The sequence below is a fragment of the Gymnoscopelus microlampas genome (assembly GCF_963454915.1).
Source record: "Gymnoscopelus microlampas genome assembly, chromosome: 19".
Lineage (NCBI taxonomy): Eukaryota > Metazoa > Chordata > Actinopteri > Myctophiformes > Myctophidae > Gymnoscopelus > Gymnoscopelus microlampas.
In genome coordinates, this window is record NC_139956.1 from 16,625,847 (window position 1) to 16,694,942 (window position 69,096).

Here is a 69,096-nt window from a genome sequence, read left to right on the forward strand (position 1 = left end):
TAGGGTGATGGAGGGGGGGGGTGTGCACATGCTTGAATTTTCATTTTCATATCACATGTTTAGTACAGTAAATAAGGCAAATAGAAGAAGTTTCATAGAGAACAAATATTGTTTACATACTTTTAATTCATGTTGAAAATGTAAAACCGGGTCAAAAGGACCCGAGGACCCTACGAGGGTTGCAGGGGTCTCTCAATCTCTTTAATAAGTAGACAATTCAGTTTCAGATGGGTTGCCAATTTCAGGAGAGAGTACCTATTCATTAGCTTCAATGTTAAGTGTTCCTGTTCCAATGTTGCATGCCCACTTCTTTGTGTCATCACTTCCAATTGCACTTATTTATCCTGTATCCAGAGTTCTGATTAAATTTGGTATTCCTGGAAATGCATTTTCGGCTTACTAAATAGGTGAAGAGTCTGGGAGACCCCTGTTACTGAACAGTTTGAAGCAATGATTACTTTAATATTACACAAAACAATATCACTTTACCTTCAAACTGTTTTCTTTTCTTTGTGGGAGGGGAGGGGGGGGGGGGCATAACACATAATGGTTCTCTCTTCTTGGGTTCCTTTTTCTGTTTTAGTAGGGCTGCCTGCAAACCATTCGTTTTGGCCACTGCAGCCAAAGAAATGTGTAATAATAACACACACACACACACACACACACACACACACACACACACACACACACACACACACACACACAATTCAATTCAATTCAAAGGGCTTTATTGGCATGAGAAAACATACGTTTACATTGCCAAAGCAAAAAGACAGCAATACAATCAAAACAAAAAATGTACATTTGAAAGTCAGAATCTTCAATAGATCAATTTCTATGTACCAAGATCACTGGGTGCAGGTATAGTGTAGGAATATACACAATATATATACACACACACACACAGACAGACAGACAGACAGACAGACAGACAGACAGACAGACAGACAGACAGACAGATAGACAGACGAATCATTAATGTTCAGAGTTCACAGGATATCAAAACACTCTGTAGCTTCATCACTGAAAGCCACACACACACACACACACACACACACACACACACAGACACACACACGCCAGATTTTGAATTTAGTTTTGAGCAGCACACAGGCAAGCAGTACAGATAGTGGCCTATATTAAAAATTATATTGTATATTCCCACTGTAATTTCTTGTAATTATTGTCATAATCCCTTTATCAAGACACATTATACAACTAAACAATGTTGGGTCATGACTTGTGATTGACTTAGAACACAGCAGCCTACGCACTTATAAATACAGTCAGTAATAGTAGGCTAAAAAGCATACATAAACAGTATTTATGTGTGTCAACACTCACCTAAAATGTCCGCCGCTTCTTCTTCTTTCTTTTATCTTCTCTGAAGCCGGTTTATAATTATTTTTTATGAATCTAAAGCAATGCAATTGATTTAACTTTCTATGAAGTGAGAGCAGGCAGCTTGACTCGAGACAGCATTCATTCTCCCCGCGCGTCGCGAGCGGTCGGGAGCATAGAGTTCAAGGGTCGCGAGCCAGCTGAGACATGTTGCCAGATTTTGTGAGAGAAATAAGCAGCCAGGTCTGTGAAAACAATTAAGCCCAAAAGAAGCGACACCTACATAGGTTTATAGAGCTTTATCTACAAGCTCACAGTGCGTCGCATTTGCAACGCATTGTGAGCTTGTAGATCTGCTATTTTCAAAAAGAATAAGTGAAATATTTCACTAATATTTACGAGCAACTTTACAGAAAAACAAGCCCAAAGTCGCTTATAATAAGCAGATATGGCAACACTACTCAGGGCCCATAAAGGGCCCACTTCTCTGTAAAAACAGATCACAAAGCTCACAACGCGTCGAATGCAACAAGATGTAATGTAAAATATACTGTATATACTGGGGGGGGGGGCAATTAGACCATTAGACTGTGAACATCTTCACAGTCTAATGGCAGGTAAGATGTCTCCCCGGGATCCAAACTAGTTAAAATAGCAGATCTGCAAGCTCACAACTCTTGTAGATCTGCTGTTTTTTTTTATTAATTGATGGAATATTTTTTTTTAAATATTATATATAATATTATATTATATTATATTATATATTTTAGATTTTTATATAATCATATTTGAGCTGGGGACCCCCCACCCTGATAAGCACTTGGAATGTAGGAGTTGATGCATTTACGTTTAGTTTGACTCTATTGTGAAAATAGCAGATCTTCAAGCTCACAACGCCTCGCAAGGAAGGTGTTGTGAGCTTGTAGATCTGCTATTTTCAATGTTTTTATAGTATAGTTTGTTGATATAGCTTTTGATGCAGTAATGGTGGGGTTTTTTTTGGTACTAAACAGGTCTTAAAGGTCCTTAAATTGTCACTTCACTGTCATCTGGGGACCACCCCCAAATCACGTGGGGACCCCCCTGGGAGTCCCGATCCACATGTTGAGAACCACTGATCTAACCAAACTTTACCAGCTGCTAAGCTGGTCTTTGCTGGTCTGTCCACCCATTTGACCAGCAAAGACCAGCTACCAGCTTGGCTTTGCTGGTCAGTCCAGCCAGCCAGCTGGCTGACCAGCAAAGACCAGCAGAATCCAGCTTAGTGACCAGCTAACCAACTACACTGGCAAACCAGCCTGACCAGCCTGACCAGCTTGTCCAGCCTGGTATGCCATCTAAACCAGCTTAAGACCAGCCAATACCAGCTCATACCAGCTAAAACCAGCAACCTTCATAAGCTGGTTTGTGCTGTTTTTTTCAGCAGGGTGGTTAAGGCTGAATTTGACATCAGAGATAAGGCTTGTTTCCCCCCATATTATATAATATGATTAGACTGACAATAGACTCTCGGGTTACCTATCCTAAAACTACAATCTCCATGTAATGCATTTGATGTATTACCCTTGCTTTTTGTGAATAACTCTGAAATAAGAGTGTCTACTAAAATAATAATTTGTAATTGTTTTATACAGGTTATAATTTACAGTTGCAAAATCCCCTACCAATAAGAACCTTTCAAATCCCATAGAACCATATGAGGAATATGAAGAACTATTTGTAATATAAAATGGTTTGGAAAATAATTCCCCCTTCCTTGAACCTTTTAAATCTTGAGAACCATATGAGGAATCTGGAGAACCATTTGCTCTATAAAATGGTTCTCTATTAGGTGATGGTTCTTCAAAGAACCATATAGCGTTTTAAAGAACCATTTAAGAATCTAAAGAACCATTTGCTATATAAAATGGTTCTTTAGCAGGTGATGGTTCTTCAAAGAACCATGTAGGGTTTTAAAGAACCATTTTAAAGAACCAAAGAACCTTTTTTTTTCTGTGTGTACTGTAGGTTTCAGTAGAAAGATGTAAGTGTAGGGCTGACCATATGGACTCCTGGTGATCAACATAACTATGATCTCATGAGGCCATCTGCCCCAGCTGTATAGTAAGGTTAGAAAAACTACACTCCTGGAGGTCTACAGTGACACTTTGTGGCCTATATGTGACATGACAGCCTTCACATAGTATGATTAATGTTCTAGACCCTGCATGCTGTGTTTTGGGGCTTTCTTACCAAATTGCATGATATTAGAAACACCACAGGGTGAAATATGTATTATCAACAGGACCAGAGGTCAGGCATGCGCTGCTGTCTTAAATGTGTTGCGTTTATACTTGTACTGTGAGCCTAAACATCAGCGAATATCTTGTCTATCCATCCAAATGATAAACAATGAAAACATTCCATAAAAGAGTATTATTACAATGGTTCCTAAATTCATTGTTGAAGTGAAATTCAGATCACCATCAGTAAATGAAACTTGTGGTTTCTTGTGTTTCCTCTGAGCCTCTAACCACAACAGTTTCCATCAACTACAATGATCAGAGATGCCCCTCTGTTATGACTGTCCCCCCCCCCCCAGTTATTATGGCTGTTCTTTCTACACAACATCACAGGAAGTCCTGTTTTCCCCTACAGACCCCTTAAGATGCAGAGCTGTGTGTGTGTGTGTGTGTGTGTGTGTGTGTGTGTGTGTGTGTGTGTGTGTGTGTGTGTGTGCGCGCGCGCGCGCTGTGGTTAATATACGCAGATGTTTCCATACCTGTATAAAAATAGCCACTTATACAGTAGTCTCGCGTAGCCAGACCCCACAGAAAATGAAAAACAGCGACCTCTGCTTTTCTGATATTCTGTGGAGTCTGGCAGGAGTATAATGTTAGACTAGAGCGCAGGGAAACACCGGTTTCATGTCTGCCTATAGCGCATCACTTCCGGTTGGTGCGACCATGTTTTCATTCCCACTAACAATATTTCTACACGGAACACTAACACCACTTCTCCCAGAGAACATGGATGGTTTTGGTTATAAGCCCACTTGTTTCTATGATGAAAGAGTAATTTAAAATGTGAATATCTTTCCGTGGTTTTGTCCGCTCCGAGGACGCTATTGTTAAATTAGTTTCGGCTAGTTTCGAGGGGGGGAGGGTGGATCATGGTGGATGGACACGTGAATCCCGCCCACTACATTTGATTGGGTAAAGCGCGGCCCACTTCCTGATCTGAAGGCACGCCCACTTTTAGCCAATGCGCACTGGTTAGGACGAACCGCTCCGACAGATTCCACCGCAGGTCGGAATCTGTTCTTGAGAGATTACTTATACAGACAAACTTGTTTGTTCCGAAAGGTGGGGTTGCCGATGGGGGCGGTGTTTGCTATAGGAAAAACTGTAACCGTGCCCTCTTCCTCAGGCTGTCCTGTGTGTGTGTGTGTGTGTGTGTGTGTGTGTGTGTGTGTGTGTGTGTGTGTGTGTGTGTGTGTGTGTGTGTGCGCGCGCGCGCGTGCTAGCGCGCACGCATACTGTGTTGCTTGTGTATTATTTATGCGAATGTTTTGATGGCTTCATTTATTGCCCCAAGATGTGCCCTAATTGTTGAATCTGTCCTGTACTGAATTCAATATTTACTTGACTTTAATGGACACTGGACCTGTGATTATATAAACATTGCCTTGCAGTTGTGTTGAGGTTTCAGAACATTCATGCATTTGTGTCTGTGTCCTTTCTCTCTGTCTGCTCCCCCCATCTCTGTCCCCTTCAGTCTTTCTGACCATCACTTCAAACAGATCTCAGTTGTGTCAGTCTGAGTCTCCCTGGCTGAGCTGTAAGTCCAGGAGAAAGATGCGATTCAGAGATCAACTGTGTTTACAAGTCTGATGAAGGATTCTACATGATTGTGTAACATCTCTATTCTCTGGCCTTTGGAGAATCACCAAAGAGCTGGATACATTTGACAGGTGACACAGCGCTCTTTTCTTTTTATTTCCTCGTAAATAAATCAAATTTGCTACACACTGTAATGTTAAGATGTGATATTTCTTTCCATATTGCATTCATCGATTTTTTTAAATTGAACTTAAATGTAATCCTTTTGCAATGTAACCACCCCTGCATAAAAGTAGCATGTTTGTTTTCAGGACTGTCTGAAAAATTCTCTCGCTTGTTTTAAGTAGTTGTAAATGCAAAGTCGACACATTTCCCCTTCGTATACATTCTACTTCCTGTGTTTGGTGGTGTTGGGCTCTCGCCTCCCTCAAATGAAGATGAAGTAGTTAAAACGCTTGTTTGATCAGCAGAGTCACTCTCTTATATCACTGTGAGAAGACCTGGTGTCTCGAAACGTTGCCAAATACATGGTGGTAGCATCATTGGTGTGCAGATTTTAATCTTTTTCACATGCTGAACTTTTGATCCAGCACCCAGCCTAGTAGTTCCTTCGGGATGTTTGTGTCTTGTCTTTTACTCAGACTGGAGGTTGAGTCACGCACAGTAGGTGGTTAACTACCGTCAAGCACCAACTGTTTTCTTTAACTACATGAACCCTAGAATCCTCACTCTAGGGCGAACATTTGGCGAAAACAGCAGATCTCCAAGCTCTTTACTAGCTTGTACATTTTTGGGAAAGAGATTTGTTGTAAATGGAAAAAAGGAGCGGACCTAGTATAGGCCCCTGAGGGAACCCGTCTAATAAGTATATATGGGTTTAACTGGTTACGTTATTTTTAGGGTCAGTTTTAAGCCTTTATTTTGACAGTCAGTGAAGAGAGGCAGGAAATGCAGAGAGAGAGAGAGTAGGGAAGGACTCGCTGATCAGGGTATTTTGCGCCCATGTGGTATGCATTCACCCTAACCACTCGGCTTTTGGGTTGCCCTATAATCACTGTCTATTTTTCCTTAAGTAGGCCTACACACAGACAGGGTAGGGGCTGGGAGAGATGGCAGGCTGCCATACAGATACATAATAGATGGTTAACATGCTAAATAATTACAGTGGGGAAACTATTTTACAAACTGCTCCAATGTGCTTAATGTTTGGATAAAGTTTGTCTTAGACATCGTGTTTATTTGTTGTATGAATATGTTCTATTGATTACATTTCTTTGGTATGTAATTACTGGCTGGTGAAGTTGACCTCAAAGCTCAGAAATGGTCTGCATGGTATAGTGACTTTATCCAAAGCGCTTCACAATGTACTTCGGGACATTAGAGTTTATTTTAGCAATCAATATTCAAGTTGAGTAAACTCTTGAATAGGTTTTTTATTGTTTCCTGTATACTATCTACTTACAAACATCAAACTGCAGTAGAGGACGACACACATAGTGGTTGTCGCACCTGAAAACCACAGCACATATTTTCCACTGATGCACAATGCAACATATACAGCGGACCATGTGAACTTGTTGGCAAAAGTCATTGTTCTCATAACAGTTTAACCGCTGCGGTTTACAAACAGAGATGTTTCCATAACTATAGAAAATACCCACTTGTACAGAGCTACTTTTTTGTTCCATAACTCACAAAGGTGAGAGGATGATGTGGTGGTGGAGTGGGGGTAGGGGTGGGCGGTGTATGTGTGTGTTCTTGGGGTCCTGGAGTGTTTTCGTGCAAGTAAATGTATACATGTACACATGGTAAGCAAGCAGTAACCATGTGCTTTAAAACTGTTCTCTCCATCTCCATCTGTAACACAATAAAACAATAAAATGTATGTGTAAAAGAAACGTCGCCACTCAAAATGGGTCAGGGGATCTTAGTATAATCTGAGCTTCAGTTAGAATTGACTTCTAAAAATGGACAGATCTACAAGCTTACAGCGCGGTGGGATGCACCCACTTGACAACTTGTAGATCAGCGCAAGCGAACGTTAATAAAGTGAATAGCCTACTCTCACATGTAATCATAATAAGAAGTTTGTTTACAAAGTTTAACCTCACGACCAAAGGCTAATAAAACTTCGCCTGAGGGGCTAGCGTCCGTGGTAACCACCTTTCGTGACACTACCTCGCCCATCCTGACCTCACCGGACAGGAAGGACACCTGAGACCATGGCTGCAAAGTCGTTACGCACCAGGGCGAAACCACCACTTTCCGAGATTTCATGGTGTGCGGTATCCTAAGACCCCGCATCCACCGCTGAAAAGGCCTCATGTGGAACCTGCCCAGCTGGATCAGGTGTATGGCCGAGGCCATAAGACCCGCAGCCTGCATGCACGTTCTGTACGCGACCCTGCGCCCTACGCGTAAGGAGTGCACACATGCCAGGAAACCAGCCACTCTGTCCTGAGACAGGCGCGCCACCATTGTGGAGGAATCCAAGGCAATCCCCACGAAGGTGGTCTGCTGGGATGGGATCAGAACACTCTTTCGAGTATTGATCGTAAATCCCAGGGACGTCAGGTGCGCAATGGCCAACTCCGTGTGCCGTGCCACCTCCTCCCTCGACGCCGCCGCTCGACAGACGGAGACCCTGCCGGCGTAACCCGGGGACTCAGTGACATGCCAAACGGGACCACCGTAGATTTTGCCTTCAAAGCCAAAACGTAGGAATTTCCAGTGCGCTGGGTAGATCGGGACGTGAAAATAGGCATCTTTCAGGTCTATACTCGTCCACCAATCACCCTGCCGTATCGATCGTAACAACTTAGCCGTTGCTAGCATTCAAAAATTGAAGACCTTCAGAAACGTATTCAAACCTTTGAGGTTCAGAATAGGTCTCACGCCCCCCCCTTTCTTTTTCACCAGGAAATATTCCGAATAGAAACCTAGCCGGCTCTGATTTGGAGATAACTCTCTGATGGCACCTTTGCCCAGTAGAGACACAACTTCCTCCCGCAGCGTCACAGCCGCCTGGCCTGATGCTCGGGAGAAAATGACCTCTTCCGTCAGAGGAGGTCTACAGGAAAATTGCAACCTATAACCCTGTGTAATCGTGCGTAGCACCCAGGGATTTGGTTTTCAATCTTTCCATTGCGCCAGGCAACGAGCCAGAGGGTTCGTGGGTTTGGAGGGGGTCAATGACGTCATCAGCTCCGAAGAGCGCTGCCCCGTTACCAAGGTAACCGATGAAACTGCCGGCCCGACTGTAGTAGCCAGTGGGAGGGCGTCCACTGGGGGCAGTAGCGGTGGCCCTCGTCTGTGTCTCGACAGACGCGAGGGACTCACCGCTTCGGAGGACGAGTCCGTTACTATGGGAACCGGAGGCGTCGTCACTCCTTTCGACTGGACAGCGGAACCCTCACTCGGTTGAGTTGCTACCCGGAACGAAACTCCCGTCCCTCTCGGGGGGAGGTGAAGGGGTAACACCAGGGTCCGTTGGTCCGTCCACTTCCGCCTCTTGACGACCGCCATCTTAGGAAGGTCGGCCGGGGCGGGCCTCTTGCGCGGAGACGTTGTTGCTACACGGAACAAAACTTTCTTCCCACTAGGGGAGTTTTGACGGTGCAACACCGGGGCTGACTGAAAACTACATTTCCGCCTTCTCTTGTCCGCCATTTTAGGGCAGGAGAGAGAGGCCGCCATTTTGGCTCTCGACCGTCCTACAGATGAACTTTGCAGCCATCTGCCGGACGGAAGAGGGAACTGCAATGTCGCAGTTAGAAATGTTTTATTCACAGAAAGCCCCTGTTTCATATTGTGAAAACAACACTCTGGTGACATAAGATTCATAGCAGAAATAGTACCTGCGATTGATTCATCATGTTCATGGCACGCACAGGAGTTGTCCCTGCAGTGTTTGGAATGCCGTCCAGGGTGCAAACCGAACACTGAGGGCTCATAACATAATTTCGAGGACAGGGCACCCCACCGGGGTGCGATCCGCCTGTAACATTAGTATGAGAAGAAATGAGCATTTGTGGTTTCGGCAACAGGTTTATTCCACACACAAAGCACATTACACACATCAGACTGAAAGGACAGCATGGCGATTGAATTGTCTCTTATAGTCTCTGTGTTCCCGCGGAGCCGCCCGTGGCTCTGTCCGTCGGGGCAGGAAGAGCGCCAGTTCTGGTCCCCAAGTGGGGAGCTGACCCTGCATGATGCCGGCCAAGTGGCCGTGACGGGATCAGCTTTAGACTGTCACTTGCCCCTCCCTTTGCGACCGGTCCCGAGGCCCTTTCGGGAGGGTTTGATCGGAGGGGGGGTTTCGGCGTCCTGGCGCAGCCTCACGTCCACCGTACCGAAGGAGCCGCAGGGACGTTCCCAGGAACTGGTCCTGGCGGAGGACGACCTGGATGCTCCTTGCCTGCGTCCAGCGACGGCGGCGGCGAGGAGACTTGTTGCCGTCCCTTGCCTCTGCTGCTCCTCCGCCTGCGTCCTCCCGATCAGGTCCGCGCTGTTATCGAAGAGGTTGTGGGCCTGGAGGGGGAGGGCGATAAGTCCTGTAGACACGGTCGCCCCCACCGTTGTGGCCAGATTCAGCCACTGGGCCCTCTCCAGGTCCGCAGTGAGGGCCATGGCCCGACCCGTCCATACCAGGCTCTGGCAGGTGCAGAGGATTGCTATCTGCATTAGCCTCTCCAACGTCGCGTCCGCCACCCACTCCGTGTGGACCGCCGCCGCAGGCCTCTGGTCCACCAGGGGTTTTGCCACCAGCTCTTTTAGCCTGACTGCGGCCGACTCCTGTAGCAGCGACACTGCGTTTAGCATCTCCGCCGCCGAGCCTGAGGCTTTGAAGATGGCGTTGTGTTCATAAATCACAATCTTTGTTCATAAATCCCTAGTAAATGACCTGATAAGCACTACAATGTAATCTAACTGATATCTAATGTATTAACTATATTCTGATATGCAGCAAGATGAAGGTAGTGAATTGTTGTGACTGAAAGTGTTCTTTCACAACAAGGAATCATTGGATGGCAAGGTCAATTGATTGATTGATTGATTGATTGAATGAATACTTTATTAACAGGTTTGTTAACAGTACAGGTAGTACAGTCAAAGGTTATGCAAAAAGGATAACACAAAAAGCCCCAGGGAGCTTGTTTCCATTGTGGTCCATTGTACTCAATTCATCAGTGACACATAATGTGAGTTTGACAGAATTGATATAGTTGTAGAAAAATGAAGTCTAGCACAAACGGACCGGTGGGGCCTATGTGTGGAGTTCATGATCCAAGGAATCCATGGAAAAAAATACTTTGTACGGTTCAAGAGATGAGCCAAAACGTGAAGCAGGCTGTTATAGCATTTGGAATGAAGGTTCTTCCTTGGCCTAATCAATGAATCTCTTTTTAAGAAAGGGAAGCCTACAGGTACAGGCTGTCACAGTCACGTGCTCTCTCTCTCTCGCTATTAATTTAAAGCATGCTGCTGGCTCTATCCAAAGTGACAGTCGCTCTATTTGTTGAAACCAATGCTCGCTCGACCAGTAAGAATGCTTTCTCACTGGACGCTCTTTCTTGTGTGTGTGTGTGTGTGTGTGTGTGTGTGTGTGTGTGTGTGTGTGTGTGTGTGTGTGTGTGTGTGTGTGTGTGTGTGTGTGTGTGTGTGTGTGTGTGTGTGTGTGTGTGTGTATTTGCAATTCACAGGAAGTTTCTTACCAGACATTGGTATAACTCAAGTACATACATTACTATAGCCTACAGTAAAGTGAAACAAATATAATTGAATATGCAACACATTAACGTTTCTCCCTATATACCTTCAGGAATGTCACTATATAGTGACTGATCATCACACTATAATTTTAAAACAGTGATTATAATGCATTATTCAATGGGTTATTACAATGTATTACAATGTATTACTAGTACACTGTGATATTTGCCAAAAGTATTATAATATTTGACCGTATGTCGTTAAACATGCTTATAATGCATTATGATCATTGTTATAAATCAGTATTAGAATGTGAGTGCTTATAACTATAATTATACAGTATAAGCAGTATAAGCAGATGATAATGCATTAAAGACATGGGCAATGTAGACTCCTCCCACCACAATATCAGTAGGATCAGTCAGTCAGTCAGTCAGTCAGTCAGTCAGTCAGTCAGTGAGCAGTAACACAGGATGGAGCAAACATCTCTCTACCTTCTAGTCTGTGAGTAGAAAACCACGTACAATTATTGTAGGCCTACTCACTTATAAATGTAGGTGTTAATTTAGGTGTTATTGTATTATGCATTTTTGCAGGCATATCATAGTCCTACACAAAATATAAGCAGATGTTTATGACATTTTTGGGACATTAGGTAAGGTAAATGACATTTCATAGATTTTTTTTTAACTTTTATTATCTTGCATAGAAAATGTAATCAGACTGATTTGATCAAATAAAAAAAAAGGTATAAGCGAGTCACACAATTGATCCACATAGTAGTGACGGAGTAGGCAAAGCACAAGTAAACACAAGTTGATCTGAATTGGTGATACATTGGCCCAGAACTCCTGTATTGTGAGCCTGGCTTAAATTCTTTGTAATTAGCCAGTGAGCACAGTCCTGGAACATGCATGTAAACAGGAAGTGCACGGTAAATGGTAAATGGTCATGGTGCATTTATTTAGTGCCTTTATCCAAAGCACCAATGTGCATTACATTCATCCATCCATTCACACACTGACAGTGGAGGAAACCATGTAAGAAACGCTGAACCTGCTTGAGAGCAGTTAAGGTTCAGTGTCATGCTCAAGAATACTTACAAGGGCAGCAGGAGTAGCCTGGGATTGAATCGGGATTCCAAGACATTTCCAATACTAAACCCGAACCAAACCCGCACCCTAACCCTAACCGCACGCGGATGCCACATAGTCGGAGAAAAGGTCTGTCGGATTAACGCATGCCTCCCTACCTGCTTAGCCAGTCCGTGCGCACCCCAAATGATAGTAACTCAGGGCCAGTAAAGAGAAGGACAAGGCCAGGTGGCTAGTAAAAACTTTATGGATTTGTTAATGGTCCACCAGCTCACCGGGACTAATCCCAGTATGCCTGATGGCCAGTGGTATACTGGCCAATGCTTTGATTATAGCTAAGCCGTGTTTTCACTTACCTTTAACTTTCATCCATCAAAAGAACAGAGGACAAGCGAACGGTTTCTCTCTCTCAATCATTCATTTAATGGCCACTTATTAAATCATATACTGTACAGGCACAGTCACAGTCACACGCTGTCTCTCTCTCTCTCTCTCTCTCTATTAATTTAAAGCATGCTGCTGGCTCTATATCAAAAGTGATGGTCGCTCTATTTGTTGAAACCGATGCTCGCTCGACCATGACCCCGACCAGTAAAAATGCTCTTTCACTCGACGCTCTCTTTCTTTTTGTCAACATCATCACGCTATCCCGGTACTATGATACCTAGCGTTTCTTTTGCGGCGGATTCTGCCAATGCTTTTCAATGCGAACGGAGCAGAAAACCGTGCAATGGCAACAAAACATTCAATTCCCATTGAAAAGTATTGTCAGAATCCGCCTCATAGGCAGAATCAAACTCCGACCGTACCCTTCAAAGCTAAATCGTATATCCATGCCATTTACTCTGTTCCTGTCTTACCTTATTATACCTTCTGGAAATCACTCTGACTTTTTATTAGTGTGGTTGCCCTAACAGGGCAACCAGACTATAGTACTCTATACACTTTCTTCCACTTCAAGATAAACAATATTTCGAACCGCATCTCCTCCCACAGTTTTTATCCCCTAATGTTGTGCCATATATCAAAATGACCATCTAAATCGGGAATCGTGCGCTTGTATTTTGCTAAGAGATTGGTTAAATAGTTTAATTGATATTGATTTATTAGTGCATTAAATTCACCCATCCACTTTAATGGAAAAGTGAAAAAACTCAAATTCAAGTATTTTTTTCTCAGAAACCGTAAGAGCTAGAGTTACCAGATTTGGAGGGAAAATTCATAATATTGTCCGAAATTATTGAAAAAAATATCACACCATTCGGCCTCATGGTGGCGCTATAACAGCCCCCTTTACGTTTTGGCCTGTAACTCTTGAACCGTAGGTCCGAAAATCAAAATTTCTTTTCACCTGGATTCCTTGGGTCACTACGCATCTCCCCATATAGGCCACGCCCATTTGCGTCAGGATAGATTTTTTGATATTGATTTATTTCTGCATTAAATTTCCCCATCCACTTTAATGGGAATTGCAAAAACTCCCATTCAAGTATTTTTTTCTCGGAAACCGTAAGGGCTACAGTTACAAGATTTGGAGGGGAGGTTAATAGTTTTTTGCGAAATTATTATGAAAAGAATCACACCAGTCGGCCACATGGTGGCGCTATAACAGCCCCCTTTACCTTTTGGCCTATAACTCTTGAACCGTAGGTCGTAAAATCAAAATTTCTTTTTCCCTGGATTCCTTGGGTCACGACGCATCTTCCCATATAGGCCACGCCCATTTGCGTCAGGATAGATTTTCCGCCATTTTGAATTTTCTTCAAAACACACTTTTTGCTCCTTTTCCTTCAATTTTTTTCCAAATCTCACACAAATCGGTACACGTGATCTATGGACCCATGCGATAAACTTATCCAAGCGGAATTTTGATAGTCCGTACCGTCCGTCCGTAAATGGCTTCCAAAGTTAGCGGGAGGGGCCCGTTTGACCAAAAATGCCATAAATCACGAACGAAACGTCCGGTCAATCCCAAATTTGAATCACATGTCGAGGGTGGTATACTAAACCAATCCCCAAAAGCATTTCTACTTTGATCCATAGGGGGCGCCACGAATGCTCGAAATGTAACCGTTTGATGCAAAAACCTTATTTTGGGGGGATCAATCCTCTCAAAATGAAACGCAAGCCATCTCAGGAGTGACGACACGATGTAATTGGCGCAGCCTCCGACGTTATTCCTCCCGGCGTATTCTTCGAGTCCCGGCGGCCGCGACCCGCGACCGGCGTCGGCGCAACCACACTCTGCAATTTCCCCGGAATTGCGACGCGTCTAGTTTATCTTTTTATTAACTTTATTTAAGTGAAAATGTTTAAAGATGGAGTGCCATGATATTTTTCAACCCTAAAACCTGATCATAAGGTATTATTATTATGTAAGGATTAAAAAAAAAAAAAAAAAAGTGTACAGAAAAAAAAAAAAAATGTTTTTATGTGGACACGCCTCCAGTTCATTAAGTATGCCTGGTTCTCACCTTAGCACCTCCTCCACCCCACCACCTTAGCACCACCCACCTGTCCTAGTCCCTCCTCCTCCTCATGCCCACACCTGTTGTGTTATGATAATGAGGGGGAGGGTATGTTTTTTGGGGGCTCTGTGATGTCACTAAAGGGCTGTTTCTCTATTGGCACGTTTGACCCTCAAGATTTCAGCCTCCAGGAAGAAACTCCAAATAATCAGAGAAAACACCATAAAACCACCTCCGGGGGGCTTAATGAAGTTCTATCAACCTCATAGACACATGAAAAAAAGTGCAAAAACATGGCACCAGCTCTTTAAATAATTTGTAAATGTTTACATAATATTATTATTGTCACTGAGACGAATGCATATTATATGCTTAGTGCAAACATACCTAAAATGATTCTAATTCTGAAAATGGCCAATGTTTCTCTGTCTGTTCCTCTGTCTCCCTGCAATACCCTCCCCCCTCTCTAGTGGTTATATACATGGTGATTGTCTCAGCAGTTCAAAGCAGTGGTGATGTTATGAGAGGTAAGTCTGTTTGTTTTCTACTGTGACAAGATCCACAACTGGAATCAGGGAACTATAAGACTATAATAGTGAATATGTTTGAGTTTTTAACATACAGTAGGCCTACAATCAACTTTCTTCTCTGTCTCTGCCCCCAGCTTCTCTCAGACTCAGTCCTGACAGGTCTCAGTTCTTTAAACGTGAGCCTGTCTCTCTGAACTGTGAGGACAGACAGTCTGACTCTACTGATTGGAAAGTGAAGAGAATCAACGGAGAGACCAGCTCAGAGTGTGGTTCTAGCTGGTGGGGGGAGATGAACAACACAAGATGTTTAATCAGATCCGTGGTCCCCTTAACAGAAAATGGAGTTTACTGGTGTGAGTCTTCAGTGGGAAAGAGTAACACTGTTAATATCACTGTGACTGGTACGTTCAGCAAATCAACAACGGTTTTCTGTATTTTTATTATGTTTTTAAATTCAGTTGCCTGCTGAAGAGTCTCTCATGTTAAAACATCTTAATGTTGGGATAGTGTTGTTCAGAATGTTGTAACCTCAGTCACTATTCTGCTGTTATTTATCATTGCTCAGGAGGAGATGTGATCCTGGAAAGCCCTGTACTTCCTGTGATGGAAGGAAGTGATGTCACCCTGCGCTGTAGGACACAGAAGACATCGTCTGACCTCCCAGCTGATTTCTATAAAGATGGATCCCTCATCAGGACTGAGTCTACAGGACAGATGACCATCCACAATGTTCACAAGTCTGATGAAGGACTCTACAAATGTCACATCTCTGACCATGGAGAGTCACCAGTGAGCTGGATGGATGTGAGAGGTGAGATGTAATATTTAATAGAGTAATATGTATCACATACACAGACATACCCAGACAGTATTTGACCTGTGTACAAGGAGAGATAAAAGGACTGAGAGCTCAGCTGACCAATCCATGCAAGCTAAAGCCGTACCTTACCTTGGTTATAGGGCAGTTGACCAATCAGCATAGGTAACAGCTAATCAACTGGCATGAGTGAACTCGCTTCTTGACCTTCTGAGGCCTAGAGTTTAGATTAGATTAATGAACGCTTCATGTCAAACAAGGATGAAACTCAGCCATCAAAACAGGTTGCTGTGGAGGGCTTGGTTGAGTTCATGGCTGAGGAAAGTCTATTGTGCAAATTAACCAAAACACTGACCTTCTTCAGTTCACAGGATGACTATAGGTACCAACAAATGTGAGTCATGTCAGGTACACACTTTCAATGTTCTGATTTAAGTCTTGACCCACATAACACTAGTCTGTGAATCCCAGTGGGTTTAAACCATTTCATCCACCAGGGTGAGTTCCTCATTGACAGTAATGTTACTGTATCAGCCTGGGAAGTGAAATATTTCTAAGCGCTGGTCCAATAAACGTTTGGCTGTTCAAAGCATGCAATCTCATATCTCATATTTGGTTTAGATTAATTATAACCCCCCTGTGTATTCTGGTATTGTGAGTCACAAGCATATAATAAATAAATACAAAATATTGTCTCATTGTCTTCTAAATCTGGCTATTGGTATGTGATGAACAAATTATCACCTGGGACACAACATTCTGCTGAGAGGGAATTGAAATTATTGACAATAAAAGGGATTCACAGGTCTTTAATGTGTTTAAGAGGATTGTGTGTCTCATTCTGCTTCAGATTCTCCGGCCTCCAAAGACAACGACCGATCAGACTCTCCACCTCTCTCTCCCTCTGTCTCTCTGCCTCCATATTTCTACCCTCTGATGTGCGCTGGAGTCTCCATCTGTCTGCTGATTCTGGGTCTGTGTCTCTGGAAAAAACGCAGAGGTATGTCAATGATGTTCATACAGCCACTTTTGAGAAGCTGTAAGATTCTGCGCAGGATGTAATGTAAATGTTCCTTGTTATGTTTTGGATAAACGTACTCCTCTGTAGAAAGAAACACTGTTACTTCATCTTTGGGGGTGTTCATTATAGTTTATATAGGTTTGAACTCTCTCGTCAGTCCTTCCGTCTGTATATGATATTGTCCGTATTATTATGACCAATGTACCATATGGTTACATCTAGTGAAGGTGGTGTGTCATGTAAAGGTCACTATGACACAAAAACCCCTATCACAAACATTGCATCACCCAGTGATGAGCTTGGTGGGGGGGGGGGGGGGGGGGGGGGGCGGTTAGTGTTTCCAGAGCGGAAAACATAGCCCTTTTCTTTTTGGTGTTGTGGTGTGTTTTTTTAGTGTGTTGTGGACATGCATGCACATTGTTGTCTGACGTAAGCAAATACAAAAACAAACAAAGAAACAAGGGCCACTCTTTTTAAATTATTTTATTATTTTTTAACTATATACGTATGTTTTCTTTAACTACATCTTGTTTTATATTTTATATTATATCTTACATTGTTGTATATAGGCTAATCTTTCTGTGTTTGAGATCAATGGACCAAGTAAAATTCTTGGCCTGATAATCTTGCTAGTTCCATTTCTTGAGAAAGTTTGCTATACAGTATATATTCCATCATTATACTGTATACATCCATTATATCCACAAAAGTAGATCTGAACATTATGAAATTCTTGTCATGTATATTTTGAGCTGTGTGTGTGTGTGTGTGTGTGTGTGTGTGTGTGTGTGTGTGTTGCAGGCTGTAGGACAGACAGACAGAGTGAAGATGTGATGTATGCTGAAGTGAAAGTGACACAGGAAGCTAAACACAGGAAGATGAGAGGTAGAGTAACTCAACAGTGAAGGAGTATGGAATGAATGAATGTCTTTATTGCGGACTCAAGGTCCATCGAAAAACACAATTACATACAACAATAAACTCCAAATGAACATGTTAGACAGGACATTTGTGACAGTTATAAATACAGGCTTTTAAGCCAATGTCTCCTAAGGCTAGAGGAGTATCTAGTGCAGCTCTTCACTGGGTTACTTATACTGATAATGATGCTATTCAGACTCATCCAAGCGACTGTAAATCTATGCATTAAGTTCCGAAGAACAGCTTGAAAAGTATTGACTCTTGCAGCAACAAACATTTCACTCGCTCTGCACCATCTAGGCCTAATTGTTTTGTTGTTGTTGTTGTTTTGTTTGTTTTAAATGACATTTTCATCCATTCATTCATTCATTTATTGCAGAAATGTTCCAACTAACTTCTGCAATGGCCACACCCCATAGCTATGACAGTGACTTTAATTGATTAAGAGCTAAATGCCTAAACTGTAAACTGTAACTGTATTGGCTTAGAACCGCCCGCAGAAACCGAAGAGAGTGAGTGACAGTGATAGTCCAGAGTGAAGGCAGTTTACCGGTCCTTCTGTCCCTCATGTCTGTGTTATCAGAAAATAACTTTCTGATAACATTTTAGGCAAGAAATTGGCCATGCAGATGCCCAGCAGGACCTATTGATTCATTTCACTTTAAAATAGCTAGTTTAAAAGTTTGTTAAAAATATTTGTCAACATTTCTCGATACGGACGTCAACTCAACGTCAAGATAGCCTCATTTACATTCATTGTCAAGTAATATGTTCAATTTCAAAATAGATTATAACTGTCGGTATGCAATTTGGGCTGAAGTCCACTTCTGTCTGCCTTGTTTTCAAGTAAGGCACACAGAAGTGAAAACTAAGTAAAAACTTTAAAATGTTATCAGAAAAACGTTTTTACCAGATTAAATCAAATGCATATCAATATAGAGAACTGACAGTCCTTTGTTATGGTCTTCCGGTTTTTCTTCCTGCTAAGCTCCAGTCAACCCCTTACTTTGTTCTGGGTCATGTCATTCAGATCCGCCAATGAAAGTACTGAAATGTCTGCGTCAATGGCAAATTAATGCATGGGGAAAATGGAGACATGCCCAGGGCCCTGGAGACAACTTCAAGTGCTCAGTCAGGGACCCCTTCACCTACTTATACGTTAGTTAATACTTCCAACTTCTAGGGCCCCTAGGCGTTTGATGAATGACAAAAACAGTTGATCAAGAGGATCTCTAGTGACTGGTAAGGGAAAATCAAATCCCCTCCACCTTGGAAATCGCTTAAAGTGGAGCCAAAGTCAGAACGAAGCATTCACTTCAGTCTTATATCAGGCTACTGTAGGCATGGCTATATGTACAGAATTTGCTCACTCATATAAACATACTTTGATCACACACACATATTCTGTCCATCTTTCATCTGTGTTTTAGCTGTTTCTTTTTTTTTTTTTTCCAGACCAGACCTCTGCAGGACAAGTCGTGTATTCCACTGTGAAGATAAACACAGGTCAGTAACAATGTACACAACTATATTATGCTGATGGCTTCTAACCAACAATTCAGGGCTTACTGCCTGGTTTACTTAAACTGTGAACTTTTCTAATCAGGGTTTACGTAATCGCCTTGTCAGAGGTGGCCATCAGCTATAATTTCTCTAGCTTGTTAGAATGACAAGCTCCACCTTCTGACTTTCTTTAATGTGTTTTAATGGATTCATTTTTGCTCATGTATTTAATAACAGAAGTGCAGGAGTAGCTTATCATAATTCTAATAAAGCTGCTGGTGCATGTCAGAAACAGTCCATCTTGTGCAGTAAATAGGACGTAGGCCTAAATCAGATGTTTAAATCATGGCTCATCTAAATGAATCATCTGATACATTTTTTTAAGAAAGTGGCTCATGAAACCACAGACTGGAGTCAAATGTGCACCGTGCCAACATGGATAGCTGGCACAAGCTGGAAACGTGCTTGAGAATGCACAATGCCATTGACTGCAAATATTCAAAGAAAATGTGGTCTGTCATCTTGCAGAATGAAGCTTTCTGTGGCCATAATTCCACTCTACATGAATCAAATAATGTGAATTTTCTTGGTCTGTTAGTGTGGGGCGCCCAACATTAGCTCTAGAACCGGTGTGGAGTATCAAAACCCTGTTTGACGGTCATTCATTGTCACATGATGCACAAGACCATTTGTGCCTAATTTGGTGAGAAAAAAAACATGTTTTGGCAAAAAACTGTGACATTTGTACCATTTGTGGCCCCCCCTATGGGTAGAAGTGAAAAAATGCAAGTGAGAAGTGCTTTTGGCTTCTATATAGACTTATATACTTCATCTATTTGAAAATAGCTGATCTACAAGCTGATCTGACAACACGTTGTGGTCTGCTATTTTTGGTCTGCTTTTTTGTAGAGTATTTCTTTCTACATTGTGTTATTGATGCTTTTACTTTAGTAAAAAATGTGAGTACTTCTGATACTACTCTGGTACTTCATGATATGATACAAGATCAGAGATGTATTTTAGATTTTTGATGTTTCATGATTGATCATATTAAATGGGGTCATGGTATTTGAGTTTTAAGTGGACACACATATCTTGCACCTGTTCTGGAAGTACCGACTGCTTGTCGGAATTCTGTCAGTAAAGAAGGCAAAGTCTGCAAAGTCAGTCAGGAGCTAGCAACAGTGATCTAGTGTGGCACCATCTTGATCATAGTAATTGATTCTTACTTACTTAACACATAATTGATTTATACTAACTTAACACACACCTAGTCATTGATTATACATTTTTTAAAGCGGCACTATGTATATTCTTTTTTTAATGAATAAAACATGTCCAATCTGTATGGTACTGTTAATACAATATAACATACAAAAATAACAATTTGCGCAGTTGTATTTGGTCTCCCTGCTGTTCTTTTGAGACATTTAGATCTAGTCTAGGTGAGACATGACCTTTGACACAATCCTGTTTCTGATTTGACACACATTTTTACAGAAGTATCCCCTGAGCATTAGCTTAATGGTAGAAATTTCAGCACTTGCGCAGGAGACCTGGGTTCAAATCCAGGGTAGAACAGGAAAGTTACATACAACAAGTCATTGATTATCTATTTCATAAAGTGTATGAGAGACAGACAGTAGGGAAGCTTAGAGACAGACAGTGTAGGAGAGACAGACAGTAGGAAAGCTGAGAGAGAGACGTTGTAGGAGAGAGACAGGCGGTAGGGAAACTGAGAGGGAGACAGTGTATGAGAGACAGACAGACAGACAGACAGACAGACAGACAGACAGACAGACAGACAGTATAGGAAGGCTGGGAGGGAGACATTGAGATATAGGCAGTAGGAAAGCTGAGAGCGAGCCCATGTAGGACAGACAGACTGTAGGAAAGCTGAGAGAGAGACAGTGTAGGCGAGATAGACAGTAGGAAAGCTGAGACAGAGTCAGTGTAGGAGAGAGACAGATGGTAGGAAAGCTGAGAGGGAGTCAGTGTAGGAGAGAGACCAATCTGGGAACCCATCCTCAAAAAAAATTGAGGATTTGGGTGGTCCCAAATTTTGATTTGGGACCACCCAATAGAATGTTGATAACAGGATGTTGGCCCATTTGGTCCGCCCTCAGCCCTACTCTTCCGGTGGGGGCACCTGAATGTTTTCATTCCCAATAACATTTCTTTCACGGAACACTAACAACATTTCTCCCATGGAACATGGATCGTTTTGGTTATAAGCCCACTTGTTTCTATAATGGAAGAACAAGTTAAAATGTTACTACTTTCAGGGGTGTTGTCGGCTCTGAGGACGCCATTGTTGAATGAGTTTGGGTTTGTTTCCAGTGGGAACGCGCAGATGTAACTCCTGCCCACTACATTTGATTGTTTTTGTATTAATTTGGCCTGGCTTAATTCAACCCTTAATCCTATGTACTGTGATCCCTTTCCATTTTATTTTAGATGTACATCTTGAAGTGTTTTTTTATTTATTTTTTAAATGTATGGGTATTTTTGCATACATAGGCCTTTATATCATGATATTCCATATTTTGTGTGAGTGAGTGAAGTGAATTGTGTGAGTGAGTGAGTGAAGTTGATTGTTCTCTGTTTAATGATGAAGATGCTCCTGGCATGGAAACGTTAGAATCTAGCACCTGGTAAATAAAAAGGCCATGGTTCTTCAGCTCATTCCCTTGGTCTAGAAAAGCTACCCTTTGACCTGCCTGGCCCTTTTCAGTCCTCATGAATGATGTTTCATCAAACTATGTTGTTCTATGATGTTCTCAAAAACCACAGAATGTATGCATGCAATGTATTCTTTAGCTGCTTATTTGAGTACACCAATATTACATGTATTACATGTGTCAAGCTATAATGAACAGCTTCAATTTTGTAATTATTGTGTTACAGGTGGAGATGTTTGAGTGAAGAAGAGAGGAAGAAAGCCCCCCCCCCCCCCCCCCCCCACCACCACCACCACCACCACCACCACTACCAGCACGAACACCATGCATCATCTCATCATTGCGAGTTCTCTATACCACTGAGTCACTGGTGGAGGTGTCTCGTGAATCCAATTGAATAAAATGCATTCTAGGGTCTAGAACACCTAATTTAGATGGCAGCCCTAATACAAATTGCCCAGGATATTTACAGATCTTAGACTTAGAAATTCAAATGAAACAGGTCTCCTATAACTCTAATATCTCTATCATACCAAGACCAGCAAACGGCACTCCTAACTCCAGGGGCAAACTGTCTATTACCTATGAGTGGTGTCAAGTATGAGGACATATTCTTCCTACCCATATAGGTTATAATGTTTTTCCATATCTTTATTGGATTTGAGAGTATGGCTATTTTTATATGATATGAAAACATCTCTGTTAACCACATCAGTTAAACAGTTATATGGAAACAAAGTGCATCACTTATTTATAGGTGTTGCATCCGGCGAAGATGCTCTGTGGTTTTCAGAAATGAAAACCACTACTTCTTGTCCTCTGCTGCCGTCCTCATTATGAACATTCACTGTGCTAACTGTTTGATGATGTTTGCATTCTTGTTTCTTAGTGCATTGTATAGGATAAAACACATGATGAATACCAACTTTACTATTGATTTTTAAAATAAACTCTTCCAAACTGTACGAAAGGTTTTTGAAAATATGTGAATGGGTAAATGTAAATGTACATTGTAAAGCTCTTTGGATAAGGTGCAATAGAAATTCCGACGATTATGATTGGCTGTTTGGACGTTCGTCTCGAGAACCACTTGAGCCCCAACTCAACTCAGCAGTCTCCTGTGGTCCTCTCTTCTGTGTTGTGCTCCGCCAGCCTCTAAATGAAGAGGCTGGCTGGCTAGTGTGTGTAGCTTTGAGATTTTGCTGTTTTTATTTATCTGGTGCCATATGTATTTTATATGTATTTTTGTATATATTGTTGTTGTATATTTTGAAGAAGATACTAAAATAGAACTATGTTCTCTGGTCACTTGTAAGTAATGGGTAATTAACCACCCCACCCATGTTGATGGGTAAATTCATTGAGGACACTCTAAAGGAGTGTAAAACCATACTTACTTTCAAAAGAGCAAAGTCTTAACCTAACCCCCCGCCCCCCTCCCTCCCCTCCTCAAACTGTTTATTGTATATATTTCTTGTTTTTCATACCAGTAACCTGTAAGCTGATTGTATGACTTTCTGCATAGTAGTATATATCTGTCTGTTTTCTTAAATGTCATCATGATTTGAGTGCGTGGGGATCTCATTTTAAATAAGCCATTGTGCTTTTATGAGCGATCCAGTTTAGAGGACCTATCATTTTGAATTGTACTTCCCTGTACTGTTTCCATGTCTTTCTAAATAAAGTGCTTCAATCAATCAATCAATCAATCAAGCAATCCCTTGGAGATAAGCTCACCTGTGTGTGTCCCATTCCCTATAAGTGATGTGTTTACTCATCAGTAGTTTTTTGTTAAACCCAGAGGAATACTATGCTGTCGAAACATTGTTTTTTTTGTATATTTTAATAAATACGTGTTTGCATACAGATGAGCTGTGTGGCCTCCTCCTTCTTATCATGGTTAGACACATCTAGCACTGTGTAAATAAAAAGGCCAAATAGACATAAAAATAGATGAATATAAAGCTACATTTAAATGAATGACTGTTGTACCAACAATTCCCTTCCATTTATTATGCTTTTCACACACACACACACACACACACACACACACACACACACACACACACACACACACACACACACACACACACACACACACACACACACACACACACACACACACACACCATAGAAAGATATACACAAATATGCATGAACATTTACTCTATAGTATCATAAAATAGCAATAAAGTAATTAAACATTTGGCCAAATAGATTAAACTTGACTACAAAACAAAAATATATTTCTTAAACAATACAAATAAGGCCTGGGCCGTGGCGTGGCGGTCCAGGCACCCTAGCCTGCAATGCCAGCCTGACAGTGTATCGGGGGTTCTAGCCCCGACCCCAAAGACCTTTGTTGTGTGTCACTCCCCATCTCTCTCCCCATTTCTACTGTCCTATAACTAAAGGCATAAAAGCCCCCAAAAAAAACTACTTGGGACGTAAAATGACATTAAACATAGGAAACGTAGAAAAAGTGCTATAACTATAAGTCCTATAACTAAAGGCATAAAAGCCCCCCAAAAAACTACTTGGGACGTAAAATGGTGCCATTTCTTCTCAGGCCTTTCACGGCAATCGGACACTGTATTCATGATTTGAGGCATTTTGGTCCAAAAAATGTTTTGCTAAATAAGACCTGCTGGTGGTGCTCAGGCCAATGTGAAGGCCAATATGTGCCTAGTGGGAATGTGCGAGCAAAATTTCACGGATATTGCACGCTCTGTTCATGATTTCAGGCATTTTGTTCAAAACGGACCTATCCTACAAACTTTGGAAGCCAATGTTAGCCAATTAGGATGGAATATGAAATATCGGACACATTCGTCTTGATCACATAGTCCAGGGGCCAAGACATATTTTGGTACCACCTAAGGTGACCGTAAGGTTTTTGTATTTTTGTCTTCCTACATGTCTCTAGTTTATATTTTGGTATGATAACCCTTCCAATCTTGTAGCTTAATGGCAGTTATCACTACCTACCGGCTAATGTATCCGGTAGGAGACACAAAGTAGAATCTTTGTGTCTCCTACCCCCGGCATCAAATTATTGCGACAAAAAACAAAATATATCCATGTATTCAAGGCTTCATGGGGTGTGCAATTGATAACTTCTCAGATTTTTGGTGTTTGCAAAAAGACTGCTTTCCATAAGCTTGTAAAAGTTGACCCTCCTTCGGTCTGGGGTGGTCATAGCTGAATGGGTAGAGTCCCCCTGAAAAACTTAAAGGAGGAGTGCACCCAAAAAAATATTAATTTTCTATCAATTGCACACCCCATGAAGCCTTGAATACATGGATATATTTGTTTTGTGTCCGGACGGACGGACGGACGGACGGACGGACGGACGGACGGACGGACAGACACACACACACACACACACACACAGTCTCACACACGCACGCACGCACGCACGCACGCACGCACGCACGCACGCACGCACGCACGCACGCACGCACGCACGCACACACGCACACACACACACACACACACACACACACACACACACACACACACACACACACAAAAATCGTGGGATAAAAAATAAAAATTCTCAAAAATGTTTTTCAAGAATCCCCAGTTTGTTGTTTCTGTAAATGCTGTCGCATCCATCTGGTATATTCTAACCTTTCTTCAGTATCTATGAAGAGTACTGGCTGATACATTGACCAGTCGCTTCCCCAATTACTTTCCAGTACAGTAGACTCTGGTCTCTGTGGATGAACCCTGATGGAAGGAAATAAAATCTCAATCAGAAAGTAGGGCAGCTGGTCGATCTCGCCAACCTCTGGTCTATTTTTCATTTTATAATTATTGTTTTGACCGGTGCTGGTCTAGCATAGCCTGATTATCAGCCTGAAGCTGCGTGGAGCTTCAGTCTGAAATTGGCTGCAGTGTCGGCGATATACAAAAGGATGCTAAAAGGATAACCCAAGAAAGCCTATGGCTTATTTCCATTAAGGTCCTGTGTATTCAATTCATCGAGTAGGCCTATGTCGGCTCTGCTGCACAGCAGGAAAGCTGAGACAGACAGTATAGGAAAGCTGAGAGAGACAGTGTAGGAGACAGACAGTATAGGAACGCTGAGAGAGAGACAGTGTAGGAGACAGACAGTATAGGAAAGCTGAGAGAGACAGTGTAGGAGACAGACAGTATAGGAAAGCTGAGGGAGAGACAGTGTAGGAGACAGACAGTATAGGAAAGCTGAGAGAGACAGTGTAGGAGACAGACAGTATAGGAAAGCTGAGAGAGACAGTGTAGGAGACAGACAGTATAGGAAAGCTGAGAGAGAGACAGTGTAGGCTAATAATAAGAACATAACTAAATTACCTTTCTAGTCCACCAGAGGGCATGATTGGATCACTTTGCTGGATGCAAGAGACATGGCTACTTGGCTCAACTCAACTCCTCATTTGAAAGAGCTCTGCAGAGGACACAGATATAATTTATGTGAATAGAATAGGATAATGTATGTGAATAGAATAGGATAGAACACCTAAGTAAGGTTATAATTAATTATTTGGGTCTGTTAATGCTGTTTATGTGTCTGAAAGGTAGAACGTAATAAATTAGTTGTGTGTCACTGTGTTGTGTGTGGGAGGGTGTCATGTTTCTAACTTTCTATAAAAGTCGACAGTCTCGACAAATCCTCTGGCCTTTGCCTCCCCCACGGGTGTGACGTCAAGTGTATGCTATGGCTGCCAATCACAGTTCATGATAAGTGACAACAATCCTTTCTCTGGCCAATAGAAAACTAAAGAGAACGCCTACTGTTCCCCAGAGTGCTTGAGCAAACAGAGGAAGTAACCGTGGTGGAAAGTAACTAAGTACATTTACTCAACTACTGTATACACAGACAAGTACAATGTTAAGGCACTCACATTTTACTTCATATTATAGCCTATAGTATTTATCACGATCATGGTCAAGGTTTCTTTATGGTTACATCTTATAATATACGGGTACATAAGAGTAAAGAAAATGTATTCTAGTTCCTCAGACATTGTATAGCAGCAATAATAACACATTTTTATTAACATTTCCATTTTTTGCTACTTATACTTCTATTGCACTACATTTTGGAGGCATTGTAATAGTTGTGCTTTTGACTCGCATTACACTAGGTCTATCTGATAGCAGTTATTTTGCAGATTGAGATAATCAATATAAGATATAGTCAACAAAAATACATTAGGATGTATATTGTTATAGATTAAGTTAAAATATATTGATGGTGAGGGGTAAAATAAGACCGTTTACCAGCTGCACATTCGGCATAATGAACCATTTTACTTTGGTGCTGTAAGTTGCCTATATATTTTGATCCTAATATTAATACCAAACACTTTAAATGCAGGACCTAAATATACGCTACTTGTTGTAACTAGAGTTACGCTGTTTCTACTGTAACGCGTAAGTAAATTATAAAAGAGTAGTTTCCATCACACTGAAGTTTCCTGTTGGATATCTTGTGCACCGTGTAAAACAACTTTAAACTAGATAAAAAATACTGTATACAACTATATATAGAGAGAGAGGACCATACCGGATACTAGTCACTATAAAAGTGCAGTAAGTATCCATTTGTTATCCGTTAAAATCCATTGCTGTGTTACTGTAGAGTCGAGTTTAACTCTGGTGAGGCAAATGGTGGACGCCAGTCACGCCATTACCTACGCACTTATGCTGGAAGTTCAGCAACAGGTATTTTCTGTGTATGGATTGTTAGTTGACGTTCAAATTGACAGACGACGTTGCCCGTGTTTTTCAGAACTTTCATCCTGGAATCCAGACGTGGCTCTGTTCGGTGGATTGTTATTTTTTTTCTCACTTTGCTTAGTGGAAAAAAAAAACGCTGAACGAGCGCCTCCGTCTGGATTGAGCGGGCTACTGAAACAAAGGTTGACTGAACTTTAAAATGTTTGGAATTCGAGATTTGATTGATATTATCAACAGGAACCGCTGGTACGATCCGGTGTATGTTCTGGTCGTTCCACCAGAATGGTCCGTCACTGCCTTTTTCCATTTCATACTTCACATTAGCCCCTACGGAACCTCTCCCTCCGCTGTATAGCTCCGAGATGAGGTTCCTCGTTTCTCGGTGCCGTTTGAGCAGGACATTGTCGCACATTTTCCACTTTACATGTTTCTTACCCCTTTCGGCACATCATATCCAAAAAGTAAAGGTTTTCTGCCATGCTCTCCGATGTTTTAAGTTCTAGCGCACCATAAAAGCTATCCAACGAGTTGAAGAAAGTATTAAATTTGCCTCTGTCCTCATCCGGTTACATGTTTTTAAGACATTGCGCAAGAGTTGCGGCCGTAGAGATAGCATTACTGATTCCCCTACTGGTCAAATATTGAATTGCATCTTCTAATGCAAAATATTATAGAACCGGCTGAGGACAGAGGCAAATTAAATACTTTTTTCAACTCGTGAACATTACATATTAATAGCATTTTTTTTGCAAATCCACGCATTTGCATTGACAAAGCATTGGCAGATTCCGCCCCATTGGTAAGATAAAAGTGCGGACCGCGCCCTTACAAGTAAAAGTCCGGAATTCAAAATGTAGGCTACTTGTAAAAGTAGAAAAGTATTGGCATCAAAATATACTTAAAATACCAAAAGTAAAAGTACTCAATATGCAGAATGTCCCATTTCACAAGTTTTCAAATGTATAAACATCATTTGAAAATAGCCGATCTATACAAGCTCACAATGCGTGGCGTTCGAGCATTGTGAGCTTGTAGATCGGCTATTTTCAAATGGCCAAAATGTATATAGGGCTGAAGTGGTTAATCTTATCTTATGTATGTGTAAGGCAGTAGCCTTTTTATGTCAGCAGGTGTCGCTGTTGCCAAGCTCCCTCACCTATGGTGTCAGCAAGCATCACCTTTTTGTCCCTCACTGGACACCGTACTTGAGCTGACTATAGGCAGCTGAGGGCGCCATGTTTGTTCATGTTTTCTTTCTGTTGGAAAGGTGAGCACTGTTTTATGACTGTCTGAACAATCTATAAGATATTTGAGTTACAAACGCCCATCCAGTGATTTTGTTGCTATACAATGTTAGCTAAGAAGCTTAACATTATTTTGATGCCATTATGAGAAGTTTGCAATGACGTTTTTGTACTTTGATATGTAATGCAAGTTGGCCAGATTGAGGAACATTGAGAAAAGCCCTCATGGCATGTTTGTATTTTATTCTGGTCATTGTGTCCACTAATATTTTATGTGGTTGATTATTAATTGTTATATTAGGACATGTTATTTACGGTTGTCATGTTTTCTTTCTGTTGGAAAGCCTACAGCTGTAAACAGCAGCAGAACCTGTGAATGTGAGCAAATAAATGCACAAGGTCTCAACCACAATCCTGAACCAGTGTGTCCAGTGTCCCTTCTCTCCGCACAACACCCCATCTCCTAAACAACTAAAAACACAACGCAGAGTCCAAGGGTGTGTAGAGAGGCCAGTACACTGTGGGTTACATATGTTTTGTAATAATAATCAAAATCTACAAAGTAACTAGTAACTAAAGTTTTCAAATAAATGCTGTGGAGTAAAAGTACAATATTTGGATCCGAGATGTAGTGGAGTAGAAGTAAAAGTATTGGAAATTGGAATTACTCAAGTAAAGTACAAATACCTCAATATTTTACTGAAGTACTGTACTTAAGTAAATGTACTTAGTTACTTTCCACCATTGCATATCAGAATGCCCATATATGGACATATACTGATGAAATCAGGGATCTCCATATATGGGCATAAAAAGGACAAGGACTGACAGATACAGAGATCTACATGTATGGGCATATCAGTCGGATCGGCGGTGGGACGTACAGTAGGTGTGAGGGCCATGTAGCCTGAACTCGCCCCGAACCTCTAGTATTAAAAGTACACAGACGTATACATTCTAGTATACAATCATCCCACCTGGTGCAGAACACAAAGACACTGTTAATGAAAACTAAAGTATACAGATGTATACACCATGGGGAAGACTTAGGGATCTGGAGGCCCTAGGCGTGTGTCTGCCAGAAACAAAGTGACATGGCAAGATAGACAGAGACAGCGAGAGCGAGACAGAGTGATATATATAGAGAGAGAGACCAGTCTCACCTTCCAACACAAAACAATCAAAATCGCCATGGCAGTAGGCTATTTAATACTGCCATGTCAAAAACCCAAGGTGCAAATTAACATGAATGGCCCTGGCTGCATATCAGTGGTTGTGTACAAGTATAGGATCAAGGAGGGTTGGCAGGTCTGGGTAAAAAGTTAATTCTGGGAGTTTATTTATCAACATATTTTTGTCCTTCCTCCTCCGTTTTTGTGCGCCGCTTTCAAACAGTCTTTTCATCATTTCTCACAATCGGCCGGTAAATCTCTCTCTATCTCTCACTTTCTCTGTGTCTTTCTCTCTCCGTGACTTTCTAGAATCGGTTTGCAATTGGCCGGTGGCCACCGTGGCCTATAGACCACTGCAGTCTGAACTGAGGGAAGCTTATAAAATAAGCGGTCTTGTTGTGGCATTTTGAGGGGCCTCAAATGGAATGAAAAACGGTTTATTTATATTTTTAAAATAATAATACACCATTAGACACATGATGACTTCATCACAACCAGAAACCTTATTTCTGGAAGAACAGGACACGTATAATGTTGTTGTTGGCTATTAGAAATATATTAATATTAATATCCCCATCACTCCAGTGAGTCCGTCCGTACCTCTGTGAACAGCTAATCTCGGGCACCACTGGACCGATCGATCGGTGTAAAACTTTGTACGGATCCTCACGGGGGGGCCATGAACCTCTGCCCCAAATATTTGTGAATAAATGTGCTCGTTAACTACAGTACATTAGAGGGCAATAGAGGGCCCACAACACCTGAAGGTCATTTGTATAAATATCACCTACATCCAACTGATTAATGAGATGGCAATCAATAGTATTGATCATATTTACACAACCATAAAGCCGCAACACACTTGTAACAGTCATGAGTTGAACATGTTTTAGCCACTCAAATTGCATTGGGAAGCTGCTTGGGCAGGTCAGGTGAGCAAGTAAAACCAATGAGGGTCTAATCAACAAGGGACAGGTGAATGTAATCAGACTGGAAGGTTATAACAGGTAGCAACACAGCCCTGGTAGGCGCACTTTTCTCATTCATTCATTTATATATTTATTTATAAGCTATAGGTACTAGGAGGTACGTTGTTTATTTATAGGAATAACAGCAGATAAGCATAATAAGTAAGGCTTCATTTCCATTTCTCTCTGACTGGAACTGGGTGTGTGTGTGTGTGTGTGTGTGTGTGCGCGCGCGCGTGTAAAGGCAGGAAGGTGTTTCGCTCTTCCCCAGACGTGGAGTCTTTCCGGGCCTGGTAGGGGATCATGGAGACCAACAGACACGGTGGATGTCTGCCTGCATGATGTCAGACCAGGTGATCCTGCTCTGCAGAGTTCTCTCCCACCATTATCCATGCTCCCCATGGCCGGTGTCCTACCACCCTACTCACTCGCTCTCCTTCCACGACTGTTCAGTATGGAATAAGAACACTGCCAATACTTAACTTAACTTTCAAAAGCTTGAATTAGATTTTTTTTTGCAAGACTGAAAACTCGTTTTGAATCATTCAAAAAAGGTTTGAATCTTGGAAAAACGTTTTGAATCTCTGAAAAAGGTATAAAATCTCTGAAAAGGGTTTTGCATCTTTGAAAAAAGTTTTGAATCTTTGAAAAAAGTTAATCTTTGAAAAAGGTTTTGATATGCCGTTTTTCAAATCTCTGCAAACATTCATATGTATTTTATTTTCCCTTCTCAACTGCAACACACATTTCATAGTGTTATGCCAACACATTTTCAGAGTTTCAAATTGGTCACAAACACAGTTTCAGAATATGCATTTTGGCACTATTCTCCCAGGGTATTTTTTTCCCCTACGTTTGAAAACTCAGAAATGTTGTTTCCTGTAAATCTTTATGATTAAAATGTCATCTATAGGCTTAGCAGATGAGTTTAAGCTTGATTCCTAAAAGTTGCAGGGCAATTTGAGTAATAAGCATAATCAGCAAATGAATCGCTTAATGAGCAAATTACCTGGGAATGGCTAACATTTTGCGTCCAGTTTACTTAGAAAGGTGACATAAGAGTCAAAGTACATGTTTGTGATGTCCAGAAATTCATCTATTATCAAGGTGAAGTCATGCAAGCTTTCTTCATTTGCACAATTTGCATTAAGTATGTAATAACTAGGCCCAAAACCAGGAAATAGCTTGTAGCCAATTTAGAAAGGTTAACAGACTAAGTCTATTAAACTAATTTATCTGGATCCATGTCCGTGTATCGATTCTCCACCTTCTCACCCGGATCCTGTGCTCACAACCCTTGTACACCTTGAGAAATCACTGAAGAGCTTTGCCATTAAGTATGAACCCCACACTGGACCTCAAGCTCTATGTCATGACATGTATAATCCATTTGAGTGACTGGAGGTGCGATATAAGTCTGTCATCATGCAGGGTGGCAGTGGCTCATGAGGTAGAGCGGCCGACTTGGAATGCGAGGGTTCCAGGTTCCATCCCTGGCTCCTCCTGTCTGCTCCCAATGAGCAGGTAGGGGTATTGTATGTTTCCTCTACCATCGGTGTGTGAATGTATGGGTGAATGTGAAGTAGGCTACATTGTAAAGCACTTTGAAGAGTCAGGAAGACTAGTAAGGTGCTATTTAAATGCAGTCCCGGCATGATGCCCATTCTGATGTCATTCCTTGGTTGCAGTGGAACGTTGATGAACATTTCTGGGATAAAAGCATTGCTTGCGGTGGCATCGCTCAATGGTAAATTCTGGACAAAATACACTGTGCTTATCGGATGCTTGTGGTTGTCCTCCTCCAAGAACCTGTTAGGATGTGATACTGTCTCATACCCTGTGAGAAGGGCAAGGTATGTGCTTAAAGTACTCCTATAAAGTACCATGACTAGTCTCAATACAGTGCTTGGGGAACTTGATGCCACGCACAGTGACCTAAAAGATACCGGTGCAGAGTTCTTCTTCACATTGTATTGACAGACGAATATGATTCTGCATACAGTATACTGCATGTTCATCTGCAGGTCATGTTGTGGAAGGCTGCAGATCAGAGAGAGCCACCTGCAGAGGAAAGAGACATCACTACATTCGGGTGGGAGGTAATCCCTAACTACCCCCCGACCTCATGTCTGACCACTTGAGCAGCAATAACCTTACTGAAGCAGAAGTCTGAATTTAGTCTAAGATGAAGACAACAAAGATGAGGAGGCCGAAGGGAATGAGGAGAAAGATGATGAAGAGAGTGAAAAAGACCATTGAGTGTGAGATTATGGTTCTAAGTGTACTCACTCATGCTCATTATGGTACCATTTTTGTCTACTCATTCTGTGTCTCAGAGGAGGGCTGTGGACAGTAGCCTACCAGTGACATCATCAGTAGGCAGGTTTGGCACCCTGGGCAAGACCTGGGATGTTGGTTGTCTAGGAAGTTGACAACCGGAAATGGTTGAATTTGGCAGAGGTACCGCCCAAGGAAAAGTTGATGCTTTACAAATCTGTTAACATTCTCCGTGAATGAAACGAGTGTTGTGATTGGTCAAAAAATATTGTTTCCGGGGGAAACGTGTACGATGGAAATCCTGTCCACTCAGGACTTCCTAGACACTCGCTGCTTTAGGTCGTGACCAGGCTCTTCTCTACACAGATGAGTGAGGCTGGGACCGAGGCGACAGGTTTGGTTATTTCAAACAAGATTTCAATTTTTTCATTTCATTTTGTATTAATGCGAGAACAATGGCTTCTATTATAGCATACAAACTTTCCAGGAATATAAAGCCTGCAGTTTATATTAGCTTGGATTCCCCATCGATGTCACCGGTAGACAGGCTTCTGACAGAAATGGTACCATATTATCTCCCACCATATCCTTGAACTCCTGCCATCTGGTAGAAGGTTTAAGAGCATCGTGACAAGCACCAGCATGCGGTCCAACAGTTTCTTCCCCCAAACCATCAAAACCCTGAACGCTCACCCCCCAAAACCAACATCATGAGATGAATAGCACCTTTGAATAGCATTGTACCTACTGTATATTGCACTTTGAATGCATTAGCACTTTCTTACCAATGTTGTTTTTCTTTATCTTACTGCTGCTCTCTCTCTTCTCTCCTAGATGTTTTTAATGGCATAACAATGTCATAACAGAACTATCATAATAGTAAAAATCCATTTTTGTAGAGTGACTATTAGGTTTCATTTTTCATTTATTAGAACAAAACTGTCATTTTAACAAGCATTTATATTATTATAATGGAGAATAATGAGGCAAAAAGTGGCAAAAATGTAATTCTGAGGTCAATGACTGCTCAAGGTCACCAGAGGTCAGTCAGAAAGTGATTCCACGTCTGAAATCAAACCTTGGGGTATGTAGATGATATGCTGAAAGTTTCATGCTTCTTTCTTAAAATGCACAATACCTTCCATTATATGAGCTTATCTGCTCCACTAAAACAGCCTGAGCTGTTCTGAAACTCTGCAGGGAGGAGGGCGGGAGCGGAGGCGGGGCCGGAGGCAGGGCAGTTTGAAGTCTAGTCCAATCACATTTTGTATTTACTGGGTTGGGTGGGAGTAACAGCGTTCGGCCAATGCCTGACGCACACAGGGGATTGGCACACTGCTCAGCCAATGACTGACACAAGATGCACATGATGACACATTGAGAGCTTGTAGATAGGCTATTTTTGGTGATTATTTTAAGATTAGAGCATTTGAAGTGGAAGAAAAATACTGTAGAAATCGCTTTTTTCCATTTTCTCAATTTTTGATATAGGGCAAAAAGTTAGAAATTGGAAAACAAGTCATTATCCTTTTTTTTTACTTTGTTTTAGAAACAAATGTTGAAAAAAACAAGTATTTTTTTATCTCCATTTTTGTATTTTATTTTGAAAATCAACTGAACGAAAGGTACATGGATTTTTGAAAAATATCGAAAATGTTTGGAAAATCTTGAAGAGTCTCTTCTCTTCTGTTGGTTCCGGGCACAAAACATTTTCAGAAATTCCCAGGCAGGGCCAGCCAGGCTGATTTCTTTTTCAATTTCTTTCCAATGTGCCCCTGACTATCTTTCAGTTGGCCCAATTTTCCAGAGGCCTTCCTGACATTTGGACCCTGGGCCTGGGCCCGGTATGCCCGTCCAGGGATCCAGCTCTGAATTTCATCATCGTTACGATGCTCTGTACTCACGAGCATGCAAGCTCATCTAATTATCATTAATATAACATATCATGCAGGACAACTTACACATATATGAAATACATTTCAGAAGCAGGTAGTAATGCATGTTTTGTTTTGTTTAGTGATTAGTCACCCCCTTTTCTTTTGAGCCTAAAATCATGATGTTTAAAAGTGTGTTTTCCCTGTTTTTCAGCCATATGCATAGGTGTGTGTGTGTGTGTGTGTGTGTGTGTGTGTGTGTGTGTGTGTGTGTGTGTGTGTGTGTGTGTGTGTGTGTGTGTGTGTGTGTGTGTGTGTGTGTGTGTGTGTGTGTGTGTGTGTGCGCGTGCGTGCGTGAAGTGTGGTTTCTTTATACATGGTGCTCAAAAATGGAACGTTTTGTTGCAGGCAGCAGTTGTTGCAGCTGAAGTGTTTTCATGACAGAAAGACTGAATAGTTCAAACAACTCAACAACTATGATATACTAACAGGTACACACACACACACACACACACACACACACACACACACACACACACACACACACACACACACACACACAATAGAAAGAAAAAATAATCTGGCCACAGGTCTCCGCCAGGTCAGGTAGCTTATTGTGGGCCAGACATGGCACCTATGGTTCAAGAGTCATAGGCCAAAACGTGAATCTGCCTGTTATAGCGCCACCATGGCCGATTTGAAAGAAATACGCTTGCATTTCTTCCTTGGCCTAGTAGGAATGTGCGTGCAAAGTTTCACGGCATTCGGTCGCTGCGTTCATGATTTGGGGCATTTTGTTCAAAAGGGGCCACTCCTGCAAACATTGGAAGCCAGTCTTAGCCAATCAGGATGGAATATAAAAAATCGGACAGATCTGTCTCGATTACATGACTATAGAGTTAATGTGTACCGATTGTCCTGATGTTTGGACAAAATCTGTAGGACTAATGTCCAAAAAATTGTTTCGCAAAAATCGGCCTCCTGGTGGCACTATAACAGGCCGATTTGAAAAATGTAGGAGCCTTGCCGATCCGTCCAATGGTGCCAGAGATTAGCTGATCACAGACAGAAGGATGGATGGATGGACGGACGGACGGACGGACGGACGGACGGACGGACAGGGGCGAAAACATATTCTCGGCGGTGGTGTGGTGCGCTATTTTCACTACCGGTTTTCACTACCGGTGATACATTTCTAACTTGATATAAAATGACTTAAGAGGCGGAGCACGTTCGAGCGGTACCGCAAGTATCTTTTTGGAATGGTAGAAGGATGGATTTGCCCGTTACTTTCTTTTATTTCTTTTACTTTTCTAATAGCTTTTTTTAAGTAAAAAATATCAATTCTTTATATTATTGGTCAACATTTGTCAAGTTGGATGACAGATAATACTGTTTAATTGTCTTCATCATCATTGTCAACTTATATTTGTTTTAAAGTCGTTCTATTAAATAGTCCACTTGCCCACTAAGACGCATAAAGTCGTTCTATTAAAAAAATTACGCGCGCTGTTTTAGGCACCCTAACACAGCTTTGGGATGATCCATTGTCACTCAGAGAAGTATGTGGATGTGCCGTCATTCCAAAAAACGTCACATCCATCTACCCTGACTGGGATTTTTAGAAAAACACCTCTAACTCAGTTGCTGTTTTTTGCATTGAAAACCACCATTTTGCGGGCCGTAGCCCCAAAATGGTGGATCGTGGTTGGAATGTTGTTGTTCCTCTGAATACACAGATCCCTCCGCCTACCCACGGGGACTATTTTATTTTGGGGGGGGGTTTGGACACAATGTCGCTTCCACAGCGCTTCAAAGATCATCGGATTAAAGTAATTACGCTGGCAAGGGAATAACAAACGATGTTTAAAGGTTCTATGACATTCATTTCCACTTTCTTTGGGGGATGCACGTGCGTGAACGTGCGAAGATGAAAGAAGCCAGTTTTAGTGATCTGGTTGACATGACATGGGACTGGAAGGAGAGGGTGGGGTCACCAAGGTTGTGGACTTGGGTGGAGGGGGTGACATGGAGGCGTCAATGTTGAGGGAGAAGTCATGAGTGGAGCGGGTGAGGGAGTCTGGGCCAATGAGTAGGATTTCAGATTTATTGCAGTTGAAGTTTGTTTGCATCCATGGTTTGATGTCGGTCAAGCAGGAGGTTGAGAGTGGAGGTACTGTAGATCTGCTATTTGTCGACTTTAGGCTTTCCGTTAAAAATATCCCAAAATTGTAAAAACCCCATTCATAAAATTGTCGTCCTAAAATGTTGATGTTTCACAAATGTAGTTTGTGTGTGTGTGTGTGTGTGTGTGTGTGTGTGTGCGTGCGTGCGTGCGTGCGTGCGTGCGTGCGTGCGTGAGTGCGTGCGTGCGTCAACTGTTGTCAGAGATACACACACACACACAACAATGTCTCATGTGAGGACATACCCATAAATAGTGTCGAGTCTACCCTACACTATTTACTACTTGTAAATAAACTACTTGTGGTTGTAGCCGTCAAACATAATAGAACCACGCAAATATTAAAAGGGCCTGCTGCCATATGGTTGAGCAGTGGGTAGGCCTAACTATGGACAGCAGAATACACAGAGGTACCATTTATACCTTGTCCTTTATATATTATTACATACATATACATATATATATATACACATGTATATTATACCTTTATAACTTTATAACCTTCTTTGGTGGTCATTTAACATCTACTCTGGATTTTGTGAGCACCACAGACAGTTTTTAAGTTGCTTGATTCGGTATTTATTTATTTTTATTTATTTATTTAATTTTGATATTAATTTGATCAGACACGCCCCCTTCCTATACAAACCCATTGTAACTTCAAACTCCATTTTAATCATGATAGATTCATCGAAAACACTCTTCCTTGGTTCTGGTGACTGATATTGTCCTTTTAATGTGTGGCTATGCCACACTTTTTTTTGTAGATTAATATGATTTCAGATCAACGCTGCATCTAAATCTCAATGTGACACATGTTATAGATAAGTGTTTTTTTCATCTACATGTGACAAGGGCTGTCGCAATCATGACATTTTACTTGATGATTAATTGTCATACAAATAATTGTGATTTTTTATTTAATTATGCTTTTGGCATTGAACATTGGAACATATAAAATAATAACAATAATAATAAGGGTAATAATAATAATAATAATAATAATAATAGAGAAAATAGTGGATGTACTAGTCAATTCTTTTTCTGAAATGACACATCTGCTCTTACCTTCCTGACACATCGCTCCAATGAACAGCAGCGGCCAATGCGGTATCTATGTCATATCCATGTGGCAATACCTGCCCCCATCACATCAAATACCTGATCTCTACCTACCAAACTAATGATATCTGTCTGTTATTCTCTGCAGAACTCAAGACATGGACCCCATTCCAAATAAGACGTTAGAGATAAGTGGAGAGGATGAAGCTTCTACCTCCAGCAGTGGGTCGATGGAAAGTCATCCAATCCCACAGTCATTGAGGTACAGTACATTTGTCTTCACTATTTCCTACTGTCTCTCCAACACTGTCTCCCTCTCAGCTTTATTACTGTCTGTTTCTCCTACTGTCTCCCTCTCAGCTTTATTACTGTCTGTCTCTCCTACACAGTCTCCCTTTCACCTTTCCTCCTGTCTGTCTCTCCTAAACTGTCTCCCTCTCAGCTTTCCTAATGCCTGTCTCTTGTACACTGTCTCCCTCCGTCTGTGTCTTATTAACAATACAAACACAAGCACTGGCCACATCTGGATAACATTTGGTAGCAATAAAAAGCCTATTTGTGTGAGCTGCATTCTGATTCTGACCATCCAGTTGATGTGACGACTGACGAGCCTTGCATCCAATAGAGCAAAGGGTCTCCTCATGTGATGATATACACGCAGGCAAGCGGTCCAGGGGTCATATCATAGTATCAAACATTGTGCGGTCTGCACATGAAATGGATGCATCACATTGGCACATCATGCCATGCAGCAGCATTTTCTTAGATTTCTCTTTATATTTCTCTAATATGTTAATTGTCTGTTAAGAAGAAGCATTGTGAGCTTTTAGATCTGTTTTTTTTCCAAAGATCTTTTTATACACTATACATTTAGAAAACTTGTGAAATGGGACATTCTGCATAATGTACTTAGTACATTTTGATACCAAAACTTTTGTACTTTTACTCAAGTACATTTTGAATCACAGACTTTTACTTGTAACAGAGTATTTCTACATTGCAGTATTGATACTTTCACTTAAGTAACAAATGTGAGTACCTTTCCCACCACTGATAGCGAGTACCGTGACAAGGCAGTCTCTCTGAGCACCCCAGAAACCTGAGATAACCTTGATCAGTACACCTCAGAGGGCATGACCACGCTTTTAAGCATGACCATTTATAAAAAGAGGTTTTGAAGTGGTGAACCCTTACAAACGAGATGAAAGCCAGCAGGACTGAGTTGTAAAGCATGATGGAGAAATGAGAACCATCAGCAAAGCTCAGATTTCTAACTAGTTAAAAAAGGTTCCACAACTCTTACAAGGATGTACATAGCAAACTGGGGGAAAACTGGTGTCACCTCAACACCCTCTAGTCTAGTGTTTCTACCTGGTATAAAATGTATCAGCACATCTACAGTGAACTGTGCACTGTGACACTACCACAATAACTTTACAACACATAGCAGCACTAATACACAATGCAAATTACTATTACCCATACAGATGAAATCAAATGCATAATGAACTGAAGAATAACAAGTAAGCCTTGCCTAGCCATGTAGCCCGTGGGTCAGGAGCCTATCTCCCGTAGCGTGTGGCGGCTTGATGTACAAGTACATCCCCTGAAGAAATAACAAACTACAGCCTAATTGAAATATTAATTAATTAATGAATGAATGAATGAATTAATGTCTACTCACTCCCCTCTCTCTTCCCTGACGACTTGGCATACTTGATTGATTGACATCAATGTCTCCTGGAAGTAGACCTCAAAGGCAAAAACCAAAGGGATTCAAGAACACAAAAAAAATGAACTTCCTGTATTAGTTTGTTTTGTTGAACTTTATACAATCAATATGCATGTGTTTGTTTTCACCTTAGTGAGGGGGATGCTTTCCAGCTCCATCACAACAGCACCCACAGTATGATATCTAAAGATTGGACAAGAAAGTAATGTCTAGTTTTCCTCTTCTTTTTCTCCTTTGTTTCTTAGATAACACTATAAGTTGATGTACTATGTATATATATTTGGGTAGATAGATACAGTGAGTGACCTACTACAACATAAGGGACATTCAAATAAATAAAGTTGACCTGCAGCGGGGATATCAATCATTAGAGGCAGCTGTGCATAATTGATCAAATAATAAGCAACACATTGAACACAAGCTCATGATTCCAGGAGGAGACGGGACAGGAGGAGAGAGGGAGAGAGAGAGACAAAAGAGGACAGAGAGAAGGTACCAGAATACGTTTTTGGGGGGGGTTGGTTGACCCGCCTCGCCCGCCCCACGATAATTGCGTCTGAAATCTTGACCCGTCCACCCGTCCCGCGGTTCAACCCGCGGGACCTGCGGGCAACGGGTCGGCCCGTGCAACACTAGTCCCTCTCCTTCCTTTCTAGTTATGTTTTAAAGGCCTGTCTGAGAGACAGGTTAAGTTTAGGCATTGTTTTGTGAGGTTATAAGGATAGGGTTATGGTTAGGTTTAGGCATACATGCAAAAGTACAACACATAAATTGCACTGACACACTTAGACACAAGGAAAAACAAGGAAGGACCTTACCACGTCCATGTGACGTGATCAGGTTTTTCTGTCAGAAAGCCTTGAGGGGATACTTGTGTGTCAAAGACGCACAAAGGAACAAAAAGGACAACAGTAAGGAAAATGGTAATGTCCAGTAGCGCTGTCTCAGGAGCGCACACCTCTCTCACTCGATCACTCTGATTAATAATAGGTGAGCACCTCGGCACTCGCTCCCATTATGTGCCTGCCCTAGTGCGTGCATGCACGCGCTATCGGGATGTTCCCATGCATGTCCCGGACTTTATTACAGTTCATCCTATCTTTCTACCAGGGTTGATAAGCAGAGACCTGAGTCTTCTGCACCCAGCTGTGTCTCCATGAAGAGTGACTGGTCCATAGATTTGCCTTACAACTTCAAAGATGGACACCACTCTACTGATCAAAGGTTTGAATTTACTGACATATGACTGAAACCGTAACACTGTTCAAACAAACATTGAACATGGGTTTAAAATAGTGGTCATCCTTCTGGTGATATACTGGGAAGAGTGGTCCAAGTGCGAAATACAGGGCTGGATTAAGAACGCAAACTCCCCTGGGGCAACACCTAATCAAAGGCCCCCCTCAAAATGATCACACTATTTTCAGTCGCCTTTTTAAGTAGAAAACTAGCTAGCTCAGACCAAGACATACACTGTTCCAACCAATCAAGACACTGGTTCAGGGGCACACGCTTCCCCTCACGTCATCCACTTTAATCAACCATTAAGCATAGTCAGCTGGCTGGTGTAATTATCTTTCTATCTAGCTGCTATAAACAATTAATATTTTCCCGGGCCTTTATAATTGTGTAGGCTACATGAGAGAACATTAAACGATAACGTAGATAGATACAGTGAGTGACCAACTACAACATAAGGATAAGGGACATTCAAATAAATAAAGTTGACCTGCAGCGGGGATATCAATCATTAGAGGCAGCTGTGCATAATTGATCAAATAATAAGCAACACATTGAACACAAGTTCATGATTCAAGGAGGAGACGGGACAGGAGGAGAGAGGGAGAGAGAGAGACAAAAGAGGACAGAGAGAAGGTACCAGAATGCATTTTTTTGGGGGGGTTAGTTGACCCGCCTCGCCCGCCCCGCGATAATTGCGTCTGAAATCTTGACCCGTCCACCCGTCCACCCGTCCCGCGGTTCAACCCGCGGGACCTGTGGGCAACGGGTCGGCCCGCGCAACACTAGTCCCTCTCCTTCCTTTCTATTATGTTTTAAAGGCCTGTCTGAGAGACAGGTTAGGTTTAGGCATTGTTTTGTGAGGTTATAATGATAGGGTTAAGGTTAGGTTTAGGCATACATGCAAAAGTACAACACATAAATTGCACTAACACACTTAGACACAAGGAAAAACAAGAAAGGACCTTGCCACGTCCATGTGACGTGATCAAGTTTTTCTGTCAGAAAGCCTTGAGGGGATACTTGTGTGTCAAAGACGCACAAAGGCACAAAAAGGACAACAGTAAGGAAAATGGTAATGTCCAGTAGCGCTGGCTCAGGAGCGCACACCTCTCTCATTCGATCACTCTGATTAATAGGTGAGCACCTCGGCACTCGCTCCCGTTATGTGCCTGCCCTAGTGCGTGCATGCACGCGCTATGGGGATGTTCCCATGCATGTCCCGGACTTTATTACAGTTCATCCTATCTTTCTACCAGGGTTGATAAGCAGAGACCTGAGTCTTCTGCACCCAGCTGTGTCTCCATGAAGAGTGACTGGTCCATAGATTTACCTTACAACTTCAAAGATGGACACCACTCTACTGATCAAAGGTTTGAATTTACTGACATGTGACTGAAACCGTAACACTGTTCAAACAAACATTGAACATGGGTTTAAAATAGTGGTCATCCTTCTGGTGATATACTGGGAAGAGTGGTCCAAGTGCGAAATACAGGGCTGGATTAAGAACGCAAACTCCCCTGGGGCAACACCTAATCAAAGGCCCCCCTCAAAATGATCACACTATTTTCAGTCGCCTTTTTAAGTAGAAAACTAGCTAGCTCAGACCAAGACATACACTGTTCCAACCAATCAAGACACTGGTTCAGGGGCACACGCTTCCCCTCACGTCATCCACTTTAATCAACCATTAAGCATAGTCAGCTGGCTGGTGTAATTATCTTTCTATCTAGCTGCTATAAACAATTAATATTTTCCCGGGCCTTTATAATTGTGTAGGCTACATGAGAGAACATTAAACGATAACGTAGATAGATACAGTGAGTGACCAACTACAACATAAGGATAAGGGACATTCAAATAAATAAAGTTGACCTGCAGCGGGGATATCAATCATTAGAGGCAGCTGTGCATAATTGATCAAATAATAAGCAACACATTGAACACAAGTTCATGATTCAAGGAGGAGACGGGACAGGAGGAGAGAGGGAGAGAGAGAGACAAAAGAGGACAGAGAGAAGGTACCAGAATGCATTTTTTTGAGGGGGTTAGTTGACCCGCCTCGCCCGCCCCGCGATAATTGCGTCTGAAATCTTGACCCGTCCACCCGTCCCGCGGTTCAACCCGCGGGACCTGTGGGCAACGGGTCGGCCCGCGCAACACTAGTCCCTCTCCTTCCTTTCTATTATGTTTTAAAGGCCTGTCTGAGAGACAGGTTAGGTTTAGGCATTGTTTTGTGAGGTTATAATGATAGGGTTAAGGTTAGGTTTAGGCATACATGCAAAAGTACAACACATAAATTGCACTAACACACTTAGACACAAGGAAAAACAAGAAAGGACCTTGCCACGTCCATGTGACGTGATCAAGTTTTTCTGTCAGAAAGCCTTGAGGGGATACTTGTGTGTCAAAGACGCACAAAGGCACAAAAAGGACAACAGTAAGGAAAATGGTAATGTCCAGTAGCGCTGGCTCAGGAGCGCACACCTCTCTCATTCGATCACTCTGATTAATAGGTGAGCACCTCGGCACTCGCTCCCGTTATGTGCCTGCCCTAGTGCGTGCATGCACGCGCTATGGGGATGTTCCCATGCATGTCCCGGACTTTATTACAGTTCATCCTATCTTTCTACCAGGGTTGATAAGCAGAGACCTGAGTCTTCTGCACCCAGCTGTGTCTCCATGAAGAGTGACTGGTCCATAGATTTACCTTACAACTTCAAAGATGGACACCACTCTACTGATCAAAGGTTTGAATTTACTGACATGTGACTGAAACCGTAACACTGTTCAAACAAACATTGAACATGGGTTTAAAATAGTGGTCATCCTTCTGGTGATATACTGGGAACAGGTGGGCAACACCTAATCAAAGGCCCCCCTCAAAATGATCACACTATTTTCAGTCACTTTTTTAAGTAGAAAACTAGCTAGCTCAGACCAAGACATACACTGTTACAACTAATCAAGACACTGGTTCAGGGGCACAGAAGGGAGAGGTGTAATGTATTTGGCTGTTGAGCATAAACAACCTTTCCCAGAATCAAGAACTGTACCTATGATCTGAGTTGAAAGCACGACAATATTAAGAAAGAAGAGCATGAATTAGTAAGCAGCTTATTTTGTGGAAACAGTTAGACTATTTCCTTGTCCATGCCAAGGAAGGTTTGGTCCATGCTGCTGATTCAAGCATACTGTAATAACTGCTCTCATTGGCTGTAGCACGGATCTACTCGGGGAGTAGCCTCGATCTCCAGGCTTTTTTTTTTTTAGTTTTGCTTTTTTAGTAAAAGCCTGGGCCAGCGAGTCGGTGTTCCGGGCATAGGAAGTGTTTAATTTCCCCAACCAACCAAAGTGCAGTGGGCGTCGCTCCAAATGTTGTGTTGACAGGGCGGGGGCTGACGGACAGATCGGTGAACCAATGGGATCACACGCATTCTCTCTACGGAGATGTTAAACCCACCCCGCTATGCCAGATATCAGACACGCTAGGGCAGTCTACTCGGGGAGTGATCGCAGCCCCTTAATTGCATCATTTGCAGTTGGCGACACAGCCAATTATGAAACATGCTAGAAATCTAGAAACGGTCGGGAAGGTCTCGGCGATATGTTTTATCGTGTGGATCTTCTCGCAGTGCCTTTCACACACAGCGAGCAATATGTCGCCGAGCTCTGTCCTTGCTCTCGGCTCCTCCCAAAGCAAATTAACATTTGGGACACAAATCATTTCTGGGTCACGCTGGAGGACAGAGTGCAGCGGAGCCGAGGAAGCAGAAATTAAGGTATTGGAATTTGGGTATTGCCTCTCTTTCTCATTTGGCCCAATCTCCTTAATGGGTGTGAGAGGGGTTTGCCATGATCACTTCCAGCTTCTTCAGTGTTCTCACCTCTGCCACCCCCTTCAGTTTAGCACCGACAACAGAGCCAGCCTTCTTCACCAGCTTGTTCAGTCGACTTGTGTCCCGGTCACTGATGCTACTGTGACACCCTAGCAGGCAATTGCAAAGAAAAGGGCACTGACCGATAGAACATCTGCAACATCCTGTTGCACACATTTAAGTATACTGAGCCTCCTTCGGAAGACCAGCCTGTTCTGCCCCTTGCTGTAGAGGGCAAGGGCTGTAGAGGGCTCAATAATGAAAAGTCAGGAAGTAGCATCTAAATATCCTCATACTATGAAATAAAGAAAACTCTGACCATCATGATAAACACTTCCTTGGATGAACAAGGTTTGCTAAATTACAGCTGTATGCTTTCTCCTGTGATAGGTTACGGACCAGGTGTCCAGTGTGTAAGGGTGTTTTGAAGGATCCAGTCAAAATCACCTGTGGACACAGATTCTGCAGAAAGTGTAACACCTCATCCTGGGACCAGCCTGGTCCATCAGGTGAAAACGCCTGTCCTGTGTGTGGCAAAAAAGCAAGAAAAGACCCTGAACTCAGTGGAAAGATAGTGGAAAACACAGGTAATACGAACTATGGGGCTTGTATTATATTCTATTGTTCAATTAAACGGTGGATTTAATTTGTGGGTACTTGACTTTAATCTGTCCATTATTTTCATTCTATTGAGATGTTAAAATGATGAGCTAGTCTTTGAAGAGTGTTCAATATAACAGTTAAAATGTGGTCTCATGTGGTCATCTTTCAGGGTACAGTAATATCCAGAAAGTAAAGATTACTTTCAAAAAAGAAATGAGAGAAAGATTTACCTCAACGCCTGAAGGTAGCGGTAACGGTGAACAAAAGAGCTTGATGAGCAGTATTTACACAACGCTGTACATCACCCCAGAAGAGAGGGAGGACCCATCTGTAGAGCACGAACTCAGACAAATAGAGAGAAGGATGAGGGGGCTGCTGTTAACTGAAATCTCTGTCAATGACATCTTCAAATCTTTACAAGGCCAAGAAGACCAACACCAAAGACTTGTCCTGACAAAGGGCATCGCTGGCATTGGGAAATCCTTCACCGTGCAGAAGTTCGCTCTGGACTGGGCTGAAGAGAAGGCCAACAACGATATCGACTTTGTCTTCGTTCTTGCTTTCAGAGAGATCAACCTGTGCAAAAAGCCGACCAGTCTGCACGAACTCCTGATGAAATTCCACCCTGCGCTACAGGGGTTGAGTGACTCATTAGAATACACCACATCCACAGTGGCCATTGTCTTGGATGGACTCGATGAGAGCAGGCTCTCACTGTACCTCCCCAACAATGAGGTTCCTGATGTCACATCAGTGACCCAGGAAGCGTCAGTAGATGTGTTGTTGACCAGCCTCATCAAGGGGAAGCTGCTTCCATCAGCCCACCTCTGGATAACGTCCCGTGTGGCAGCAGCCAATCAGATCCCTGCTCAATACGTTAACATGGTGACAGAGATTAAAGGTTTCAATGACCAACAGAAGGAAGAGTACTTCAGGAAGAAGTTTGTAGGACACCCAGGTCTCGCTGATCATGTCATCCCCCAAATTCAGTCTTCACACATCCTACTCATGATGTGCCACATCCCAGTCTTCTGCTGGATTTTGGCTCAATTATTCCAGGATTCATTTGTGGGACGAGGTAAGATGAAAGTGATCTTTGCGACCCTGACAGAGATGATGTCGCACTACCTGCTGGTCCAGACCAAGCGGAGAAGCAGGAAATACGATCAGAAGACAGAGCGGAATATAGAGAGGCTTCTGAAATCCCACAGAGACCTCCTCCTAGGTCTTGGAAGACTTGCATTTAAGCACCTCGAAAAGAACAGCCTCATTTTCTATGAGGAAGATTTGCAAGAATGCAAAATTGATGTCACAGAAGCATCCATCTATTCAGGATTCTGTGCCATGATTCTCAAGGAGGAGCAAGTCTTTGACCAGAAGAAAGTCTTCAGCTTCGTACACCTGACGGTTCAAGAGTTCTTTGCCGCACTCTACGTCTATGACTGCTTCATCAACAAGAACATTGAGGCACTGCACTCTTTCCTCGGGCAGGAGCAGAAGACTGACCCGATCACTCTACTGGACATGCTGAAGATGACCATCAACAAGGTGTTGGAGAGCAAGAACGGACAGTTAGACTTATTCTTACGCTTCCTCCTTGGTCTCACCTGCGAGTCCAATCGTGAAGTTCTATCTGGTCTGCTGTCCCCGGAAGAAGAAACAAGCTCAGAAAATACCAGCAAGAAAATCTTCACCTACCTGAAGACTCGAATGAAGAGACTATCTCCAGAGAGGTAAACCTAGATTAAGGCCTTGAACATACGTATATGGATGTTAGTAAATGGACATTTAAACTGTCTGTTAAAAAATAAAAAATAAAAAATAAAATAATAATCCTGGCCACACACATTAAGAAATATATCTCTATACATACGTAAATGCAAAACAAAACAGCGATCAGCTAGTAATCTAATTGTTTATTTATGCATTTATTTGTACGGATGTTTTTCAGCTGTTTTAAATTTTACCACTCCGTCTTTACTTAAGACATCTGTAGGAACTCTAGTCTAGCTTAAAACATGTATATGACGTTCAGAAATAGAAAAAAAAAAAAAAAAAACAGACCATCCTCCTCCCATTCTGAATGTGACCAAGTCCTGTCACAGAGGTCACATAATTTAAACCACAGACACTATGGAATAAGTAATATTGGGCGCAGCAGATGCCTTTGAGTGCCTTAGAAGTGGTGCAGATGATGCCGTAGTGTTAAGTGAGGTATACATTTGTATTGTAATTGGCTTTAACGGTGCTAACCAAACATAAAAGACCCAGGAATATCTACCATCAGTGTTGTTGTTTCCAGGCACATGCTCATAACAAAAATCAACAACTGCCATGCACGAAATGAAGAGTAATGTAATCGTTTCTCCACACGCACCGTTTTACATGGCTACATGGTTCCACAGAAGCAGATTTGAAAAAATCTTAACTTTAGAATGTGTTCTTAAAACTCACATTTTTGGTGACCTAAAACTCTGTTTGTGTTTGGACAGTAGCCAATAACAGCTAATAAGTGCTACATTCGAAAAATCATAAACTCCTGTTAACGTCATTGTTATTGTATACAGTTGCATCACCTTGTTCCAGTGCATGGTGGAGATGAGAAACAACAAAGTGAAAGAAGAAATTGAGGAGTACCTGTTAGAGGACCATTCAGGAACAGAGTTGAGCCCATTCCACTGCTCAGCCCTGGCCTACACTTTGCTGGTATCCAAAGAGGAACTGAAGGAGTTTGTCCTGAGCAGTTACAACACATCAGAACACGGTAGAATAAGACTTATTCCAGCCGTGACCTGCAGCAGAAAGGCTTCGTGAGTTTCACTGGGTCATTGGGACTATTTTCTACATTAAGTGTAGTATTTGTACATGCAAATTGTCAAAAAAAAGGTTTAACAATACAGGTTAAACATAAATCAGGTATTATGTCCTGTCACATCCCAGTACGTCTGAGTTCTATCCATTATAGATTTTCAGTACATTCCAAGATACACAAATTGGAACCCTTGCATAAGCAGTACAAATGTAATGCCACAGCTACTGTATGTGGTGGTGGGGGGGGGGGGGGGCAGCTACAGCCAACACAATTGGTAGAGTTCTTATACATATTGTTTTGTTTATAATCATACATTATAATTGAATTAATAACCTGGTTACTTAAATCTGAATATTATCCAATTCTGTTGACAGACTAGCTGAGTGTAACCTCAGTGAAGAGTTTGTTAAGCAATTGGTTCCGTCTCTCATGTTGCCCTATTCTGCACTGAGAGAATTGGACCTCAGCAACAGTGACCTACTAGACGTGGGAGTGGAGCTGCTCACTACTGGACTGAAAAGTCCAAGCTGTAAACTGACAAAACTGAGGTACTTATCGACATATAGACAGTTTCATACAAATGCTCTAATGTTGCTTGGAGACTATCCAAACCCCTTGGACATATCCGGTTGGGCTGTTGGTTGCTTAATATAGGGAAAGGTAGATTCATTGCAAAGTACCTTCATACAAAACCAGAATTTGGCATCCGCATATAATCAATCATAATCCTTTGGAGCCGTGGACACCACTATTATCATGTAGAGGCGGCACAGTGGCTCGGGAGGCAGAGCGGTGGCTTGGGAAGCGAATGGTTCCCGGTTCGATCCCAGGTTCCCCCTGTGTTACTGTTGAAGTGTCCTTGAGCAAGACAATTAACCCCCAATGGACCCTTCGCTAAACCCCACCCCAAAAGCGATTGTCCAATGCCAGCTTAGCAACCGTTGTTAGCCTGGCACAGGTCTGGCAAACTTTCATCACCTGCCATAGCTGTCAATGTTATTTCGCCCGCGCACACACACACACACACACACACACACACACACACACACACACACACACACACACACACACACACACACACACACACACACAATCATTTGCAACATAATAGCAAGAACAGGAATACCACGATAACGCAATGGTGACTATGAACCAGCAACAGATTCCACTTACCCACAACTGGAGGGTTCTTTTCCCAAGCTGAAATCTGCGCTTAAACTGGAAGGCTATGGCTGTGCCTGTGTTGTTGAACACAGTTTAACGTTGGGAAAGTATTACACGACTCACTCGCCCAGGTGGTGTCAATGATACTAATCACCGTAATCGTAACACAATTCAGAATCCCAGCGCTGCCTGTTTCGAATTCCGCACGTTAAAGTATATTCATTCATTTGTTCGTCTATTTATTAACTGCTACTCTTACCCTGCGGTACATGAAAACTCCTGTTACAGTCATGGATCAACTTCAACCTGGTGTTTGCACTTTCTCCATTTACGGTCCGTACATCTATATAAACGTTCAGATTTCAAATATAAATTGCTTATGCTATGGCCACGGATGTTAAAATTATGCACGGGACTCTCAAAAGTACCCGTATATTCTGTGTTGTTCAATAAAAAGCATTTTAATCCGATCGGTGGCCATTTTCTCATAGTTATAATGTATCAGAGTGCAAAACACCTACCAACCGATAGGGTCGCTTAGTTGAACGCATATGGAGAAAATGGCCACCGATCAGATTAAAATGCTTTTTATTGAACAATACGGATACTTTTGAGAACCCGTACATAAATGTAACATCCGTGGCCATGGGATAAGCACTTTATATTTGAAATATGAACGTTTCTGTAGATGTACGGGCCGTAAATGGAGAAAGTGTAAACACAAGGTTGAAGTTCATCCATGACGGTCGAGACAGTCGACCGTCGTGTATCCATGGCTATTACTCCCTCTAACATTTCCCGTGTTTTTAGTTCATTGAAATAATGTCATGCACATTTGTCCAGTGCATAGCCTACTGCAGGCTTTGTTGACTAGATTTAGAAGACATTTTGAAGCTCTTGCTGCTGAAATGATCGATTATTTTTAAGGGGATTTAACATGCAAGTCAATGGGTGAGAAGCAAAGTTTTCCAGGCGCTGCCAGGCCTGGGTGTGACTAACTCCGCACCACCAGTCACAGAGTGGAGTGGGTGGGGCTTATCGAAGGGTCCATTGCCCCCGATGAACGTATTGGTGCCTTGTGCATGGTTTCATCCACTGTCGGTGTGTGTAAGTGTAATTGGGTGAATGTAATGCACATCGTAAAGCGCTTTGGATAAAGGCACTATATAAATGCACCATTTATAAATATATAAATGCACCATTTATGTAGTTCAAATGTTGAACCCCAGCTCTGGAATCACATTCCAGAGATGCTTTCGAAGGGAAGCTTAAAGTATCCCTGTAAACCATTTACAGTAAATGTTTACAGTCAATGTTAGGCCCGGGCTACATCGGGCGTGGAACTGATCCGCAGTATAATAGCCTACAAAAAAGTCACATGCCAATTCTCCAATTGAGTTGTATTGCTATAATAGACACTTTTTATGTCAACCAATCATCTGGGCTTTTCTGGGTTTTTAAAGTAAAGACTAAAGTCCTAAAAGACTTATACACATTCACACACAGTCAAGTGTAGAGTGTACATTTATACATAGTAGTCTAAGGATCCCAGAGAACAGATTTATTTAATGTGATATTTATGTTTTGTATATATTTTATTCATGAAAATCTAATGCAAATAGATTCATTTATGTCTCCCACAGTCAAACTTAAAACTGCATTGACGCACTTCTCTTATTTATACCTGCAATAATTATTCAGCTGGAGAAAACAAGTTTCCTCATTGTATAAACCTTTTTCTTCTTGTATAACAATCAACGTAGTCTGAACAATTAGGCCTATATCTTTTCAGATGCTGGGGCAGAATCTCTTGTTAACGCGACACATCTCTCAAAGTCTCTCAAAGTTCTTAGCGAATAGGTGGTTCCGTTTGGCACTGAAAACATCCCTGCTAACGTGCAGCATTGGCTGGGACACCAGTGTTATTGTACCATTACTGCGTTCTGGTGCAAGAACACAGTAATGGTAAAATAAAATGAATATATATTAATTTCATTGTAGTTTGTTGGAAACAAAGTGTTATGCACACCTGATTGGCTCAGAGAAGGGTGCGTAGGCAGGGATCAACGTAGAGAATAAAATGAAATGACCCGCGCACCGTCTGCTAAATAGGAACACTTTTATTTAAAGGGACATTTCGCCGATTTTGCAACTAGATCTTCTTTTAATGAAGTTTAGGACTCAAGAAACAAGATCCTTGTGTATAATCTGTGTTTTTAGATATCTAGTAATCTTCGACTATATTGTGACGTTATTTACGTCGTTCCTTTCCACACTACATGTTGTCTCGACGCGTCTCAGTCAGACCAGCTCCAAAGACAGCTCTCATTCCCCACTCGGCCACTCCCATTAGCTGCGGCCAGCGGGCAACCCCCCTTGCAGAGTGAGGCATTACTTTACCTGAGTTATCTTCTGATAGTTGTACTTGAATGTTGACATGAAATAATAATCCTGTTTAGTGTTTCATAAGCGCAAGCGTGAAAACAGAACAAAATACAGCGTGGAGCGACGGTAAACAAACACCGTCGCGAAAGGCTAGGATCACAATACCAAGGATTCGACAGTGATGTCACTACTATGCGACACGGAAGTAGAACTGCATAAAGATACCAAGGATTTGTCAGTGATATGACATCACTAACGAATCCTTGGACATATATGTAACTAGATGAACGTGTGCGAGGTACACGTTCTTCAGCCAGTGTTGCCAGATATTGTGAGAGAAATACGCAACCAGGTCTATGAAAACAAGCCCAAAAGAAGATAACTAGGCCAAGAGCACTTTACCTAGACATGGGATATTATATATTTGAAAATTGCCGATCTACAAGCTCACAACGCTTCGCGACCCATTGTGAGCTTGTAGATCTGCTATTTACAAAAAAATCTTGAGGGGGAAAAAGTACAAAATGTGGAATATTTTTTACACATATTTGTTAGGGGCTCCCTGGCACAAATTATAATTTCAGATGGGGGTCTGTGGAAAAATACATGAACATGTTTGAGAACCACTGGTTTAAACAACAATCAAAACATTTGGAAACAAGCCCAAATATCAACTACATTTTAGAAAGAAGCCGCTTATAATAAGCACACATGGCAACACTGGCATGCTGTTTGTATGTTGTTGTTGGAGATCACACCCACATGCAACCTCCCCTCCCCACAAGGAGGGGCAGTGCACCAAAGCATTTTGGTCATTGTAGTAATGCAGCAGTCCAGTCAAACACACAGATTTCATTATTTTTCTGGCCATAGGGTGCACATTTTAAATTGTACTACTGTTATCAACTACAAATACTATTACCATTGAGTGATTGCAGTTTCTTCCAGGGGTGAAATGCTCCTTTAAGCATTGTAGTTTGTTTTAAAAAATGACCAAATAAGTAGTGGAACTACTTGACGTGCCACACAAATATGAATGTAACTGCAAGCTACAGCAAAAACGAAGTTAAATGCTCCCCAGCACTGTAAAATAGTACAGATAGTATAACATAGAATCCCCCATCCCAGCACAGCGGTGACTGATTATGTTGCACTCAGTCCATGGCAAGCGGAACGATTCTGCATCAAAGCAACTTGTAAAGCTGTCTCCAGACCAGACCGATTTTGGGCCGATTCGGCGTCGGGAAGCGTCGTATATAGTCGTCCAGTCGGTTAGGGGTCCGTCGGGACCTTTTCGGCCGACCCAGAGCCGACTGAACATGTTCAGTCCTTTGGCCGACCGGGGCCCAACTGGAGTAGCTACTGTATGTAGCAGAGACGAAGTGACTACAAAGACCTGTCAGTGTTGCCAGATTATGTTAGAGAAACAAGCGACCATGTCTATGAAAACCTACATTCACTGTTTCTCGTTGTGGCTCCCAGAGAGAGAGATTGATTGATTTGACCTACTTTTGCGCTGTGGTGATGTAATTTATTGGGAGCAGGTGTGTAAGATTCCAATAGTATAAACATTTTAATTGGCTTTCATATACTCTTAATATATTTTTTTCAAATTAGATTTGGCCTTATAGATCGAAATGTGCTCAGTTTTGGCTATTTTCTGGGTGCTAATTTCAATAAATTAATTATTGTATTTAATTTTCATTAATTTATTCGAATAACCGTTTTCAAAAATGTTGTGTACACGTCAGCAGTGGTGGAAAAAGTACTCAAATGTTTTACTTGAGTAAAAGTATCAATGCAATCAGGGCAGGAATTTCACGGTGGCCACGATGGCCATGGCCGTCGTGGCCCCTCTCATTGACCGTGTGCCCCTCGAATAATGACATGCCTTCACGGCCACAGTGGCCGTGGTGCCACAGCTGCGCCCAGCAACTGATTTCACAGTTTTTCCTGTGCTTTGGTGCGCAACACAACCCTTGTTTAAGTGAATTGCTTTCACCTGCTGCTGCTGTGCGGAGTGTGCGCTACAGGGCATATCTCCGCCAAGCCAGGGTGACTTACCCCGGCCCATGAAATTCATATGCAGGCATAGTAGCCAATTAGAATGAAATCTGCAAAAACTGACTCATATATTGATACAGAACCAAATATTGGCTATATATTATGGCTGTCGGGTGGAAATCTTGTATGTTCCTTTTTTATTATTATTTAAAAACAATTTAAAATCGTGAAAATAGCCAATCTACAAGCTGTAATTATTAATAATTAAGAAATACTATATTTTAAAGAGCAAGTTCAATCACATTTCATTTGAATGAAAATAACTTGTGGGTAAAATACATTCTGTGAATCTATTTACTTGAGTAAAAGAATTCAACATTTACTTGAGTTAAAGTACTAAAGTGTTGGTATAAAAATGTACTTAAAGTACCAAAAGTAAAAGCACTAAAATGTTTGAAAATAGCAGATCTACATGCTCAGAACGCGTGCATCGCAACACGTTGTGAGTTCGAGATCTGCTATTTTCAAATAGCTTATAGGTATAAAATAGGGCTAAAGTGGTTAATGTATGTTTCATAATGATTTATATCATACATATATCGTACAAAATTGTACTTAAGTACAGTACTTGAGTAAATGTACTAGTTAATTTACACCACTGCACTCAGTGAAGAAGAAACGCTGGGAACATGTACAAGTGCCTTTGCAGGGAAACAAGCCCAAAGTCGCTTATAATAAGCAGACCTGGCAATGCTGGCACGCTACTAGTCAAAAACAGCAGAGGGCGCTGTTTTTCCTTTTTATTTACCAGATTGGTCTGAAAGTTATAAATGAATTAGCACATGAATGGCCAGTCGGCTGACAGACTTAAATGCCAACTTTTGCCAACCGAATACCAGTCTGTTGCAGTCTGAAGTAGTCTGAAGTAGTCTGAACGAGTCTGTCTGGTCTGTAGGCGCCTTAATTGATTGATTTCTTACTCTACCATCTTGCACAGCATTGCTTTGCATGGAAATGTACATTTTATGGTATTATGTGTCTGATCTTGACTAAAGAGCAACTCAAACTCCTCATTACCTGAACAGTACTTGTTCTGTTACAATAACTGATTCTGAGAAATTCACGCAGTATATACTATAGTATTGAAACAAAATTCAAACTAATAATTAAAGAATTGTTGAATAATTTAAACTTGTATTTGTGTAGCCTGTCAGGCTGTCAGGTCACAAATAAAGGCTGTACACACCTGGCTTCTGCTCTGAGAGACAACCCCTCCTGTCTGAGAGAGCTTGACCTGAGCTACAATCACCTTGGAGATGGAGCGACCATGCTGTCTGATCTGAAGAACAATCCAGACCTCAAACTTAAGTAAATTACAGTCAAGCATATTTTGTATACTTTACACACTCATAGTCATTTACAGGAAAGTACAGTTTTCATTTTACAGTCAAATATAATCTTTATACATTTTTTATTATTAAGTGCATTAAATTACTACAATCTACATTGTATTAATTATTACTTAAAGGACAACTTCACCAATTTTTCATATCAATTGGTCCTCATTATTTATCATTATAATATGGTACAAATTGGTCTACTTGGTCTGTGTCTCTGTGGACAGCCCGCCTACCAGTGACATCATCGGTAGGCACTAGGCAGGTTTGGTCATTTAAAACCAGATTTAAAATGTTTCATTCAAGTTTTTATGAATGCGAGAACAATGGCTTCTACTGTATTATAGCATGCTAGCTTCCCAGGAATAGAAAGCCTACAGCTTCTATTAGCTTGGAGTCCCCATTGATGATGTAACTTGGGACCAATCTCCCTGACAGTTGCACATGGTCGGGTGTGGACCCAGAACTCTGAGCTTTGTTTAAAGCTTGGCAGGAAATATTGTTTTGAATGCCGAGCTGTAGTCCAAAAGCAGAATTCATACAAAGCTGTTGCTCACCTCCAGGTGAGAGAGGGGTCAGTGGCAATTGCATCGTCGTGGATCTGTTTTGATGATATGCAAATTGCCATGGGTCCAGTGTGGGAGGCATCATAGACAGGTCTCCAGTCATTCAGACGTGTTTATTAACACACTTTATTATAATGTTGAATAAAATAAGTAGTCTATGTTGAATATTAAAAAATGTTTTTAATGTTCTCCACAGTGTGGAACATGGAGGACCTCGCCGCATCAAACCAGGCTTTAAGAAATGCAAGTATCCATGGCAACCTAACTGTATCTATAACATTTAACAATCAGACAACAAGATATTTAACTACATGAACTCTGGCATCTCTATTCTTCGGCTAATATTCAGCGAAAATAGCAGATCTACAAGTTCACAAGCCTCACGACACAATGCATTGTGAGCTTGAAGAATGGCTAGAGATGTGTTGTAGAGGGAAATAAAAGAGGATCTACAGTACTATAGAGTCCTGGGGGAACCTGTTCAACTAAGTATAATACTGTAAAGTTTAACTATGGAATCATTGTGATTCCATTGTATGAAAATGTGCTGAAATTGTCACACCAAGTACTGAAAGTACATATTAATACTTTCATTAATGAATATCTACCAGATCCTAAATAAATGATATAGATTCAAGGTTAAAGCAGCACTATATAACTTTCCTCTTCTAACCCGGATTTGAACCTGGTTTCCTGCTTAAGTGCTGAACTTTTTACCATTGAGCTAATAGAGCCGGCCTGCTTGCTCGGGGATAAATTGAATCTTGACCTTCAGGTCAAAATTTGTCAGACATGAAAAAAAGTGACTTAGTGAGGCTTTAAAGCAAAAATGTACTCATGATGATTGTGCTTAAATTTCAGTCATCAATAACAGACCTTCAGGGTCAGGGGTCGGGACAGAAACAAACAGTAGCAATGGTTTCTTATACTTAACGTACTGTAGTACTGAAAGTACCGGGACTGTTTTCAGAGAAATTACGTATTATTATGTATTATGTACCAAATATGATGATTTCTGTCATGTCATGGGAACCTTAAATAGTGTTTTTTTATTCACTTCTTAAGTGCTCTGGTATTGCCTTTTCCAGTATGGATTTTAGAAAAGTATGATGAGTAGGCAGCATGGCCTGTACTGAAAGTTGTTAATCAACTATTAACAAATACTTAGTTAAGCGTTACAAGTGATCTTATCGATGACTCATTAACTCAAGGGTTCCCAAACCTTTTATTGCCGCGACCCCCCCACCCTGACAAGCACTTGGAATTGTAGGAGTTGAGGCATTACATTTTGTTTGACTCGGTTCCACAGATAAATATTGTGAAAATAGCCGAACTCCAAGCTCACAACGCCTTGTGAGCTTGTTGATTGGCTATTTTCACAATGTTTGCCTCTTTCTTACGTAATATTTGACAATTTGGCCATTTTGGTATTAAAAAGGTCTAGCGGTTCCGGTAGACCTTTCTAGCGGTTCCTACCGGAACCGCTGCCTACCAGTCCGCTGGTCATGAAATTATTGGCTTAGGAATGCGAAAAGAAAAAAAAACATGAATTCAATTGTCCATGGGGTGACTAATCGATAAAAAAAAGAAGTCATTTTGGGGGTGAACTATCTCTTTAAAAGTAATTAAATTGTAACTTTAGAAATGTGCAGATACCCTGTATACACTTATACTGTATGTTGGTTTGTTTACTGTTGAGTGAGAAAACAGTGTTTTTATTAAGCTAATCATCTGGGGATCTCCCAAAAATATTTTTTGGGAACCACTGCATCAACTAACAGTTTGTGAATGATCTATTAGCTACAGTATGTCATTGAGCCACACACTTAAAGGGCAAGACCACTTTGTTAGAGGTTTGGGTTGTGTCGTTACCTTGCCATTATGTAACTCCAAAGGTGGACAAGAAATAAAAAATAATTGCTCCATTGATTAGAAATTGATAATTCAAAATATGCTCCTCATTGACTTACATTGTACGCTGAAACAGCTCTCAAAGTCACTCTTTTAGCACGTAAATGGACGCAAACAAAATTGATTCAGACAATATAGAACCTCACCAAACCCAGTACTGTTTTTTTTTTATAAAAATGGTTTGGTGATGTTCTATATTCTGTGAATCAGCTTTGTTTGTGTTAGTTCATGTGCTAAAAGAGTGACTTTGAGAGCTTTGAGAGCTGTTTCACCGAATTATCAATTTCTAATCAATGGAGCAATTATTTTTTTTTCCCCCCCAGGGATGATTGAATGCTATCTTTCCTTTCATTCAGTCAGAAAACTTCAGAAAACAGAACAATGTTTTGTATTTTCAGATGCCTGTGATCTTACCCTGGATCCAAGCACAGCACATAAAAACCTACTTCTGTCAGAGGACAACAGAAAGGTGACCTGGGGTAAAGAGGAGCAGCCGTACCCTGAAAGAATCCAGTCTGTCTGCCAGGTGCTGTCCAGAGAGGAGCTGAGGGATCGCTGCTACTGGGAGGCAGAGGTCTCCAAACCATTTAACATCGGCGTAACGTATGCAGCAATCAGAGGGGAAGGAAACAAGAATGCCAGCCGACTGGGCTCCAACAAGAATTCCTGGAGTGTGATGGGCTCTGACGAGGGTTGCTTCGCTTCACATGATGACAAGAAAGTCGACATATCCTGTAAGTGTACCCGTTCTGGTGGTCGTCTTGGAGTGTATCTGGACTGGTCAGCTGGCACTCTGGCCTTCTACAAAGTGTCCTCTGACAAGGCCACGCTCCTGCACCGCTTCAAGAATGAAGAATTCACAGAGTCACTCCATGTTGGGGTCGAGGTTCACCCACAGTCCTCTGTGACCCTGTGTAAGTCAATCTAAGGCTTGGTTCATGGTTTATGGGTCATGGTTCATGGCAACAAACCCAGTTCACTTCAAAGGAAAGGCTCGCTCAACTTCAGGACAGTCTGAAGAAGTTCTTGAACGCTCTGGGTGCATAATCTGCAAAAACGTATAAAGAAGATACAATCCGCACTCTCTGTAGAAGTCTTAAGATTCTTTTTTAATAATGTTTCCGCAGCAGCAGTCTACCAAACAGACATTAAGTGAACAGTTTCGGTGCGCAGGCCTTCGTCAGTGTTAGTCAGTCTAACACTGACCGCAGCTGACAAGGTACACATTGGATTCAGAAAGAGCTTTGGGTCAGAGTGAGTATACAATCTTCTGTGTATTTCCCCTCAAAATGTTTATGTTGCGAATCAATGACGTCGCTTAACGTCTTCTGGCGTACATCCCATATGCTCGATGACACCTCCCGAAGGACACCGTGGCGCGGTTGGGAGGCTTGTGTGCCTTGATGACCCAAATATCTATATCAATGGAAGCATAATCTTCTGGTAGGTTCACCAATGTCAAGCAGGTTGAAGGGTAGAGGCCTGACAAAGTGCGATCCATTAATCCCCCAAGGCTAACAACCCAGTCACGTAGGAAAAAAAAAACTCCTATGCCCTATTTGCCAATGGGCATAAAGGGCAGTAAGTAAATATTGAAGGCAAACTCAGGGTAGAAATATATTTATTATACAGGCCTGCTGTTGCGCGGTCCAGCAGGAACACTGTCTGGTGTTGACAGCAGACCCTTGCAAGATGGTGTCAGGGGCGCCGGAATGGAATATGACCTGGGGGGACACATCACGCGCGCGCGAAAATTTTCGGGTTATTTCGGGTGGGTTTGTTGATTTTGGGGGGGGGTAATTCGTTTTTTTTTGTTAATTCGGTTCGCCTCGCGCTCGCGGTGGTCGCGAGGTGCGGGGGACTGATTTTATTATTTATAAAAAAATAAAATAAAATAAAACTTCTTTTTTTCAAAAAAAAAATTGGGGCTGGACTGAATAGTGGGGGGACACAGTGTCCTTTCGCGAACACGCGAACATTTTCGGGTTATTTCGGGTGGATTTGTTGATTTTTGGGCGGAATAATTCGGTTAATTCGGTTCGCCTCGCGCTCACGGTGGTCGCGAGGTGCGGGGGACTGGACTGATTTTATTATTTATTAAAAAATAAATAAACTGGACTAAATAGTGGGGGGAGACAGTGTCCTTTAATTAAACAGGCGCCGGCGCCACTGGATGGTGTTGCACCAATACTGCTACTGTATGCTGAGTTGATGCTTCCAGTGTGTTCCAGGTGTAAGGGATAGCTTAGAGGTATAGCTATTAAGTATGAACTGCAAACCTCTTCTTCATTCAATTCATATTCGTTGATATAATCCATTTCCGGTCATCCAATATGGTTTTGTCTCTAGGCCAATTACGATATTTTGAAGAACAGGAAGGCTGATATCGACCAATTATTTTTTCTCTCTCAAAGATTCCGATATCCACAATTAATGTAAGGTCCTCTGTACCCTAATGTCATCAGATTACTGTCTGTACCCGTGTCATTCATTCTAGACAGACATGTTTATTGTTTAACCTATTGTACATTTCAAGCGCTTTAAGCACTCTTAGGAGTAATGATTGACATTTTCTTTATAAATTAAAAATGCTGTACATGTGAAAAGAATGAATTGGATAAGTAACAATGTTTTATCAACAATGTACATAAATATCTATTTAGAAACAAACAAACACATACAGTGCTGTACAGTATATGCCTGATATACTGTATATAATGACCCAAAATATTGGTCAATCCAATATACTGAACTACTACTAATCAAATGACTATAATGGAATCAGTGGGGAATCTATGAAATCTCTTTGATGATGCCAAATCTCTTTGCCAAATGTCTTCGACATATTATGTGTGTATAGAATGGTTTTGTGTATTGTGTGTTGTTTGCTTGAACGTTGAAAGGTTCAAGATGTTCTTATTAACCACTTAAACCCCATACGTTGTTGAGCGGAGTCCCTCAGGGCTCTATACTAGTACTAGAGATGTTTTCGCTTTACATTCAATATCGTTGCTGAAAATAGCCGACCGACAAGCTCATGATGAGTTGAATGCTTATCGATCTGCACTTTTCTGCAACGGTTTTCCCAGAATAACTGGGGGTTTAAGTGGTTAATAAGTAAAACAAAGTTATTAAACAAGGTTAACGATGTTATCCGTTTCTGAAATCAGACCATAATATGAGTTCTGTATTGTTTATATATAACATGTTAAGGAGAAGAAATGTGTGCATTATCTGCTTGTCAACCTGCATTGATGAAAATCAGATAAAAATATAAAAATGTGAAAATCAAGTTCCCCCCCCCCCCCCATTTGTAATACTGGAAAACTGCAAAAGCAACACACACACACACACACACACACACACACACACACACACACACACACACACACACACACACACACAGTCACACACACACACACACACACACACACACACACACACACACACACACACACACACACACACACACACACACACACACACACACACACACACACACAAATGTTCAGACCACACCTTAATGGCCTTAAACCCTGGTTAAACCCAGCTGACATGACAGCTGTCAGTCAGGATGGCCACGCCCCCTAACTACATTCTGACAACATCATCAAATATTTAAACCTGACACAATGGGAGACATTATTTATGAATGCAGGCATAATTTAGGCTATGTATGATTGTTTGGTTTTGAAAATATTTTATAAATCCATTCCTTGTACTCAGTAATTAGTAGTAATAGGCTACTTACAAGCCTATTGTACAAGATGGGGAATTATTATAACTAGTTTAATAACTGGTTTATTAGTAATTAGTGGTATTAATAGGTAGTATTAGTATTTCGTTTTTGTACGTAGTTCTAATAATAGTGGTAATGGGCTATTAGTAATTAATAGTAATTAGCAGTAGTAATTAGCAGTAATAATAGTGGTAATAGGCCTAATAGTTGTAATCAGTTGCAGTAGACTTACTAGGCCTACTGGTAGTGGTAGGACTGGTGGCAGTCTTTAAATTTAGAATTTTATCTTTTATAGAATTGAAGTACTTTGCTAGGTGTTTTAATTGTGGTGTATATTTATGTATTGTCTTGTCTTTAATGTGTGCATTGACCTGAGCAAAACAATTATCCCTTGTGTACAATAAAGACATCTAATCTAATCTAATCTAGTAGTAGTAGTACTAGCTCTGGTCCATAGCGTTAGATGGACCAGACCTAGTATATGAATAATAATAATATTATTATAAGGTGGTGGAGCTGTCCCTCTTTGTGCTCCATCATTCACCTGCTGGAGGAGCTGTCACACAGAGAGAGAGAGAGAGAGAGAGAGAGAGAGAGAGAGAGAGAGAGAGAGAGCGAGCGCTAAAGCAGCGCGCGGCAGACAGTGGGAGAGGCAGGCTGCCGTCAGTGCTGTGTGCGCGGTGTATCTCATGCTCTCTCTCTCTCTCTCTCTCTCTCTCTCTCTCTCTCTCTCTCTCTCTCTCTCTCTCTCTCTCTCTCTCTCTCTCTCTCTCTCTCTCTCTCCGCAGCGGCCATGCTGTCTGGCGCCTCGCTGTAGCGTCGTTACGTGTCCAGTCAGTCAGTCAGTCAGTCAGTCAGAGAGAGGGACAGTCAGTCACGGAGGGACCGCGGTGTCGTGTCGTGGTGAGTGTCTCGTCGCCCTCGTGCTGCAGCAGCAACACCCACCACACAACGGGAAGGAAGGACCGGCCGGTGCGTGACGCTATCGACGGGGATACCGCCGACATACCCACCCGGCCCACGAGACACACACATACACACACCGGCGACAAATATCCTCCATAGCAACAAACACACCGCATTCATTATGGGTACGTGTCTCCCCCTCCTCCCTCCCTCCCTCCCTCTCTCTCTCTCTCTCTCTCTCTCTCTCACACTCTCTCTCTCACTCTCTCTCTCTCTCTCTCTCTCTCTCTGTCTTTCTGTCTCTCTCTCTCTTCAAATGACAGATGCAGACATAGGCTGTGTGTGTCTGTGGGGGGGGGGGGGTGCTGTTTGAAAGGCGCTGTCAGCAGATGGATGGGTGGAAGGAGGGATGGAGGGATGAAGGGATGGGTGGATGTATGGGTGAGTGGATGTATGGATGGGTGGGTGTGGGGGGGGGGGGGGTGTTGACTGTTGTAAACCATGTTTTACCTAGCGACAGACAGAGGCAGTGGTTCATTATTTAACAGTAAATACAGACATCACTCATTTACATAATTAGGCTACATCTATAATAGGCTAATCAGTTTTAGATCAAGTAGGCTAACAGAAACAGAAGCACATCTGATTTGAATAAACTGGTTGCAGTTGTGTGCCTGTGTATTGATCAAGGCAATTGTTTGATTCATTTGCACTGGAAAACCAACCTTAACGTTATCAATACATCAGTACATTGTCAACCCTTTCAATGTTATAGGTGCAAGCATTATTTGGTTTGTGTTACAGTCAGCTACAGGTATGTTATCATGAATGTTTCTTATATGTTAGGATGTACATAGAGGAAGGTGAATGGTGATTTATTGACAACTAAATGTTGCCCCCCCCCTCAGGACCAAAGGGATCTCCATTGTAAACAGAGAAGAAATAAAGGAAAATTCAACCGACAAACCAACCATGCGGGTGGAGAGAGACACAGCAGCCATCATCAGTCCCACACGGCCGGCAAAGCAGGAGGAGAGATAGAAGGAAAGAGAGGAGGAGGGAGGCAATAAACCTGGACCACCTACTGAGCCTTCATGTCCGATTAACGTAACTGCTGGGTCAGTCTATGCACCAGATGATTATAATCCTGCTTAATGGAGAGGAAGAGGAAAGCCATTAACAACATTAATAACATTAATTATTGCCGACAGCCCACTGGTAATAGCCACAGATACTGACTTATTTTTAAGTGGTCCTAGCCGCTTCTACATCTGGCTTTGTGTGTTTGTATGTATGTACGAGTACAGCATAAACAGCTGCAACTGATTGCAGCATAAAGCTGCAACTAATTACACTCATTTAAGAGAGAAGTAGACAGATCTTTAATTAGCAGTATTTGCCACACCTGGATGTGAGGCACCTCTTCCTTCACACTGGCTGTGTGATATTTTTTAATTCTCACTGAGTGGTGTTGGATCGTGAAGATTTTGTCCCCTCATCGCCCCCCAGAGGACAGAGTTTTCCATGCAGGAACAGAGGTCATGAACGCACAGGTTTGTGGAGGTCTTGTCTGTGAACGTTAAGTCACAAAAACGGGAACACATTTAAAAGCTCTGACCAGCCATGTCTCTGACCAACAAGAGCATCGAACTGGAGCATTTTGACGAGCGGGACCGGGTGCGCCGCGGCCGCTCCACACGCTCCAAGCGGGATGAGTCGGGCTCCGGCCCCGGCTCCCGGGGAAGCAGCCTGGTTCCGAGCCCCGCCCACAGCGCCAACTGCAGCTACTACCGCACACGCACCTTGCAGGCGCTCACCTCGGAGCGGCGCGCCAAGAAGGTGCGTTTCTACCGCAACGGCGACCGCTACTTCAAAGGCCTGCTGTTCGCCGTGTCCAACGACCGCCTGCGCTCGTACGACGCCCTGCTGGTGGAGCTGACGCGCTCGCTGGCCGACAACCTGCACCTCCCGCAGGGCGTCCGAAATATCTACACCCTGGACGGGTCCCGCAAGATCACCAGTATGGACGAACTGCTGGAAGGTAATGCAAGCGCACGCACGCACGCACACACGCACGCACACACACACACACACACACACACACACACACACACACACACACACACACACACACACACACACACACAAGCTCACACAGTCCATCTCCCCATCTAGTGTTCGCTCAATACACACAACTCAAAACTTCAAGATGCACTCAAGCTAGGAATCTCGCATGGAACAGCTCTCTATGTCCACCAATAGAAGACTGTGGTTATACCGGCTAAATCCCAGTGTCCACCAGTAATAGACTGGTTGTACTGGTCAGCTCCCAGTACAACAGTACAAGACTGTGGTTATACTGGCTAAATCCCAGTGTCCACCAGTAATAGACTGGTTGTACTGGTCAGCTCCCAGTACAACAGTACAAGACTGTGGTTGTACTGGTCAGCTCCCAGTACAACAGTAGAAGACTATGGTTTTACTGGTCTGCTCCCAGTACAACAGGAGAAGACTGTGGTTTTACTGGTCTGCTCCCAGTACAACAGGAGAAGACTATGGTTTTACTGGTCTGCTCCCAGTACAACAGGAGAAGACTGTGGTTTTACTGGTCTGCTCCCAGTACAACAGGAGAAGACTGTGGTTTTACTGGTCTGCTCCCAGTACAACAGGAGAAGACTATGGTTTTACTGGTCTGCTCCCAGTACAACAGGAGAAGACTGTGGTTTTACTGGTCTGCTCCCAGTACAACAGTAGAACACTGTGGTTGTACTGGTCTGCTCCCAGTACAACAGGAGAAGACTATGGTTTTACTGGTCTGCTCCCAGTACAACAGGAGAAGACTGTGGTTTTACTGGTCTGCTCCCAGGACAACAGTAGAACACTGTGGTTGTACTGGTCTGCTCCCAGGTCAGCTCCCAGTGTCCACCACTAGAAGATTTATTGTACTGGTTAGATCCCAGTAGATACAACCACAGTCTTGTACTGTTGTACTGGGAAGCTCCCCGTACAACAGAAGACTGTGGTTGTACTGGTCAGCTCCCAGCACAACAGCAGAAGGCTATGGTTTTACTGGTCTGCTCCCAGTACAACAGCAGAAGACTGGTTGTACTGGTCTGCTCCCAGTACAACAGCAGAAGACTGGTTGTACTGGTCTGCTCCCAGGACAACAGTAGGACACTGTGGTTGTACTGGTCAGCTCCCAGTGTCCACCACTAGAATATTGATTGTACTGGTTAGATCCCAGTGTCCACCAGTACAGTAGCAGACTGGTTGTACTGGTTACATGATGTGCCGGGTCTTCTCTTGTCTACATTTTAGCCAGAGACACACTAGCGTCAGTGACATCACAGGTGTATTAGCGTGTGATTGGCTGTAATGCTTGCTAATGCATGTGTTACTGATGGGAAGCTGTAGAGACGTACAGAGAGAGAGCAGCATCACTGTTACTGGAACTCACTAATGACTTTCTCTCTCTGTCTATCAATCTCTCTCACTCTCTTTATCTGTCTCTTTAACTCTCTCTTTATCTCTCTCTTTATCTTTTTAGTTATTTTCAAACTGATTTGGGATGAGTCCATATCGTTCCTGTCGGGCAGAAAACTTTGGTAGCTCCATATGTATATATATATTATGCTCTTTTTTCATAAATTAATGCCCTATTTTATACTTTGTCATATGACAGTGTCATGCATAAGTAGCAAAAATAGCAGATCTACAATCAATCTCATGGCTTTACCCAGAGTCCCCCCCACCCCCTTAATGCTTGCTAATGCTTATTTTACTGCTAGGAAACCATTACTCTGAAAGACTGCCTTCAGCTGAGAGAAAGGAGTGTGTGTGTGTGTGTGTGTGTGTGTGTGTGTGTGTGTGTGTGTGTGTGTGTGTGTGTGTGTGTGTGTGTGTGTGTGTGTGTGTGTGTGTGTGTGTGTGTGTGTGTGTGTGTGTGTGTGTGTGTGTGTGTGTGTGTGTGTGTGTGTGTGTGTGCGCGCGCGTGCGTGCGTGTGAAAGCCACGAAAGTCCATGAGAAACACGTCCACACTACCTATGTACCTCTGAGCAAGGCAGGTAACTCTGCAGTGTAGAGAAAGACCTAGAGAGGGATGGAGAGAGAGAGAGAGAGAGAGAGAGAGAGAACAGAGGTGAGTGAAAAGAACAGAGGATTAAAATGATGGACAGAGATAAAGATGGAAAGTGTGTGTGTGTGTGTGTGTGTGCACGTGCTCATGAGAGAGACGTGCGTGCATGTGCACGCCTGGCACGTGTATGATGAATGGAGGATGAGAGGAGAGGTGAATGGTGTGTGTGTGTGCGTGCACAGTGCACACACATGCGTGCACGCTGCAGACAGAGAACCGTATGTTGAGGTGTGTTCTCATCCTTATATGGTAAAACAGGAAGTCGGCTGTACAGTAGGGTTACTGTACGTGTGTGATTGGCTCGTTTTCTCTTAAAGGTACATCTCTTAATTAGTGTAATACCAGGAAGCTGTCACATGGCAGCTATGCAGCTGTTCATGATTAAAAAATAACACATCATCTAGACAGGTTTATGTTTGGATAAATGTATGTGGGTATGAATTAGCTGATTAATTCATGGATTTACTAATGGATAACCTGATGTGTGATGTACCCACACAAAAGCCTCAGGGTTCATTTAACCCAGAGTGTATAAATAAACCCTTACAGGTCAAATTAAGTTAAATTTAGCCTCCTACCTGACTCCTTTCTCCCTTAACATCTGCTCTAGGTTTTTTTTTTTAACTGCAGTCAGGAACCTTTAATGAATATTATTTTAGCCAATCTGAATGGTAGAGTTAGTAGAGTATGTTAATACAATATAACTAGTATAACTTGTACATGTGCAGTGGTTGGAGGTGGTCTCGCTACTCTTCCACTGAGACATACATACCATGGTGTCAGGTAGGACACTGGTTTACAAGTATACTGCCTAGTACTGCCTGAAGCTCATGAAGCCAAACATCTCCCCTGGCCAAGCAGGGATTCCATCTTGGATGAGCGGTAGATGCTCGAATCTCAGGGTCGGACATGAAACACACGGATCGCAGCTTTAATTCAGGATAGTTAAATCCCAGCCATAATGTCATGTTCTCTCTTAACATCCTGAATAATTACACCTATTTTGAAGCTAACTAGCTTAAAACCCAGTTCTTGTTGGAAAGTGGCACCATCCATCTTAAAACGGAGTGTAAAGCTTGACCTTCTCTCTAACATCAAGTCTTACATCAGTGATTCTCAATATTATTTTCACTTCAAGGACCCACAGTTTGATATGCATTAGCCACTTGAACCCAGGCATCTATATTCTGTGAGCTTGTGAGTATTGTGAGCTTGTAGATCGGCTATTTTTGGTGTTGATGAAAAAAAAACAGTTTAAGTACAGAGCCAACTGAGATCTAGAGGGTTTAAGTGATTAAGATATGGACCCCCATTTGAAATGTTTTTTTTCCCTCAGGGACCCCAATCTACACTATAAAATCCTCAGTGTTAATTTAACTCTGAGAGTGTAGAAATTTAAGCAAATAGACCCATAAGTGTCCAATTAGTTCCATTTCTACATTCTCAGAGTTATAGATCCGTAAGGGATCCATTTGGTTCCTTACTATCAAAAAACTAGGGGCCCCCTTGAACAACCTCAAGGACCCCTGGGGGTCCCCAGACCCCATTTTGAGAACCAGTGACTTACATCATGTACTGTGTTCATGTTTGACAGCTCCAGTAAACCAAACACAGATAAAACATAATTTTATGATGAATTATTCAAATGACTGAAACATTCCCCTCCATTTGTGATCTGAATATTTCATGTTTTTGCCATTGGACCGGGCAGGGTGGTCATTAGGGGCCTCGGCCAATCGGAGGGCTCCGTTCATGATGATGCACGGTGGCAGACGGGCTGTCAGAGTGGTTTCTTCCACCAGTAAAACTAGTTCCATCTGTCACCTCCATGTCACCCCCATGTCACCTCTCTGTCTGACTGCTGACATTATCAGGTCAAACATGCATAGTTAAACTCAAACACACACACACACACACACATATACACACACATACACACGCGCGCACACACACACACACATACACATACACACGTATACACACACATAGATATGCACACACATGCACACACGGTCTTTTAAAGACACAAAAAGTCGTTATTGCCATTTGCATTTGCAGAGTGGAGAAGATGTCATCACTCACATTCAAATAAGCAACCAAAGTGTGTGTGAGTGTGTGTATGTGCACTCATGTGAAGTGTAGGCCCCATCTGTGACGACCCCCCCTCCCCCTTGTTGCTCCAGGACTCAGTCACATAGTGTTA

The 69,096-nt window shown here is 42.2% G+C and overlaps 2 protein-coding genes across 6 annotated transcripts in view; both read left to right on the forward strand.

Annotated features, from left to right (window-relative positions):
* Nucleotides 1–27,366: 27,366 nt before the first annotated feature.
* On the forward strand, nt 27,367–59,717 carry LOC311035379 (NACHT, LRR and PYD domains-containing protein 3-like). 5 transcript variants are annotated; one of them, XM_084043543.1, is made up of 16 exons: nt 27,367–27,489; nt 28,743–28,903; nt 29,225–29,377; nt 31,265–31,373; nt 35,580–35,662; nt 38,567–38,680; nt 41,261–41,374; nt 42,649–42,762; nt 44,029–44,142; nt 45,661–45,857; nt 46,043–47,606; nt 48,441–48,683; nt 49,060–49,233; nt 55,445–55,606; nt 56,398–56,444; nt 58,511–59,717. In XM_084043543.1, the coding sequence occupies exons 6-16, from the start codon at nt 38,577–38,579 to the stop codon at nt 59,038–59,040; spliced, it is 3,363 nt and encodes a 1,120-aa protein (XP_083899669.1). In that variant the 5' UTR covers nt 27,367–27,489; nt 28,743–28,903; nt 29,225–29,377; nt 31,265–31,373; nt 35,580–35,662; nt 38,567–38,576; the 3' UTR covers nt 59,041–59,717. The 5 variants fall into 5 exon arrangements, with proteins under 5 accessions (XP_083899669.1, XP_083899670.1, XP_083899673.1 ...); XM_084043544.1 differs by having other exon boundaries at nt 35,587–35,662; XM_084043547.1 differs by lacking the exons at nt 28,743–28,903; nt 29,225–29,377; nt 31,265–31,373 and having other exon boundaries at nt 27,379–27,489.
* A 4,663-nt stretch (nt 59,718–64,380) lies between these two features.
* The window catches only part of LOC311035383 (serine/threonine-protein kinase DCLK2-like), a gene marked incomplete at its 5' end in the record, with an annotated part of 25,427 nt that continues 20,711 nt past the window's right edge, over nt 64,381–69,096 (forward strand). The window contains one exon of the mRNA XM_084043551.1: nt 64,381–64,798. Within this exon, the coding sequence (XP_083899677.1) occupies nt 64,381–64,798 (418 nt within the window). The remainder of the gene's footprint in view (nt 64,799–69,096) is intronic.

What these genes read in the sequence shown, in the direction of transcription:
- LOC311035379 (XM_084043543.1), top strand. Translation starts at nt 38,577, where the DNA reads ATGGACCCCATTCCAAATAAGACGTTAGAGATAAGTGGAGAGGATGAA. An exon ending in CACCACTCTACTGATCAAAG is followed by an intron (nt 41,375 to 42,648) that starts GTTTGAATTTAC and finishes TCTTTCTACCAG; the next exon opens with GGTTGATAAGCAGAGACCTG. An exon ending in TGTAAACTGACAAAACTGAG is followed by an intron (nt 49,234 to 55,444) that starts GTACTTATCGAC and finishes GTATTTGTGTAG; the next exon opens with CCTGTCAGGCTGTCAGGTCA.